General features: G+C 42.6%; 1 protein-coding gene across 2 annotated transcripts; it reads left to right on the top strand.

Annotated features, from left to right (window-relative positions):
• Nucleotides 1-961: 961 nt before the first annotated feature.
• Nucleotides 962-58,773, top strand: LOC139228265 (SH3 and multiple ankyrin repeat domains protein 2-like). Of its 2 annotated transcripts, XM_070859445.1 has the most exons (5): nt 962-1,378; nt 45,178-45,290; nt 47,712-47,805; nt 54,508-56,803; nt 57,519-58,773. In XM_070859445.1, the coding sequence occupies exons 1-5, from the start codon at nt 1,252-1,254 to the stop codon at nt 57,619-57,621; spliced, it is 2,733 nt and encodes a 910-aa protein (XP_070715546.1). In that variant the 5' UTR covers nt 962-1,251; the 3' UTR covers nt 57,622-58,773. The 2 variants fall into 2 exon arrangements, with proteins under 2 accessions (XP_070715546.1, XP_070715548.1); XM_070859447.1 differs by lacking the exon at nt 45,178-45,290 and having other exon boundaries at nt 1,259-1,378.
• Nucleotides 58,774-67,902: the final 9,129 nt, after the last annotated feature.

A 67,902-nucleotide genomic window follows, 5' to 3' on the forward strand; every position in this document is an offset into this window, starting at 1 on the left:
AGATGTCCCAAAGCTTTACATGCAATGAAGTACTTTTGGAGTGTAATCACTGTTGTAATGTAGGAGACACAGCAGCCAGTTTGCGCACAGCAAGCTCCCACAAACAGCATTGTGATAATGATCAGACAATCTGATTTTTAGTGATGTTAATTGGGGGATAAATATTGGCCAGGACACGGGGGATAACTCCCCTGCTCTTCTTCGAAATAGTGCCATGGGATCATTTACATCCACCGAAAAGAGCAGACGGGGCCTCGGTGTAACACCTCATCCGAAAGGCGGCACCTCCGACAGTGTAGCGCTCCCTCAGCACTGTACTAGGAGTGTCAGCCTAGATTTTTTTGTGCTCAAGGGGCTGAAATTGCCCCCCCAGAAAGTAAGCGCACGTACCGATGTTGAAGTTTTTTATTGGGGCGGATCGTGTGCCGATATTCAGTTCTTTGTTGTGCATTTCCAGTCGGGGTGGTGTTGAGGGGCAGATGTGCCCTTTGGTCGGGTCGACCACCCCAACGAGTCGTCAGCATCGCAGGGAGAAGCTGCCAGTGGCACCAACCGGCACCGCAATTTCCCACGGGGTCGGTAAGGGGTTCACCGCCGGTCGGTGATTGCGGGGGGGAGGTGGGTGGGTGGGATCCGCGCAAGCCCGACGGGGCGACAGGAAGGGCGGCGGGGAAACCTGTTCCCACTGTTTCTGGCTTGGGGAGCAATTTCGGATGGGTCCGCCCACCCGGTCGATGAGGCCTAAGGAGGGGGGGCAATTTCAGACCCCCAAATCTGTGGAGTGGAGGAATTTGAATACACGACCTTCTGACTGAGCCACATGTTGCAAATATCTGATTTTTAACAAAAAAGCATGTTGCATTTGTGGACTAAAATATTTGTCATTCCAAACCCGTGAGGTGAGAGCCGGTTCCCACGCAACCAATTCCTTTCGCCCCGGAGAACGCAGCGAAGAGCAGCTTAAATTCCGGTTGCACCTGTCCAACCTGCCCGCGCGTGCGGTGGAATGCGGTGTGCGCCGTTGCCAGGGTTACCGCTGGAGGTGCGGATCCGGGGGCCGGCCAGCGAGTGAGCGAGCGCAGGGAGGAGGCACATACACAGAGAGAGAGAGAGAGGGAGCAGCCCCGGGACTGCAGGCTGCGCCCAGCCTAGCCCAGCCTCGATACTCGGCACTTTTGACGCCATGAGGAGCTCGGCTCGTCATCATCATCATCACCACCACCATCTCCTCCTCGTCTCAGCTGTTTTGAAATGAGGAAGTCGGGCCCCGGAGAGACGATCAGCAAACTTTTGAGAAGGAGAAGTTCCCACTCGCTCTATGCAGTCAGCCCTCAGGCAGGCCGGCCGAACGCGGGCGCCGACGAATTGGAGGAACTGGGTGAGTTGTTTGCGGTCGGGTGCGCCCAAGGCTGGGAGAGCTGGTGCTGCAGAGACCAACACACACACACACACACACACCTTGGGACAGAAGCAGCAACGATGCGGTTATGGAAAGTCTGGCAGAAAAGCAGGATTTTAACTCTCATTTTGGTCATGGGTAATTGGATAAAGATGGAATTAAAGAAAGGGTAAACTTGACTTGAGGATTATCAGATCATGTTTTTTTTCCCAAAAAGGTGGGGTGTGCTATTTAGGAAATATATGTAAGAAATAGGAACAGGAGTAAGCCATTTGGCCCCTCGAGGCTACTCTGCCATTCAATAAGATCATGGCTGATCTGATCCTGGCCTCAACTCCACTTCTCCGCCTGCTCCCCATAACCCTTGACTCCCTTATCTTTCAAAATTCTCCACCTTTAAATTTATTCAATGACCCAGTCTCCACAGCTCTCTGGGGTAGAGAATTCCAAAGATTCACAACCCTCAGAGAGAAGAAATTCCTCCTCATCTCCGTTTTAAATGGGTGACCCCTTATTTTGAAACTATGCCCCCTAGTTCTAGATTCTCCACGAGAGGAAACATCCTCTGCATTTGTTCGATAATAACCCATTGTATTGCTGCACTGAAAGTTTACAAAAAAAAACCCAGGGCTAACTGAGTGTGTATGATGCTGTCTAAAAGTTGAAATGGTGGAGAGTGGATTGGGTTACAACACTGTACTTTTGTCACTGGGGTTCTTGTTCAAACCCAGTTTGCCCATTGGATGAAAATCTGCTTCCCAGTCTTTATACAGGTTCCTATGTTAAATGTGCTTGGCCAGTCGCTAGTTCCTCGTGGATGAGATCCCACGGCACAAAATTTGCCCATCTTTTGAAACTGATTAGCAGTGTGGAACATACCACTTTCAGTGCACAAAATGGATGACATTTCAATTTGACATAGATCTAGTGTATTTTTCACTGCATGAAATGCCTTTACTGTGATATAATGGTGCAACATTAAAAGGGTAGGGAGAACCAGAGCTCCTGCAACATGCTGATTTACATGAGTCGGTCTTAAAACAAAAAATGTTTTGCTTTATACAATGTAAAATTTTTCACCAATACTGAAATAGTAGAGGAAATACTAGGTCAGTTACTTTGACCAGCATGGACCTGTTGGGCTGAATGGCCTGTTATATATGTGGGATTGTGAGTTTAGGTGTGGACAGAAGCAGTCAGTGACTATTGTAAATGTGTGAAATTTAGCAATGCCCTGACCATTTGCTCTATGTGCTGTTGAATTGATGTGGATGTTCAGATCAAGAATGTTTGATCTAGTTCAGAGTTTTGAGAGTACAGTGTGAAAATAGAGTTTGAATTAAATGAACTTGCTTGTGAATGCAGAATCCTAAACAAAGTCAGAAAGCCACAAAGATGGTTAATGTTCATTCATATTGACACTGTAGAGGTGTATTCTGTATCTGATCTATGCAATGTTTGACCTGGATTAAGCATCAACAGCAACTTAAAAAAAAAACTCCATCATAACTGGTTTCAGCTCACTTTCCTCTGGATTTGACACGCCGAAGGGATATTCTGAATGATGTCATCAGCCACAATTTGTTGACTCCATGCAGACTTCCTGAAATTCCACAAGGGAGTTCTGTAATCAAAATCAAGAGACAGTTTAATATTAAAAAAAATCACTTGGGGCAGGGAAATTACTCAATCAGCTCCAAATTTAATATTGTGTACAGACAAGGATTTGGGTTCATGTAACCTACATTTATGAAAGTTTAATTAGAAAATGTCACATGACTGTTACATTAAATGCTCTGCTCTACATTCTTTATAATTGCCAAAAGTAATGAATGCTGAGCTGCCCCCAGACAAGTTATGGAACATAAATAAATAAAGGAAATGCTGGAACTTCACATGTCAGTCAGCAGCAGTAAAAAGAAAAGACAAGTTAATGTTTGCGGTGTAACCCCTCTTCAGAATGTTCCATATCAGAGCTCAAAAGTTGACGGACGAGACCTCGTTCTCATTTCAACAAAAGCTTGTGAAATTTATATGTACCTCCACAATCCAAACTGTGAATTTCTAACAACTATTCGGGTGTCATTTATCTCTCTAGGTCATATTGTGCATTAAAATATTTGGGACACCGGAAAGTACTACTTTTTGCTAGATCCCACAAGAAAGCAACCAATTGCTCTTCAAGTTCATTTAGAACATCTGCTGACACAACCTTTTCTCTCAGCTTATTCCATAAATGTATCAACCTTACAAAGATCATCTTCTGCCCGTCATCCATTCATACTACTAATTTAGTTATTTTCGATTGATGTCCTCTGCATGTTGTTTTACACTTGTCACAAGTCACCTGGTTCAGCTTCATCAATTCCCTTCATAATATTTTCCGAAGAAAACAAACCCAATTTCCCTAACTCATTTCCTCAAATTCCCGATACCCAGAATAATCTTCATTTGCTCACCCCAGAAGAAACCTCTTTACCCAAAGTGTGGGAGAAATGTGAAACGTGCTATCACAAGGAATGGTTGAGGCAAATAGTGTAGATGCATTTAAGAGGAAGCGAGATAAGCACACGAGGGAAAAAGAAATAGAAGGGTATGCGGATAGGATTAGATGAAGATGGGACAGAGGAGGCTCATGTGGAACATAAACACCGGGATAGACTAGTTGGGCCAAATATCCTGTTTCTGGGTTGTAAACTTGACGTAACTCTGTTGGTCACCTCTTAAACTCTCCCCAGGAGAATAATATATTTTCTATAAATTGCTGACCAGAATTACATCCAGTGGTCCAGATGCAGTATGACCAATGTATATGCAACAACATCATAACCTCTATTTTTTACTTTATCCCTCTGCATTTGAACCAAATAATTTATTTCCCTCTCTTTGCTACAGTCAAGTGGGTATATTACATCTCTCTTTGTCATTCAGGTTGCCTAGGAAACTTGCATTGTAATGAACAAGCTGTGCTCCAGGCCCCCATGAGGTTTAAAATATTAAATATCAACTCGAATGTTCTAATTATTTACATTCTGCTTCCTCACCATCCATGTAAGTCATGAAATAGTACATCCAGTGCACGACTATGTCTGACATACGTTCAAAAAAAAAGTGTAAAGCAAGCAAGTCAGTTATTTGGAATGTGCAGGGAAAACTCCCACAGCGACTGAAAATACATTTAGTGATGCAAGAATCAAAATGGCTGCAACGTCTGTGGGTGGAGAGAAAAAGCCAGGCATTTATCGTGGATTGTCACCTGCACAGCCTGAAGAGCAATTTAATTCTGATTGACCCAATCCAGTATTTATTTAACAACAATAAGACTCTGTGGCTTAAGGGGTGACTGCTGCACTTTAGCAGCAGAATAATACATTGCGCATTACATCTCATGGTGTGCCCCGTTAGTTAGACTTACAATTGCATGTTTAAGTTTTAAAAAAAATTTTTGTCCGCAAAGTGCGAGTTGATAATAGTGTGGCAAGGGCAATGGGGCATCTGGGACCTTGGTGAACAATGGGACAGACGTGTATCTCAACCAATGAGATTACAGGATTGAGAAATAATCAACAGAGGGACTGAGAAAGAGGGTGAATTAGAGTGGGTGAATTCAATGCCAAATCAGGTAGAGAAAGAGAAAAAAAGATTGGATGAAAAAAGAGACAAAGAAAAAGTAAGATAAAAGATTTTTTTAAATTTGGAATTTGACATTTTTTAAAAGCTTCTAAAACACTTCTCAACCTAGAGGAATGGGAGACTCCACACTTATATTGTGTACTTTCTAGGCAAGTGAGGTCGATTGGCAGTCATTAACAATGATCACAATGTTAATAGGATACTTGCGTTGATAATTGCTAGACTTCACTTTCTGTGGCGAGTTTAATGGTCAATCATTGTGCAAATGCAGAAACGTGGACCATATCCAGTAGACACCTCAAGTCGCTGGAGAAATACCACCAACAATGTCCCTGCAAATCCCCTGGGAGGACAGACGCACCAATGTTGGCGTCCTCGACCAGGCCAACATCCCCAGCATTGAAGCACTGACCACACTTGATCAGCTCCACTGGGCAGGCCACATTGTTCGCATGCCAGACAGGAGAATCCCAAAGCAAGCGCTCTACTCGGAACTCCTTCACTGCAAACAAGCCAAAGGTGGGCAGAGGAAACGTTACAAGGACACCCTCAAAGCCTCCCTGATAAAGTGCGACATCCCCACTGACACTGGGAGTCCCTGGGCCAAAGACCGCCCTGAGTGGAGGAAGTGCATCCAGGAGGGCGTTGAGCATCTCAAGTCTCGTCGCGAGAGCATGCAGAAATCAAGCACAGGCAGCGGAAAGAGCGTGCGGCAAATCAGTCCCACCCACCCCTTCCCTTAATGACTATCTGTCCCACCTGTGACCGGGACTGTAGTTCTCGTATTGGACTGCTCAGCCACCTAAGGACTCATTTTTAGAGTAGAAGCAAATCTTCCTTGATTCCGAAGGACTGCCGATGATGATGATGATGCAGCAGCAACTTATGTTAATCATGCGGCAGTTAAGTGCAAGATGCTGTTTTCATGACGTTAATGGCAGAGCAGCGCAAATTGGCCAGCAACTTGTGGCGAATCACAATTCACAGGGTATCTCTTGCTCGTTACCAGTTACTGGCCGATTTACGCATCAATAATGGCATGCGTCGTTCAGATGCCTTCATTTGTTCAACAAAATCTGACCCTTCATACTCCTGTCCTTAGAAAACTGCCTTCTGACTTGGTGAGAAACACCAATCATCATCATAGGTGTCCCTCGAAATCGAGGAAGACTTGTTTCCACTCTGAGTTTTCAGGTGGCTGTCCAGTCCAATATGGGAATTACAGTATCTGTCACAGGTGGGACAGACAGGCGTTGGAGGAAAGGGTGGGTGGGGAGTCTGGTTTGCCACACGCTTCTTCCGCTGCCTGCGCTTGTTTTCTGCATGCTCTCGGTGATGAGACTCGAGGTTCTCGGCGCCCTCCCGGTTGCTTTTCCTCCACTTAGGGCGGTCTTTGGCCAGGGACACCCTGGTGTCCGTGGGAATGTTGCAATTTATCAAGGAGGCTTTGAGGGTATCCTTGAAAGGTTTCCTCTGCCCACTGAGGGATCACCTGCCATCTAAGAGTTCCGAGTAGAGCACTTGCTTTGGGAGTCTTGTGTTGTCCGCACGCCCAATGTGGCCCCCCCCAACAGAGCTGGTTGAGTGTGGTCAGTGCTTCGATGCTGGGGATGTTGGCCTGATCGAGAACACTGATGTTGGTGCATCTATCCTCCCAGGGGATTTAACATTGATACATAGAAAATAGGTGCAGGACTAGGCCATTCGGCCCTTCGAGCCTGCACCGCCATTCAATGAGTTCATGGCTGAACATGCAACTTTAGTACCCCATTCCTGCTTTCTCGCCATACCCCTTGATCCCCCTAGTAGTAAGGACTACATCTAACTCCTTTTTGAATATATTTAGTGAATTGGCCTCAACAACTTCCTGTGGTAGAGAATTCCACAGGTTCACCACTCTCTGGGTGAAGAAGTTTCTCCTCATCTCGGTCCTAAATGACTTACCCCTTATCCTTAGAATGTGACCCCTGGTTCTGGACTTCCCCAACATTGGGAACATTCTTCTTGCATCTAACCTGTCTAAACCCATCAGAATTTTAAACGTTTCTATGAGATCCCCTCTCATTCTTTTGAACTCTGGTGAATACAAGCCCAGTTGATCCAGTCTTTCTTGATATGTCAGTCCCACCATCCCGGGAATCAGTCTGGTGAACCTTCGCTGCACTCCCTCAATAGCAAGAATGTCCTTCCTCAAGTTAGGAGACCAAAACTGTACACAATACTCCAGGTGTGGCCTCACCAAGGCCCTGTACAACTGTAGTAACACCTCCCTGCCCCTGTACTCAAATCCCCTCGCTATGAAGGCCAACATGCCATTTGCTTGCTTAACCAGCTGCTGTACCTGCATGCTAACCTTCAATGACTGATGTACCATGAAACCCAGGTCTCGTTGCACCTCCCCTTTTCCTAATCTGTCACCATTCAGATAATAGTCTGTCTCTCTGTTTTTACCACCAAAGTGGATAACCTCACATTTATCCACATTATACTTCATCTCCCATGCATTTGCCCACTCATCTAACCTATCCAAGTCACCCTGCAGCCTCATGGCATCCTCCTCGCAGCTCACACTGCCACCCAACTTAGTGTCATCCGCAAATTTGGAGATACTACATTTAATCCCTTCGTCTAAATCATTAATGTACAATGTAAACAGCTGGGGCCCCAGCACAGAACCTTGTGGTACCCCACTAGTCACTGCCTGCCATTCTGAAAAGTACCCATTTACTCCTACTTTTTGCTTCCCGTCTGCCAACCAGTTCTCAATCCACGTCAGCACACTACCCCCAATTTTGCGGAGACATCGTCGGTGGTATTTCTCAAGCGATTTGAGTGATTCCGAGGCTGAACTCCAAGCTATCATCAACATCTTCACCGAGGCGTACGAAAGCATAGGCCTTACACAACATCCGTAAGACACAGGTCCTCCACCAACCTGACCCTGCCACACATCGCTGCCCCCCCCCTGCACCCGGTCATCAAAATCCGTGGCACGGCCTTGGACAATGTAGACCACTTTCCATACCTCGGGAGCCTACTATGAGCAAGAGCAGACATCGACGACGAGGTCCAACACCGCCTCCAGTGCACCAGCCCAGCTTTCGGTCGCCTGAGTAAGAGAGTGTTCGAGGATCAGGCCCTCAAATCTGGCACCAAGCTTATGGTCTACAGGGCTGTAGTGACACCCACCTTTCTGTGTGGCTCAGAGACGTGGACCATATACAGTAGACACCTCAAACACCAATGGTGATCTTCTGGTAATATATTAGGAAGTTACATAGAGTGCTCACACTCCCTGCACTCCAGATGCCAAACCTTGTGACAGGTGCAAAACAATATTGTTGGTACTTCTGATCTGCAGTATGAAACCCAGAAGCATATTCCAATCTGCAGTGTTCTTTGAGCAAACAGTATTTTATCAATTGATCTCCGCCTCTGCTAATTAGTAGTTCCTCTGCTAGTTAGTAGTTATATTTCATGGTCTTATCTGGCCACCGATGCACCTCAGCATGATGCAAGACTTCTGCCCTTATAAAACAAGGCAGAAGCGAAGCTGCAGGACATTTACTCTCATCAATTTTTTTTAAAATTATTTAATATTTGGTTCACTTTTGTACTGTGCCATTACTGTTAATTTCTTCTGTTTTAAAATCTGTTTAGTTGCATAAAATTACATTTATCTTTGTATTCATCTATGCATACATTATAAATTATATACTTGTTCCACAGCAGCATCAATTATGCCCCAAACCTTTTTATTTTAGCAATCAAGATACCAATTATTATATTTTGAATATGAAGGAGTGAGCAGCAAAGTCTGCGGTGCACTTTGGGTTTGGCTGGGAGGAACAGAAAGAAGGAAGGATGGGAGTGAGTGGTGAAGTCCAGGGCTGGCATACGGCCTGAGGCTGGAGTAGGAAGTGGTGCAGAGGTTGCAACAGCGAGAGCATTAGAATTCAAGATCGGAGAGCAGCATCGCAGGGGGCTTATTTCAGAGGCTGCGGTAAAGTGTTGGGTTTGGGCCTGCTCTGGGATGTCCAGAGTTTCAGGCTGCACAGTGTCCTCTGGGCGTTGCAGTTTAATTGCACGGCCATGTTGTATACCTCCCTCGTTGCAGTGAGCCATATAGCGTGATTGTTTTTGGTTTAGATCATTGGGGAGAGGATGTACATGAGGTTGGGGATGCTTGTGAGGCTGAGTGAGATGGGTGGGTGTAATTGTCGGAGCATTTGGAAGATGGGATGGTAAGTTTATGAGTACGCTTGTGCTTTTTAAAAAAAAAAGTACTGTTGCCTATCTCCTTGTCATGTCGAAGCTTGATCTTTCTAATGTTTTCCTGGTATACGACCATGCTCCACACTTCAAAAGCTCCAAATAAAGAAAAAGACTTACATTTATATAGCGCGTTTCACAACCTCATGACATCCCAAAGCGCTTTATAGCCAATGAAGTACTTTGAAGATTAGATACTGTTTTAATGTAGGAGTCACAGCAGCCAATTTTCACACAGCAAGCTGCCACAAGCTACAATGTGATAATAACCAGATAACCTGTTTTTGTGATGTTGATTGAGGGATAAATATTGTCCAGGACACAAGGGATAACTCCCCAGCTCTTCAAAATAGTGCCACGAGACTGCCATTGGCCTTCTATCCTGCTCTAAGTCCCTATCACCCCTACCTCCTCTGGCTTGCCATTCTCCAGCATATTTATTTCAAAATTCTCCTTGTTGTCTAGAAATCCCTGAATAGCAATGCCCCACCATACCGCTTCAACTTTCTCCCGTCCTATGCCCCCAACCTGCACTCTGTGTTCCTCCAGCTATGGCCTTCCATGCATGTTCTCACCGACAGGCATCCCACTGCACTGTCAAAGCCAAAGCCTCAGCATTCTGGAATTCCCTTCCCAAAGCTCCTCATTCTGTCACTTCTTCTTTCCTCGCTGTCAAAGGCTCATCAAAATCTACGCGGTCAACTGTGCCTTTGGGCACCACATCTGACCCCAAGTGTTCAGTTCCTCTTAGTGCCGTAGAATAGTTTGTCACATTGAGGATGAAAGTTGCACGATAACTGTTAATTTTAGGAGTATGTTGTGGAGAACTGGCATGGCAGCTGTTACCTAGAGATTTTATTTTACTGCTGGAATGTGATTGGGCAGAATTTTTTAATCGAATGGAATTGGGAAGTAAGATATTGTGTAGCCTGGTGAATGAAAATAGGAGAAAATAAGCAAATGGAACGGAGCAAGACACTTAGCCAATCGATTACTTATTTTGTATATTTAATTCAGAATGTTATTTGCAATATAACAGGAACAAATCCTGTTGAAAGCATGCTGCTCCTTTAAGCATATGTACAGAGTACAACACTATAGTCTTTAAGCAAAATATCTCCTCTGATATTGCAGCAGCACTTGTCTCTATTATGTCACTTCTTTATTAGGTGTTGAGGCTGCAAGTTGTGAATTTGCAGAGCAAAGCTGAACATTATAAATTAAAATAGTCAGGGTGGTTTTAACACTTTTTTTTGATATATATATATTAATATAAAATTTAATGCCTGAGTTGCATTTTGGTACTGATGTGTCATGAAAGGCCAAGGATTGAGTGCTTCTGCCTTGTTGCCATGGCTTTGGAGTGGAGCAGTATACATCCCTCCAAGTATTCTGTTTCTGCAACCTAATCTGACAAACCTGGGAAAAACAGTTACCCAGATTTTTATTACGGGGGTGAATGAACACATTCTCTACTGAGGATCAACATCCGGCCACGCACCCGTGCAGCTGTCTGGAGGTCCCGCGCAACCTGCGACCAGCTTTTCAAACAGGAGATTTCGCGCACGGCTTTTGAATGGGCCGCGCAGCTTGTTAAAGGGACCACGCACCCAAAACAAATTAGGGGGACGTTTCTGTGGTTCCTTTTTTAAAATAGTGTTTTAAAGTTAAAGCTCTTTAATATAGTAATCCACATTTTCAATATTTTGATCTTTTCCCATTAAACTCTGTAAATATCTGTTCTTTTGTCGTTGTTCTATTATGACAAAAACAAATTTGTTAAAAGGCGATGGGGTCAAAAACCAGAAACTTGTTTATAAAAAGTAAACCATAAAAAAGGGGAAGATGTGTAAATGGGATAGAAATAGAAAATGGCACGGTGACAAATTCAGTGCTCAGTAAATCGGGAACTAGAATCCCTCGTCAATTCAATTAAAAAAGTAAATTAAAAGCCAAAGACAATTCATGAGAAACATACTTTTTTCACTCTGGCTTCATTGTTCATTAATCCAGCTCATTAATGAATGATCGCGTACTATCCACCTTATACCTCTATAATGTTATATATCTATTCAACATTTACTAAATATTGATGCTTAATGGTGTTGTTCCATGCTATAATACGTGTGAGGGATGGCAGATGTGTTATCATAAAATGGATTATTTATTTTCAGAAGAAATGTCTTCTAAATCCCTTACAATTCTATTTTATAACATTTGTCTGTGAAGTAAAAGTTGTGTTTTCTAGACTGGGCTGCAGTCATTTCTCCAGCATGTCGGAGCAGACGACCCACTCAATTAAGGTGCCAGAATCCACATTAAGTGTTGCAACTGGCCATTCTGTCAGCGTGTGTACTAACAATTGGATACCTGGTTGCATGAACGCTCCAATTTCCAGTATGGATTGATATAAATGAAACCATTTTACGAGATCATAGTTTTTCTTGAAGTTTGCTAAGTTACAGATATCATTGCAAGTTTAATCACCACCTGCCATTACAGTGACCGTACCAAGATCAATGTAGAAGTAATGTAACACGATATATTCGTAAATTGATGGTAATGCTTTGAAATAGAATGGACAATTGAACCTGAGCTCAACTCTCCCAACCCACATCCAGATTCATTTTTAACTTGGAAACAAATGATGAACAGAATTACATGGGACATAGGCTTACATCTCTACTTGTGGCCTGATAAGACAGTTGTCATTTAGTTGCTATTTGGGGTGCAGATACATCATGGATCTAGGTATCTTTGTCTCCATTCACTATGCTTGCTATCTCTTAAATGCTTAATTTTTAAAAAATGCATATTTTCTTGCTGAGATCGGCAGACCTGCCCGAGTTCAGGCAAGATAAATAATTCCAGTCAAACCAGACTCTTATCTCCATCTGATGTGTTTTAATGATGGACCTAGTATCTATAGCATAGCGACTTTTTACAGTATCCTGTTTATAAAACTTTGACGGCTCCTACTTCAGCATAATGTGCCACATTTCTACAATGACTTTGGTATAACCTGACTTCAGTGCGGTACTGAGGAGAGCTGCCATTTTAGAAATGCAATCTTTCAGATGAGATGTTAAACCGCAGCTGTTTTTGCTAATTCGGATAAATGTAAAAGATCCCACAACTATTTTTGTTGTATCTGTAAACAAGTGCCCTCTGGTTAAGGGGTGGGGTGGGGGGGGGGGGGGTCACATTCCAAAAGCTTTCAACCAAATAGCCCCTTGTTTTTTTTTGTAAGGGCACCAAAAACACAAATTATACAAGTACCTCCTGGCTAAAAGGGGGGGGGGGGGGCGGGGGGGCACTAAAACCGACAAACTTAAACAAATTAAACTTTTAGATGTTGTGGTTCAAATTAAAATTTGGCCCCACAGCTCTGTCCAAAGAAGGGTAGGTTGTTCTGATATCCTTACCAACATTCATCTCTTAACAAACCCCAGAGCAGATTAACTGGTACATTATTTAATTTGCTGATTGCGGGACCTTGCTGTGTGCTGATTGGGTGCTGGTTTGCTTACAAAACTATAGGTGAAGTTGCCGTGGGTTGGAGAATAATAACCTTACTGGTTAAGTTGTATATCATCAGAATTTTATTTTTGTTGAGAATTATGTTAAGGCAACTTCCTGTTTCTTTGGCTGCCTAGTTAAGAGGTACATAGAAACAGAAAATAGGTGCAGGAGTTGGCCATTCGACCCTTCGAGCCTGCACCACCATTCAATAAGATCATGGCTGATCATTCCCTCAGTATCCCTTTCCTGCTTTCTCTCCATACCCCTTGATCCCCCTTAGCTTTAAATGCCATATCTAACTCCCTCTTGAATATATCCAATGAACTGGCATCAACAACTCTCTGCGGCAGGGAATTCCACAGGTTAACAACTCTCTGAGTGAAGAAGTTTCTCCTCATCTCAGTCCTAAGTGACCTACCCCTTATCCTAAGACTATGTCCCATGGTTCTGGACTTCCCCAATATCGGGAACATTCTATCCGCATCTAACCTATTCCGTCCTGTCAGAATCTTATGTTTCTATGAGATCCCCTCTCATCCTTCTAAACTCCAGTGTATAAAGGCCCAGTTGATCCAGTCTCTCCTCATATGTCAGTCCTTGCCATCCGGGAATCAGTCTGGTGAACCTTCGTTGCACCCTCTCTTCAACTTAATGCAAAGTCTTCACCTGGTGTGAATGAAATAAATTGTAGCGCTGGATAACACAGTAATGCCAACTCTTGCGATTTAATTGCAAGTCATGCGATTTAAAAAAAAAAGAAAGTAAATTCTCCCAACTCACGATCTCATAATTCACTTCCAATAAATCATCATTTTTTCCCCCCGGCTGTATGAATCTTTGCTACCGCCTCCTGTGATTGGCTGCTGGGGACATATGGGTTGGGTCAGAGGTTCTCAATGGAGTTTGGGGGGGTGGGGGTGTGGAGTGGCGCCGGATCACTGTGCGATTAAAGGCTGGTGTAGTCCTTGAGCATTTAAATGGGTACAGTACCAACCACAGAGTTGGATTGCAGACCCCCACAGTGTCAGCTGTGGCTCAGTGGGTAGCACACTCGCCTCCTGAGTCAGAAGGTTGTGGGTTCAAGTCCCACTCCAGGACTTGAACACAAAAAAATCTAGGCTGACACTCCAGTGCAGTGCTGAAGGACCGCTGCACTGTTGGAGGTGCCATCTTTCAGATGAGATGTTAAACCGATGCCCCATCTGCTCTCAAGTGAATGTAAAAGATCCCAAGGCACTATTTCAAAGAAGAGTGGGGAAGTTATCCCTGGTGTCTTGGCTAAAATTTATCCTTCAATCAATAATGATCTGGTCATTATCACATTGCTGTTTGTGGGAGCTTGCTGTGCGCAGATTGGCTGCTGCATTTCCTCCATTACAACAGTGACTACACTCCAAATTTACTTAACTGGCTGCAAAGCGGTTTGAGATGTCCAGTGGACGTGAAAGGCACTATATAAATCCAAGTCTTTTTTCCTTTTTTAATGTTGCTGTGTACCTCAAAAGTTGACTTTTTTTGATGCGATCGCTTTTCTGGTGCCAAGCTGCAGTCTGACAAAGCAATGAACCATGCCAGACTTCCTGCGTGTCTGATGTTTTATCTGATTCTAATCGCTGGTCTCTGGAGTGTTTGTGATTATCAGACTGTGCGTGAAGCACTTCTCAGTCTATCCCTTTCATCTCAGTCTCCAGATCCCATTACATCATCTAAACTTTGGACTGCAAAGGGTTTGATTCGGAATGAGACATCTTGGGGAAAGTTAGTAATCGTATAGAACAAAACTTTATTCCTTCTTCAGACTGGGTTTGCACGCATGCCTGTTTAAATTGGGCGCGTAGTCCTGATGAGCACTAAAAGAACAACTTAGATTTATATAGCGTCTTTACGACCACCGGATGTCTAAGGGCTTTACAGCCAATGAAGTACTTATTTTTGGAGTGTATTCACTGCTGTAATGCAAAGATACATACATCCACAGCTAGATGCAATATCTCATTTATTCGCAATGCATGCATCTTTGAACATCTTGTTGAATCAATGTGAATGTGTGGACGCACTTATTTATAACTATAATAACCACTGCAAATTCTTCTTCTTAAAACTGAATTGCATGGAATGTTACCCTCTGTATACAACTTTGTATGTATTCTGACTCATTACAATCACCCAAAGCTGAACACAAAGAACAATCGGGCAAACATTGAGACAATTTTCATGCATCTTGACATTGGCGGGATTTTTTACATGGGAATTTGGCGTTGCTATTTCTCTGCCAGCTTTTGTCCCCCTTCCCCTGTTCAGTGGGTGTACTGAATCCCCAGTGCAGACAATGGAACTGAATATCGGGCGCTGCAGAAAATGGCCCAGTCCGATACCGCCTGTTTTGCGCCATCGTCCGAGATGAATTTCGAGGCCAACCTGTTTTCTGTGATTTTGAAGGGTCTAGATTAGTGTTCCGGAAAGAGTAATGGTCAAAAGCAGAGCGAGATCGGCCTGCGAGTGATGTGACAGTAGGGACACCGATCCACCTACGCAAGGTCCTACTTCTCATGTTCTTGTGTCAGTAATTGGTTAGTGCCGGCTGAATGTGCTTCCTGTCTGGGAGCAAAGGTCGCAGAAGGTGCTTCCTGTTCAGGAACAAAGATCAGCGAGGGGTTGGGTCGGGGGAAAAAAGTAGCAATTCATGATTTCTGTACCAAATCTCATGATTTTTAAGAGTTTGTCTCCTGATTTTATGAGGTGGTGGGGGTTGGTAATACTGACAACAGTTGTCTGAAAGGTGCTCAAATGCTCTTGGGTTGAATAAACATCGGTTGTAAAACCTCAATCTGTATTGTGAATTGTGTGGTTTTTCATAAATCATTCTGATGAATGTAAAATGCCGTTTATTTGAAAAGGAACTGAGGCTTACTGGTTTTAAAATAAAATTAATACTTGGGTAATGAAGCTCTAAAACCCCTATCAAAGATGTTTAATTGGCCATATAACTGCCACAGGTGGTTTGTGAGCATTGTATACTGCATTTGGGCAGCTAACCGAGCACTGCCTTGGGATCATACATTAGGCAGTGCACTTACTGTTATGTCTTGAATAAAGAGTCAGACTAGGTTCTGCAAGCTCAAAATAAGTGTGACCGTAGTCCTTTATTGCAGATCTGAGTACCTCTCCAGCCTGTGAGGCCTCTTTTTATATACAGGTGTTCCCAAGGGATTGTGGGATCCCTTGGAACTCTGGGGATAAGCCCTCTGGTGGTTAGATATGGTAATTACAGGTTTACATACATAACACTTACCAACTGAACTTGAGGTACTATTGCTTAGAAGTAACACTACTGACCTTTGGCATTCATGGAAAACTAATTGAATCATGGATCATTATTTTCCCAAAATTCCAGTAAAAATCTAGATTCCTGAATTGACTTCGATAATCCCCATAAACCAGTGGCCTTGGTACAAAATGGTCGTCTTCATGCCATGTTGCTCGAATGGCAATTTTGCTAATCATGTGACTAGTAGTTGCCTGCGACGGTTCTTGAGTTAAATACCAAATGACACACTAGACAATGGCGGTACAATTAATGTTCGTTTAATACAGAAGTACAAGACTCACCACTTATACTTTATAGTTACCCAATAGGTCCCGGAAGATCAGTCCGTCCTAACTCTATTCTGTCAAAGGTGTCTTCCCTGATGCCTACTTCTGCCGAGTGTTACACCTAGGTCCTCGCTTTGGCCTAACACTGTTCCGTCAAGGGTCTTTTCCCTGGTGCTTACTTCTTTCGAGTGTTACTCCTAGGTCCTCACTATGGACAGTGTGAACCTGACTATCTTTATACCCTGCTTTTCATGCCTAATTAGTCGAGTTGGTGCCAGTAAGTCTGAGGTAATTAGGTCAGTAAGTCTGAGGTAATTGCTTCTTTCCTACTGAAATTGACAATGCATACTCGGTCTTTGTGTTGGGGGAAATTGGCTCTGCTTTGTCTGCCCAGACCAGTGACCTTATGGCCTGTACTTCCACATGCTATACATGTTCAGCAGTACCTTGATTGTATTTTAAAGAAAGGAAAGAGCTTGCATTTATATAGCACCTTTCATGACCTCAGGACATCCTAGAGTGCTTCACAGCCGATGACATTCTTTTGAGGTATAGTTACTGTTATAATGTAGGGAAACGGAGGCAGCCAATTAGCACACAGCAAGGTCCCACAAACAGCAGTGAGAAAATGACCAGATTATGTGTTTTAGCATTGTTCATTGAGGAATAATATAGGCTGGGAGAACTCCCTTTCTCTTCGAATAATGATATAGGATCTTAAATGTCCACCTGAAAAGACACATGGTTTAACTTCTCATCTAAACGACTGCACCTCCAACAATGCAGCATTTGCTCAGTACTGCACTGGTCTGTCAACCTGGATGATTGGCTTGAGCCTCTGGAGTGAGACTTGATCATACACCCTTCAGATTTGGAGCAAGAGTGCTACCAACTCCATCATCATCACCATCATAGGCAGTCCCTCAAAATCGATTTGCTTCTATTCCAAAAGTGAGCTCTCAGGTGACTGAACAGTCATTGTCTCTGTCGCAAGTGGGACAGACAGTCGGAGGAAGGGTGGGTGGGGAGTTTGGTTTGCCGCACGCTCCTTCTGCGCTGCCTGTGCTTGTTTTCTGCATGTTCTCGGCGATGAGACTCGAGGTGCGCAGCGCCTTCCTCCACTTAGTGTGGTCTTGGCCAGGGGTTCCCAGGTGTCGGTGGAGATGCTGCACTTTATCAAGGAGGCTTTTGAAGGTGTCCCTGAAACATTTCCTCTGCCCACCTGCGGCTCGCTTGCCGTGTAGGAGTTCCGAGTAGAGTGCTTGCTTTGGGAGTCTTGTGTCCGGCATCGGACAATGTGGCCTGCCCAACAGAGCTGGTCGAGTGTGGTCAGTGCTTCGATGTTGGCCTGATCGAGAACACTAACGTTGGTGCGCCTGTCCTCCCACGGGATTCCCAACTAAGCCAAAGCTGACACCTAATTGTAGTCATTGATCAATTGATTCTGCACATTGAAACGGCATTAGAGATATTACAACTTTTGGATGAAATAGATTGATGAGGGAGCTGTGGAGAAAAAATGTTGATGCCCCAATATGAAATATTTATGATGAAACATAATCTTCCAACATTTAATACTTCCTCTTACCAGTCATATCTTTTCTCTAAAGTATGCAAATAAGGACTTTTTGACATTGTGCCGTGATAAATGAGATTCATCAATGGATCCATATACAAAGGACAGAGACGTTTTATGTGCTTCCTGTGCATGTCTGTTTTGAGTTCAGAAGAGCGAGTTTGGCCGAGTGTATAAAAATGTATATGTTCAGTTGTCTAAGACTATACGCATTCTTTGGAGTAACTGAAGATTTTTAGGCTTCTTGAATGCAAAAACTGGTTCGTTTTGTAATAAAAGGGGTGAAGTTGCTGTGGGTTGGAGAAGAATAATCTCGCTGGTAAGGTGCGTATCATCAGAACTTCTTTCTGTTGAGAATTATGTTAGAGCAGCTTCCTGATTCTTTAGTTGCCAAGTTAAGAGTTACCTAACGTTACCATCTTAATGCAGAGTCTGTGCCTGCTGTAAATGACATAAATCTTAGCCCTGGCTAACAACATGTCGGATTGTAACTTAGGAAAAGGAAAAGAGAGTCCGAGAGGAATTGCAGCCCCAGGTTGGGGATGGCATCAAACAGGAAATTAGGGATGCGTGCAATAAAGGTACAGCAGTTATCATGGGTGACTTTTTAAATCTACATATAGATTGGACTAAGCAATATGGTAGAGGAGGATTTCCTGGAGTGTATAAGGGATGGTTTTCTAGACCAATATGTCGAGGAACCAACTTGAAAGCTGGCCATCCTAGACTGGGTGTTGTGTAATGAGGATTAATTAGCAATCTTATTGGGCGAGGCCCCTTAAGGAAGAGTGACCATAATATGGTAGAATTCTTCATTTAAGATGGAGAGTGACACAGTTAATAGAGACTAGAGTCCTGAACTTAATGAAAGGTAACTTCGATGGTATGAGACGTGAATTGGCTAGGATAGACTGGCGATTGACGGTGGATAGGCAATGGCAGACATTTAAAAATCACATGGATGAACTTCAACAATTGTACATCCCTGTCTGGTGTAAAGATAAAACTGGGAAGGTGGCTCAACTGTGGCTTACAAGGGAAATTTGGGATAGTGTTAACTCCAAGGAAGAGGCATATAAATTGGCCAAAAAAGCAGCAAATTTGAGGACTGGGAGAAATTTAGAATTCAGCAGAGGAGGACAAAGGGTTTAATTAGGAGGGGGGAAATAGAATATGAGATTAAGCGTGCATGGAACATAAAAACTGACTGTAAAACCTTCTACAAATACGTGAAGATAAAAAGATTAGTGAAGACAAAAGTAGGTCCCTTGCAGTCAGAATCAGGTGACTTCATAATGGGGAACAAAGAAATGGCAGACCAATTGAACAAATACTTTGGTTCTGTCTTCACAAAGGAAGACACAAATAACCTTCGGGAAATACTAGGGGAACAAGGGTCTAGCAAGAAGGAGGAACTGAAGGAAATCCTTTATTAGTCAGGAAATTGTGTTAGGGAAATTGATGGGATTGAAGGCCGATAAATCCTCAGAGTCTGATGGTCTGCATCCCAGAGTACTTAAGGAAGTGGCCCTAGAAATAGTGGATGCATTGGTGGTTAATTTCCAACATTCTATAGACTCTGGATCAGATCCTATGTACTGGAGGGTAGCTAATGTAACCTTTTTTTTTAAAAAAAGGAAGGAGAGAGAAAACAGGGAATTGCAGACCGGTCAGCCTGACATCAGTGGTGGGGAAAATGTTGGAATCAATTATTAAAGATTTAATAGCGCATTTGGAAAGCAGTGACAGGATTGGTCCAAGTCAACATGGATTTATGAAAGGGAAATCTTGCTTGACAAATCTTCTAGAATTTTTTGAGGATGTAACTAGTAGAGTGGACAAGGGGGAGCCAGTGAATATGGTGTATTTAGACTTTCAAAAGGCTTTTGACAAGGTCCCACATAAGAGATTAGTGTGCAAAATTAAAGCACATGGTATTGGGGATAATGTACTGACGTGGATAGAGAACTGGTTGGCAGACAGGAAGCAGAGAGTCTGAATAAACTGGTCCTTTTCAGAATGGCAGGCAGTGACTAGTGGAGTGCCACAGGGCTCAGAGCTGGGACCCCAGCTATTTACAATATACATTAATGATTTAATCGAAGGAATTGAATATAATCTCTCCAAGTTTGCAGATGATACTAAGCTGGGTGGCAGTGTGAGCTGTGAGGAGGATGCAGGGTGACTTGGACAGGTTAGGTGAGTGGGCAAATACATGGCAGAAGCGGTATAACATGGATAAATGTGAGGTTATCCACTTTGGTGGTAAAAACAGGAGGGCTGATTTATTATCTGAATGAATGGTGACAGATTGGTAAAGGGAGAGGTGCAACGAGACCGGAGTGTCATGGTACATTAGTCATTGAAGTTTGGCATGCAGGTACAGCAAGTGCTGAAGAAGGCAAATGGCATGTTGGCCTTCATAGTGAGAGGATTCGAGTATAGGAACAGGGAGGTCTTATTACAGTTGTACAGGGCCTTGGTAAGGCCACATCTTGACTATTGTGTACAGTTTTGGTCTCCTAATCTGAGGAAGGACATTCTTGCTATTGAGGGAGTGCAGCGAAGGTTCACCGGACTGATTCCTGGGATGACGAAAGATTGGATTGACTAGGCTTGTATTCAGTGGAATTTAGAAGAATGAGAGGAAATCTCATAGAAACATATAAAATTCTGACGGGATTGGACAGGTTAGATGCAGGAAAAATGTTCCCGATATTGGGGAAGTCCAGAACCAGGGGTCACAGCCTAAGGATAAGGGGTAAGCCACTTGGTACCGAGATGAGGAGAAACTTCTTCACTCGGAGTTGTGGACATGTGGAATTCTCTTCCACAGAAAGTTGTTGAGGCCAGTTCGTTGGATATATTCAAAAGGGAGTTAGATGTGGCCCTCACGGCTAAAGGAATCAAGGGGTATGGAGAGAAAGCAGGAATGGGGTACTGAAATGAATGATCAGATCAGCCATGATCATATTGAATGGTGGTGCAGGCTCGAAGGCCAAATGGCCTACTCCTGCACATATTTTCTATATTTATATGTTTCTGTAATGAGTTGGCAGTATAGAGATCCAGTGCTGGATAACCACACCCAACTGGTGAGGGGTTGAGGGAAAATGAAGGAACGGAGCTGGCAAGCAATTGATGTGAGAATCAAACCATGTGGAGTAATTTAGTACATTCTGGTTACACTATTCTCTTGATTATATTTCTTCAAAACTATACAAAATATATTTTGTATTTTATTATAGTTTAAGCTCTTTATTTCTACTCTAGATCTGAATACTAAAAGATCTTGGCCATCATCATCTTTTAAGCAGAACAGTCAAGGGAGCGGCTGCTTATTGACCAAGTATAAATGCTTATCAGGGCTTTGATATCATGCTTGGCTTATGGAGCAATCTGACTTCCCTGAGGATAGTTTATAGCCTTGCTTCATTAGAGGACAACACCCATTTTTTTTAAACTGAGAAGTTGAAAGGTTATTCACGGGTTATTCTTGCGCTAAGGTGAGCAGAGGTCTTGTTGGAAACGGGAGAAAATTCAGAAGTTTGATTCCATTTCAATTATCTTCAAGCCCCATCTACAAGTTTCAAAATCAAAATTTACAACAATGAGAAAGGGAACGGGAATTCCCCTAATCACAAGGTGTTAATAACTTTGATGATAAAGTCATTGACTTGAAACGTTGGCCCAGAAATTGCAGTCGGAGGCTTCCCGCGGATGGATACTTTTTAGACCTGAAAAATTTTGCGAATTTATCTGATGGCCTGAGATGTAAGGAGACTTCTGGTCCTAGGCCTCTATGCGTAGACCTGTGTAGAGGCCCACGTATTCCAGAGATGTATGCATTTCGCACACATCCCTAGGATCACGTGGGGTATTTCCATTCATACTTTGTGATGAGTTCCGTACAAATGGAATCACCATAAGTATGAGTGGGAATACCCCCCAAAACACACACACACTTAAAATAAATGTAAAAAAAAAAATCACATTTAAAATTAATCAAAATTATTTAAATCAAATTTAATGTTTTGAAAAATAAATTTACATATTTAAAGGGTGTAAGAATAAACTTACCTTACAGGATTTTAAATGTTTAAATTATTGGAAAAAAAATATTTTTCTGTCCTTTTTAAAAGTCTTGCACTGATAAAAGCAGGCCTTGTGCCCACTTTTATCAGTCGTAAGAATTTCAAGGGCATTCGCTGGGCAGAAGTTGGGCAAATAGCCCAACTCTCCTCCCGCAGAGGCCCTTTATTTCTGGATGTGCGCGATCTGTTGAGAGGATTCTTGACCGATCGCAAGTTCCCGGTTTAGCTGCATGCGTTTCACACACCTAAACCCGAATCTTGTGGGATCCCTACAGGCGCGTACATGTCCGTAGGGGCTGTGAATTCAGGGCCATCAACTCTGTTTCTCTCTCTCTCCACTGATGCTACATGAACTGCCGAGTGTTTGCAGCATTTTCTGTTTTTATTTCAGATTTCCAGCATCCACAATATTTTGCTTTTGTGTTAATAATAACTTTCCTCCTTTTTGGGGTGTGAGGGAAGGGTCCAAGCTGTTGCTTTGTGTCCTGCTAACAAAACTGGGAGCAGTAATGGTAGCTATAGGGTTTTTTGTGGTAATTTTGTTTATTGTTAAGACTTTACATTAATCTTTTTGAGTACCCCCAGTTCACAGATACTTCTTGGTGGTGATGCGACCGATGTTGAATATAAATGGGAAATTTTTAAGAACAAGATTAAAAAATATGGAAAACAAACATGTACCCAAAATCAAAAGAAGGAAATGTGGTAAGAAAAAGCCAAGGTGGCTGACTGGCTATGTACAAAGAAAAATAAGATGTAAACAGAAATGTTTCTATAAATTAAAGATATTTAATACTCCAATAAATTGGGTTGAATACAAGGAACAACTGAAGAAAACAAAGGCTGCTATTAAATCAGCAAAACGACGAATGGAAAATGTAGACAATTGTATCATTAATGGGAAGAGCTTTTTTAGTTATGTGAAGAGTCCGAGAACTATCAAAGACTGTATTGGGCCACTGACGGGTGTTCAAGAACAGGTTACAAAGGACTCACTAAGTATGGCAGAAATATTAACTGAGTACTTTGCATCAGTCTTCACCCTTGTAGATGATGCTTGAATATTAGAATGTAATAATACTAGTTTTGTTAGTAACATTAACATAGACAAGCATACTATTTTAGAAAGAATTAAGAACTTGAAAATAGATAGATCAGCCGGGCCGGATGATATCCACCCGAGGATCCTCCGGGAGATAGGAGATGTGGTGTGTGAGCCCGTGGCCTGTATTTTTAATAGCCCACTGCACTCTGGAATGGTTCCTACAGATTGGAAGGAGGCTAATGTAGTCCCCATTTTTTAAAAAAGTGACGAGGCAAACCTGGGTAACTATAGGCCCATTAGTTTAACATCAGAAGGAATAATAAGGGATGTAATATATGAATACTTGGATAGAGAGGGACATATTAGGGACACTCAACATGGCTTCATTAAAAAAAGAGGTCTGGGCCGAAATTGCCCTCTGCCCTAAACGAGGCTCACTTACCGTTTTGTAAATGTTCTGTCCGTCCCAATGCATGGGGCGGATAATCCGTTGAAATTCAGGACTTTATTTTTTTTCCAGTCTGAATGGTGTTGCAGTCGTCAGCGGGGCAGAAGTACGGGCGCGTCTGAACAACTGTCCCATCAAGTCATCAGTGTCGCGCTGATGCGTCGCAACATCCCTCTCCTTCAGTTAAAGGGGAGGGCCGCTGCAAACTCTGCAGCCACTTCAGTGGCAAACACTGGGCCACCAGGGCAAGTTTCAGCCGGGCCAAAGGCCTAGCACCCAAGTGGGGGTGCCAGGTTGCCTATTGGCGGCCCGGATGAACCTAGGGCATAATTGTTGACCCGACTTGGCAGTCGGCCGACAATAAAAGATAATATGAAGTCACTGGCAGCACAACCTCCCCTTTAAGGGCGGATGCGCCGCCCAGCCGCAGACAGCTCCCCGCTGGGGAAAGCTGTCAGTGACACCGACTGATGGGGGTGCTGCTCCCGCCGGGCAGTTCCGCACGGGGGTCACCGCTGGTCTGTATGAGCTCGACAGGTACCTGATGCGGTGGAAAACAGGCGGTGCAGTAACCCGTTCCCGCTGTTTCTTGCCCGGGGGCAATTTCGGTCGGGTTGGCCCATCCATCTGCCCTCTGTCGGTAAGGCCTCTCCGCTCCATTCCCACCTCTTGGGGGCGGTAATGGAACTTGTGGAGGAGGGCAATTTTGGCCCCATCATGTCTCAAATCTAATTGTATTTTTTGAAAAAGTTACAAAGTTGGTGGATGAGGGAAGCCCAGTAGACATTGTCTACTTAGATTTCCAAAAAGCTTTTGACAAGGTACCACATAATAGACTTCTATATAAGATCGGAGCCTCTGATATTAGTGGAAATATATTGAGTTGGATTCAGAACTGGCTGGCAGGATGCAGGCAAAGAGTAGTTATAGATGGATTTGGATCTGTTTGGAGACCGGTCACCAGTGGTGTCCTGCAGGGATCAATGTTGGGACCATTGCTTTTTATTATATTTATTAATGACCTGGATTTTGGGGTTGGCGGCACAATTTGCAGGTGATATCAAGATCTGTGCGAGTTGTTAGAACTGTAGAAGAGGCTCGTCTGCTTCAGGCAGATCTTAATGTGTTGGGAGATTGGGCTCAAGACTGGAAAATTACGTATAACTTAGATAAGTGCAGTGTTATGCACGTAGGCAGGGCAAATACTCAACACTCCTTCACCCTCCAGGGAAGGGCATGAAAGATAATGGATATAGCAAGAGATTTGGACATTCAAGTGCATGCATCCTTAAAGGTACATGAGCAATGCCGTGTAGCAATAGTTAGAGCAAATAGGGTGTTTGGGTGTATCCACAGGACAATTGACTATAAGACGAGGCATACTGTTTTGTCCTTGTACTAGACCTTAGTCAGGCCGCAGTTGGAATACTGTGTTCAGTTTTGGTCTCCTCGCATGGTGGATAATATTGATCTGGAAAGGGTGCAAAAGAGGGTCACTAGACTAATTCCAGGTCTAAAGCCTTAGTTATCAAGATAGGCTAAAAGAGTTGGACTCTATATCTTAGAGCAGTGTAGTCTTAGGGGGGATATGATTGAGGTTTATAAGATAGACGGTGTTCCAGCTGACAGTTATTTCAATTAAACAGGACCAGGGGTCACAAATTTAAGTTGTACAGGGTTAGACGCCAAGAGGTGGTTCTTTTCGCAGAGAACAGTAGACCTCTGGAACAAGCTGCCGTTTCATGTGGTGGATGCAGACTCACTAAATTCCTCCAAGCGAAAGCTGGATTTGTTTCTGGCTGTGGTGATGATCACCTCTTACAGAAGATAGGTACTGCAGGGAATTTAATGGCCAGTGTGATCCCTTGGACTAGTTTCGATCGCCTAGATGGGTCAGAGAGGAATTTCCCTTTTTTTTTCTCTTTCCCCCCCCCCCCCCCCCCCCCCCTCAAATTGACCTGGGTTGTTTATCTGGTTTTTTGCCTCTCCCAGGAGATCACATGGTTTTGGATAGGGTGGAGTGTATATGTTGTGCTACACAAGTTATCGCAATTGTGTGGGACAGGCTCGATAGACCAGATGGTCTTTGTTATATATGTGGACTTGTATTTACTCTGTACAGCCACCAGAGGGCTCATCCCCTGGAGTCCCAAGGATCCCATAATCCCTAGGGAGCACAGGTATTTAAGAAGGCTTCACAGGTTGGAGAGGCACTCTGGAGACCTGCAATAAAAAACTAAAGTCACACTTTGAGCTCACAGTGTTCAGTCTGACTCTTTCTCCATACACAACAGTCTTTACCTGTCAGTCATTGTTCAAATGTCATATGTATTTGCTTTTATTATATTTTTGAACAAGTTCAGCATGTGCAATTTTCTGGCCTTTATGCATGTACAATTGCAGGTACTGTGGGATATAGTAAGCACCATTTTAACTCCCTCTGCCTAGCAGACACTGTGCTGAGTGTGGTTCCAGCCACAACGCTGCCACTGCTCCTTGCTCTGGATGACCCGATTGGCTACCAGCTCCATCTTGATGAGGGTCTGGCTGTTTTGGTTCTCTACCTTGCATTGTGAGCCAGTTGATACTGTGGAACGAGAGGGAGAGGGTTAGTAAATGGCTTTTGAAAAGAGCCGTGGAGACGTACAGGGCTTCTTCGTATCATGTGCATGCTGAGAGGGGGAAGCAGCAGACTGCAAGCAGGATGGGTGGATGGTCATTTGACATGAGAAAGCAGACAGCAGAGGAGTGCAATGATTAACAGCCGCTACCAACGTGTAAAAACTGAATATTCTTTGAATGTGTAACTTAAATGAGGAGAGTTGGTCCAATGTCCCCTTGTGATTGGCGAAGCATGTGTTGCGTGAGAGGGAAGTATTTACATTTCTGGTGGGGCGGGGGAAGTGCTGTGAAATGGAAATAGAAAGACCTCTGGTCAGATCATTGAAGGACTCCTGTCACTGAATCCAGGTCCCAAGGTGTTGGCTCTGAGCTGTGCGATTTGATTTTTTTTTTTTGCAGCTGCTTCCCGCTTATTTCATGTTGGGAAGAGGACCGGCAGCATGTTAATAAAGCCCGGGGGTTAAAGTAGCCCAGACCATTCTGCAGCAGAAGAGTTTCCAACTCATCTTGCCACACACCCGTCCAATACCTGTCACGAGATAAAATCGGTGTCAGTGTGTTTGAATCCCAACATCCGCTTAGTGAAGCCTGTGGTTAGTGAAAGTAATGTCGCTGATTTTGTCTCCTTGTGGGAGTCACCTATTGTGTGTGGACACTGATATGTACAGGATTGTGATTGTTGCCAGCTAGGCTACTTGTGTTTCATATCAGTCCATGTTAAAAATCAGAATCAATTTGATTCTGATCCATCAGACAGAAGCTTTCCTTGCATCTAGAGCTGTCAGTGGTCGGCACCTTTGCTTCTGCGTCAGAGACTTGAGCATATAATCCAGGTGGACACTTCAGCACAGTACTGAAGTTCGCTGCACTGTCGGAGGTGCCAACTTTCAGATGAGATGTCCCCATCTGCGCTGAAGCAGACAAAAGATCCCATCGCACTTTTCGAAAAAGAACTGCTGTTTCCTGGCCAATATCTATCCCCCAACCAAAATCACTAAAACCGATAATCTAGTCAGTTATTTTATTGCTGTTTGTGTGACCTTGCTTTGTGCACATTGACTGCTGTGTTTCCCCATATTACAACTGTAACTACTCTTCAAAAAACTTCATTGGCTGTAAAGTGCTTTGGGATGTCCTGAGGTCTTAAAAGGTGCTATATATTCAAGTTCATTTTTTTTCTCTACATGTTGTTTATTTTCCGATTGTTCACATACAGAACATAACATTCTCTGTGCCTCAGCCCCTCTCATGTGACACATAAAGCTTATCTTGACACATTATATCTGGTACAGCAACCCCTTTACATAGTCACTGCCATTATTTCCATTATTCAAAGCACAGGAGCCTAGCTACAAGTACAGCAGCACAAGGGTTTCCCCAGCAGTGAAACTTTGCCAACAAGCTCCATTCATATCCAGCTTTTATAGTTTATATATTAATCTATTCATTTTCAACTTTCCTTACCTTGAATCCATGGTGAAGTCTGCCTCTCAGCAGTGTTATCTGAAAATTGTCGTCTTTATTTTGCTACAAAAAGCAACAAATACAAATTATTAAATGCAGAATTGTTTCCAGAGAGCAAATGCAACAGATTAATTAGACCGAAGTCAATCTCCAGCAATGTACTGCCCGATACTTATTACCGTAAAGACCCATTTTGTAGTTGACATCGTCCCACAATGTTGACCCTGATGGTTTGAGGCATTTTTTAATCTTTAATAACTGCAGACAGAGGGTTCTGTTGCATTTAAAATATGCTGTGACTGGGATAGCACATTTTGGATTGCTGTCATCCACATATCTATCATTTATCTGCAACAATCCTTATCTTATTTTCCATATTGAACATTACAAAATAGTAAGGAATAAATCTACACTGTTATATATGTGGACTTGTATTTACTCTGTACAGCCACCAGAGGGCTCATTCCCCGGAGTCCCAAGGGATCCCATAATCCCTTGGGAGGACAGGTATTTAAGAAGGCTTCACAGGTTGGAGAGGCACTCTCGAGACCTGCAATAAAAGTCTACGGTTACATGTTACTTTGAGCTCACAGTATTCAGTCTGACTCTTTCTCCATACACAACATACATGTGTAATGAGACAGGAATAATAAACAATCTCCTAGTAAAAGATCCTTTCGGAATGAGTGATCACAGTATGGTTGAATTTGTAATACAGATTGTGGGTGAGGAAGTAGTGTCTCAAATGAATGTACTATGCTTAAACAAAGGGGATTACAGTGGGATGAGGGCAGAATTGGCTAAAGTAGACTGGGAACACAGATTAAACAGTGGCACAATTGAGGAACAGTGGAGGACTTTTAAGGAGCTCTTTCATAATGCTCAACAAAAATATATTCCAGTGAAAAAGAAGGGCGGTAAGAGAAGGGATAACCAGCCGTGGATAACCAAGGAAATAAAGGAGAGTATCAAATTAAAAACCAATGCGTAGAAGGTGGCCAAGTTTAGTGGGAAACTAGAAGATTGGGAAAATTTAAAACGACAGCAAAGAATGACTAAGAAAGCAATAAAGAAAGGAAAGATAGATTACAAAAGTAAACTTGCGCAAAACATAAAAACAGATAGTAAAAGCTTTTATCGATTTTATATAAAACGGAAAAGAGTGACTAAAGTAAATGTTGGTCCCTTAGAAGATGAGAAGGGGGATTTAATAATGAGAAATGTGGAAATGGATGAGACCTTAAACAATAATTTTGCTTCGGTTTTCACAGTGGAAGACACAAAAACCATGCCAAAAATTGCTGGTCACGGGAATGTGGGAAGGGAGGACCTTGAGACAATCACTGTCACTAGGGGGCTAGTGCTGGACAGGCTAATGGGACTCAAGGTAGACAAGTCCCCTGGTCCTGATTAAATGCATCCCAGGGTATTAAAAGAGATGGCGGAAGTTATAGCAGATGCATTCATTATAATCTACCAAAATTCTCTGGACTCTGGGGAGGTACCATCAGATTGGAAAGCCGCTAATGTAACGCCTCTGTTTAAAAAAAGGGGCAGACAAAAGGTAGATAACTATAGGCCGGTTAATTTAACATCTGTAGTGGGGAAAATGCTTGAAGCTATCATTAAGGAAGAAATAGCGGGACATCTAGATAGGAATAGTGCAATCAAGCAGATGCAACATGGATTCATGAAGGGGAAATCATGTGTAACTAATTTACTGAAATTCTTTGAGGATATAACGAGCATGGTAGATAGAGGTGTACCAATGGATGTGGTGTATTTCGATTTCCAAAAGGCATTCGATAAGGTGCCACACAAAAGGTTACTGCAGAAGATGAAGGTATGCGGAGTCAGAGGAAATGTATTAGCATGGATAGAGAATTGGCTGGCTGGCAGAAAGCAGAGAGTCGGGATAAATGGGTCCTTTTCGGGTTGGAAATCGGTGGTTAGTGGTGTGCCGCAGTGATCGGTGCTGGGACCACAACTGTTTACAATATACATAGATGACCTGGAAGAGGGGACAGAGTGTAGTGTAACAAAATTTGCAGATGAGACAAAGATTAGTGGGAAAGCGGGTTGTGTAGAGGACACAGAGAGGCTGCAGAGAGATTTAGATAGGTTAAGCGAGTGGGCTAAGGTTTGGCAGATGGAGTACAGTGTCGGAAAGTGTGAGGTCATCCACCTTGGGGGGGGGGGGGGGAACGGGAACAGTAAAAGGGAATATTATTTGAATGGGGAGAAATTACAACATGCTGCGGTGCAGAGGGATCTTGGGGGTCCTTGTGCATGAAACTCTTTTTGGAGTTCACCTGCAAAAACATAAAACATTAAACGGTGCCACCCGACCTGGGTGACACTCCAGACATTTACAAGGCCCTTTTTTTTTCCCCCTTTTTTTTTTTCTGTTTTTCTTTTTTTTTTTTTGGGCACTAAAATCACAATTTTCCCCAGTGCCCCCTATAAAAGGGAAGGGGGACACTAAAAGCACCGGCAATTAAAACAAATTAAACTTAAAAACGTAAAATCAAATTAAAATTTGGTTGCCGGGCGTGATGATGCACTCCAGTCCCTCCGGTGCCCACCTCTCGCGGAAGGCCGCGAGCGTACCGGTGGACACCGCGTGCTCCATCTCCAAGGACACCCTGGACCGGATGTAAGAGCGGAAGAGAGGCAGGCAGTCAGGTTGAACGACCGCCCGCTGCCTGGACCGGCTGATGGCACCCTTGGCCGTGCCCAGGAGCAGTCCTACGAGGAGGCCTTCGGACCTACCCGCTCCCCTCCGCACAGGGTGCCCAAAGATCAGGAGAGTGGGACTGAAGTGCAGCCAGAATTTCAGGAGCAGCCCCTTCAAATAATAAAACAGGGGCTGCAACCTTGTGCATTCCATAAAAACATGGAACACGGACTCTTCCAGACCGCAGAAATTGCAGGCGGCCTGGGAGTCCGTGAACCGGCTTAAAAATTTATTGCACGGCACTGCTCCGTGCACCACCCTCCAGGCCAAGTCCCCGATGAATAGTGGGAGGACCCCTGCGTAGAGTGCCCTCCATCGGGGACCCCCGCCTCCTCCGGACGGCAAGATGGTACGCCATGGCGTGTCCGGACGGCCGGCGAGGATGGCAAAGTTGAGGGTGTGGAGGAGCAGCCCGTACAGGAAACCCCTCCGCGCGGAACTGAAAGGCACGGAGGGGATTTCCCCGAGGCGGCTCAAGTTGTGAGGCGCCGGCCCCCGAGGGAGGTTCCGGGGTTTGGCGCCGATGAGGAATTCCGTCCGGACGGGGGTCAGTTCGGACGGGATCTCCCCACGTGCTTGAGCCTCCTCGATGCACCTAACGGAGTCAGGGCCCAGAGCTGTTTTTAGCGACTCGATGGCATCGGCCGCGTGGCGGACGTTGACAGAATTTAGGCGCCGTGCCAGCGTGTCTGGCGCCATCCAGCCCGCTCCTCCGCCATCGAGCAGGTCCCTGACCCTGGTCACCTCACCAGCCACAGTCCTCTCTTCCGATCGCCACATGAAACCTCGGCCGTGGAGGTACGGATTCCCGAGCAGCGATTCCTGCAGGACGGCCGCCACTCCAGCCGGCGGAGAGCTGCGCTTGGTGGAGACTTTGTTCCAGACCCTGATGAGTTCCCTGTAAAAGACAGGCAGCTCCCGGAGGGCGGTCCTGGCACCCCCCAAGTTCACAAACGGGAGCTGCGTGTCATAATTGAGGTCTCGCTGCTGGCGGAAGAAATACCTCGCCAGAGCACACCATCTAGGAGGGGGCTCGACGTAAAGGTATCTCTGCAGGGTCTGAAGACGGAAAGTCGCGAGCTGGGCGCTGACGCACACCAACGACTGACCGCCCTCCTCAAGCGGGAGACTCAAGACCGCAGCAGAGACCCAGTGCTTCCTGTTGTTCCAGAAGAAGTCCACCAGCTTCTTCTGTATCTTGGCGACAAACGCAGGGGGAGGGGTCAAAGTGACCAGCCGGTACCACAGCATTGCGGCCACCAGCTGGCCCTTGTGCATGAATCCCAAAAACTTAGTTTGCAGGTGCAGCAGGTAATCAGGAAGGCGAATGGAATGTTGGCCTTCATTGCGAGAGGGATGGAGTACAAAAGCAGGGAGGTTCTGCTGCAACTGTACAGGGTATTGGTGAGGCTGTACCTGGAGTACTGCGTGCAGTTTTGGTCACCTTACTTAAGGAAAGGATATACAGAGGGGGTACAGAGACGATTCACTGGGCTGATTCCGGAGATGAGGGGGTTACCTTATGATGATAGATTGAGTAGACTGGGTCTTTACTCGTTGGAGTTCAAAAGGATGAGGGGTGATCTTATAGAAACATTTAAAATAATGAAAGGGATAGACAAGATAGAGGCAGAGAGGTTGTTTCCATTGGTCGGGGAGACTAGAACTAGGGGGCACAGACTCAAAATACGGGGGAGCCAATTTAAAACCGAGTTGAGAAGGAATTTCTTCTCCCAGAGGGTTGTGAATCTGTGGAATTCTCTGCCCAAAGAGCAGTTGAGGCTAGCTCATTGAATGTATTCAAATCACAGATAGATAGATAGATTTTTAACCAATAAGGGAATTAAGGGTTATGGGGAGCCGGCGGGTAAGTGGAGCTGAATCCACGGCCAGATCAGCCATGATCTTGTTGAATGGCGGAGCAGGCTCGAGGGGCTAGATGGCCTACTCCTGTTCCTAATTCTTATGTTCTTAGGTTCTTAAAGCTTTTCAATAGCAATACTATCTCAATAAAAATGCAACTGACATCAAAGCACAATTAATTGGTATTCAACTGTTTCAATGTATTTTGAATCTTCACCTTCAAATCTAATTTAATTATTTTATGTCCTACAATACTATTTGGGATGAATTTACAAGAAGGCAAACTAAAGAGCTCCGAATATTCTTTGTCACAGACATGTCAGTGAGAGAACTGATTCCTAGACTTTAATTGTTATGGACTTGACCTGTCATTTACAAAGAATTAATTGTTCTCCATAGCTGCACAAAATACATGTTTTTTTTTTATACTTACAAAGTAGGTCTTTATTTTCCTGTATGAGGTTCTGAGTTCTTTGAGATGAGCAAGGAACACAGCATAGCTGAAGCAGAGGCCGTCCAACTGCTCTTGCCTGCAGTAGCAATACTGAATACTAATCAGTGTATACAGTGTAACAGTGACACACTTCATCGTTTCTGTCTGGTTGGCAGTGCAATACAGTTGATGTGCACTAGGGCGTATAGCATTCTTACCTTGATTCTTTCTTTATATATTTCTTTTGTGACCACTATTGGGTTCTTACTTCCTATTGAAATTTCCTGTTGGTTATGTATTAGTTGAGGTTATTGTCAAATTTCTAAATGTCACAAAACCTTCCCGGCAGTTGAAGTTTCCATCGACCCCTTATGTATATTAATCATTGTGAAATTTAATGGCAGAATGTTATATTTTGGACTGTTAGTTTAACAGGGAAAAAAAACGTTCTTCAGATTTTGTAGTTCACTAATTCTTCCAGTGCAATTAACATTTTGGGGTAGAAATTCCAACATCCCGGCCTGTACGAAGTTTCTACGGACCCGGGAAGGCATCGGAAAAGCCGGTTTTCAGCACGCAATGTGCATGCGCTGAAAACCAGCTTTTCCGAACTGTCAAGCTGGAACTCGACAGATCGGAGCCAGATTGGGAGTGAGGACAGTTGTATGAGCAAGATTGCGGGATTTACGCATATCTTGCCCGGCAAATGTCCTCAAAAAATCTTGCGCCTGAAAAAGCAGGTGCATAGCCTACTTTTACAGGCGCAAGTATTTTAAAACACACAAACCTATTAAAATAAAGTTATGAAAACATATTTTATTAAAAACCCTCCCCACTACAGTAAGTTTATTTTTAACCATAATTTAAAAAAAACTTTTTTTAAATTGGGAAAATTAATTTTTTATAAGACATTAACAACTTTAATTTAAATGAATCGTAAATATGTAGTATATATTTTCTACTTTTTAGTGTTTGGGAGGATTTCTCATTCATAATAGTAGGAGTTTCAGACTTACAAAACTCCCATTACTATGAATGAGAATATACTATACCAGATTGGCTGTCAGAGCCATGTGACTCCAGCTCCAGGCTTGCGCACATCTTGACATGCACGCGCTGCGACGCGCAGGGAGAAGAGGCCTGTTCATCGAGCGGGGGCAGCAGCTTCAGGTAGGTGCGCATTTTTTCTCAAGTCTAATCGAACATCCGCGGGAAGGAGAAAGCGAAATTTCTATGCCAATGTTTCCTAAATATTTTTCTTGCAAACCTCAATTCCCATTTCTTGTCTGCAAACATTTTTCTTCAGTTTGGTAGCATTTTAGCAAGCTTGCTTTCCGTGCCGATGTAGACTAGAACCTGTCCTACATTATAACAGGGGCTACACTTCAAAAAGTATTTTTTTGGCTGTAAAGCGCTTTGGGATGTCCAGTGGTTGTGAAAGGCTCTATATAAATGCAAATTTTTGCTATGACATAAAATTGAGTATTCCTATAGTACCAATCATCATCATGGGCAGTCCCTTGGAATCGAGGAAGACTTGCTTCCACTCTTAGCACGAGTTCTCAGGTGGTTGTACAATCCAATACGAGAGACACAGTCTCTGTCACAGGTGGGACAGATAGTCGTTGAGGGAAAGGGTGGGCAGGGAGCCTGGTTTGCCGCACGCTCCTTCCGCTGCCTGCGCTTGATTTCTGCATGCTCTCGGCAATGATGCTCTGAGCTCAGCACCCTCCCGAATGCACTTCCTCCACTTGGACGGTCTATGGCCAAGGACTCCCAGGTGTCAATGGGGATGTCGCACTTTATCAGGGAGGCTTTGAGGGTGTCCTTGTAACGTTTTCTCTGCCCGCCTTTGGCTCGTTTGCCGTGGACGAGTTCCAAGTAGAGCGCTTGCTTTGGGAGTCTCATGTCTGGCATGCGGACAATGTGGCCTGCCCAGCGGAGCTGATCAAGTGTGATCAGTGCTGGGGATGTTGGCCTGGACGAGGACGCTAATGTTTGTGCATCTGTCCTCCCAGGTGATTTGCAGGATCTTGCGGAGACGTCGCTGGTGGTATTTCTCCAGCGACTTAAGGTGTCTACTGTACATGGTCTACGTCTCTGAGCCATAAAGAAGGGCGGGGTATTACTACGGCCCTGTAGACCATGAGCTTGGTGACAGTTTTGAGGGACTGATCTTCAAACACACTTTCCCTCAGGCGGCCAAAGGCTGTACTGGCACACTGGAGGCGGTGTTGGATCTCATCATCAATGCCTGCTCTTGTTGATAGGAGGCTCCCGAGATAGGGGAAGTGGTCCACGTTGTCCAGGGCCACACCGTGGATCTTGATGTTTGGGGGGCAGTGCTATGCGGTGAGGACTGGCTGGTGGAGGACCTTTGTCTTACTAATGTTTAGCGTAAGGCCCATGCTTTCATACGCCTCGGTAAATACATCGACTATATCCTGGAGTTCAGCCTCTGTGTGTGCACAGACACAGGCATTGTCCGCGTACTGTAGCTCGATGACAGAGAGGTTGAAGTGGTCTTGGACCTGGAGACGGCGAAGGTTGAACAGCTTCCCACTGGTTCTGTAGTTTAGTTCCACTCCAGCAGGGAGCTTATCAACTGAGGCGGAGCATGGCAGTGAGGAAGATTGAGAAGAGGGTTGAGGTGATGACGCAGCCCTGCTTGACCCCGGTCCGGACATGTTGCCTCAATGAATGCACATGGAGGCCATTTCAGAATATCTTACAGCAATGATAGAATTCCACCCCTTCTGCCTGTTCCTTTTATTGAGTTGTTTTACACAGTAAATTAGATCTCAGGATGCAGTGTTTGGTTTACAATAATCCTGCTTCACACAAACATTTAAGTTTCTGGCAAATATATGGTTTGATGTGAAAATTGTTGAATGTATTTTATCCTAAGTTCACATGACATGGTTTGAATTGTGGAGCAGCATATCACTCGGCGTCATTAGCAGCCAGAATTGAGAAAGTTGACTTAACAATTGGGGGAAATCGCACAAAATAAGGGAACAGTAGATTCTGACTCTCTCCTTCACCCTTGTTTATAACGTGATTTCCTGGTCTCCTCTGAAATCTAATGAAAAGAGAAAGAAAGAAGAAAGCAAGACTTTCATTTATATAGCACCTTTCACGATCTTGGGATGTTCCAAAGTGCATACCAGCCAATGAAGTATTTTTAAAGTGTAATCACTGTTGTAATGTAGGAAACATGACAGCCAATTTGCGCACAAGCAAGCTCCCACAAACAGCAATGTGAGAATGACCAGATAATCTGTTTTAGTGATGTTGATTGAGGGATCAATATTGGCCAGGACACCGGGGATAACTCCTCTGCTCTTCTTCAAAATAATGCCATGGGATCTTTTTTGTTCACCAGACAGGGCCTCGGTATTACATCTCCTAAAGATGGTATCTCCTACAGTGCAGCGCTCCCTCAGCACTGCACTAGAGTGTCAGCCTCGATTTATGTGCTCAAGTCTCTGGAGTGGAGAAACGCCCTAATCTTACAAACAGACACTGAACTATGCTCCACATTCTAAGAGTCAATCATGAGATATGTCTATCACTGGCTCATCTGGACACACTTGATTGAGAGATGTTCTATACACTTTAAAAAAAAAACGATTAAAACTACTGTACCACAAACCCACCATGCTAATATTAGCCATTCTGCAGTCTTCTTACAAGTACTTCTGAACCATGCAGTATGTAAATGCAAACATTTCTTTGTGACTTAAGTTAGAATTGCAGTTTGAAAAATGTGAAGCCAATTTGTTCAAACCTCTTGTTTACCTCAATCTAAAAAAACAAATTCAGTTTTTGACTGACACACATTTCATGGTCCTAATTTTAATTCTATACATGGCCATAACAGAACATGCTTGTTGCATAATCTTGTAAAATTCTGGCTTCCCTTTAGCCAAATGCTAGACAAAATCATGTGCTAAACATCAAAAGCTTTCCTAGCAATCACACTGCCACCAAGTGAACAAAATCAGGAAATTAAATATCTGAAATAGATTTGAGGCTGCCCTGTAAGGACAGATGCACCAACATTAGCGTTATCGACCAGGCCAACATCCCCAGCATTGAAGCACTGACCACACTTGATCAGCTCCGCTGAGCAGGCCACATTGTCCGCATGCCAGACACGAGACTCCCAAAGCAAGCGCTCTACTCTGAACTCCTTCACGGCAAACAAGCCAAAGGTGGGCAGAGAAAACGTTACAAGGACACCCTCAAAGCCTCCCTGATAAAGTGCAACATCCCCACTGACACCTGGGAGTCCCTGGCCAAAGACCGCCCTAAGTGGAGGAAGTACATCCGGGAGGGCGCTGAGCATGCAGAAATCAAGCGCAGGCAGCGGAAAGAGCGTGCGGCAAACCTGTCCCACCCTTCCTTACCCTTAACGACTATCTGTCCCACCTGTGACAGGGACTGTGGTTCTCATATTGGACTGTTCAGCCACCTAAGGATTCATTTTAAGAGTGGAAGCAAGTCTTCCTCGAATCCAAGGGACTGCCTATGATGATGATGATGATCTGATGGTGGGAACATTTAGAGTCCCTTACACTTAATTACTTTTTATGCTAACTGAATTTTGCTTTGTGATGAGTGACTTACCTTCTGCTCCCTCAATGCCTCTCAACCATCTATTGAGGTTTAAATCAAGAGAGTGATGGAATACTCGCCTGGCTGGCTACAGTCTCAACAACACTAAGGAGCTGAACATTATTGAGAACAGAGCAGTCCACTTGATTAATGCCTGGACACTGGACTTAACTATCCCTTCCACCACCACTGTAGCTGCAATATATATCGTCTACAGATGCACTACGGTAATTCACCAGCCTTCTTTTGACAGCACCTCCTGTGTCCTTTTACTATCAAGAATGACGAGAGCAGCAATATTATGGCAATATTTTCCTCCAGGTCATCACACCATCTTGACTTGGACATATGTTGCTGTCCTTTCTTCATTGCTGGGTCAAAATCATAGAGGTCCCTCCCTAACAGCATTGTGGGAGCACCGTCATCACAAGGAATGCAGCAGTTCATAGAATAATTGAAATTTACAGCACGGAAGGAGGCCATTTCGGCCCATCGTGTCCGCGCCGGCCGACAGAGCTATCCAGCCTAATCCCACTTTCCAGCTCTTAGTCCATAGCCTTGTAGGTTACGGCACTTCAAGTGCACATAAAAGTAGTTTTTAAAAGTGGTGAGGGTTTCTGCCTCTACCACCCTTTTAGGCAGAGTTCTAGACCCCCCACTACCCTCTGGGTGAAGAAATTTCCCCTCCAATCCACTCTAAACCTCCTACCAATGACTTTAAATCTATGCCCCCTGGTTGTTGACCCCTCTGCTAAGGGAAATAGTTCCTTCCTATCCACTCATTCTAGGCCCCTCATAATTTTATAGATCTCAATAAGGTCCCCCCTTGGCCTCCTCTGTTCCAAAGAAAACAAACTCAGCCTGTCCAATCTTTCCTCATAGCTAAAAGTCTCCAGTCAAAGCAACAGCCTCCTAAATCTCCTCTGTACCCTCCCAATTGCAATCACATCTTTTCTGTAATGTGGTGACCATACTCTACCTGTGGCCTAACTAGTGTTTTATACAGTTCAAGCATTACCTCCTTTATATTCTATGCCTCAGCTAATAAAGGCAAGTATTCTGTATGCCTTCTTAACCACCTTATCTACCTGGCCTGCTACCTTTAGGGATCTGTGGACATGCACTCCAAGGTCCCTTTGTTTCTCCACACTTCCCAGTGTCCTACCATTTAATGTGTATTCTCTTGCATTGTTAGCCCTCCCCAAATGCATTACCTCACACTTCTCCGGATTGAATTCCATTTGCCACTATTCTGCCCACCTGATCAGTTCATGTTTGACAAATCGGGTTGTGCAGAGGACACAGAGAGGCTGCAAAGAGATTTAGATAGGTTAAGCGAATGGGCTAAGGTTTGGCAGATGTAATACAATGTCGGAAAATGTGAGGTCATCCACCTTGTGTGGGGGGGAGGGGGAGGGGGGGGGGAAACAGTAAAAGGGAATATTATTTGAATGGGGAGAAATTACAACATGCTGCGGTGCAGAGGGACCTGGGGGTCCTTGTGCATGAAACTCTTTTAGGAGTTAACAGAAAAACATTAAACCGTGCCCCCCGATCTGTGGGAAACACCAACATTTACAATGACTTTTTTTGGCACAGAATCGAATTTTTTTTCCAAGTACCCCCTATAAAAGGGGAGGGGGACACTAAAAGCACTGGCAATTAAAACAAATGAAACTTTAAAACATAAAATCAAATTAAGTTAGTTTGCAGGTGCAGCAGGTAATCAGGAAGGCAAATGGAATGTTGGCCTTCATTGCGAGAGGGATGGAGTACAAAAGCAGGGAGGTCCTGCTGCAACTGTATAGGGTATTGGTGAGGCCGCACCTGGAGTACTGCGTACAGTTTTGGTCACCTTACTTAAGGAAGGATATACTAGTTTTGGAGGGGGTACAGAGATGATTCACTAGGCTGATTCCGGAGATGAGGGGGGTTACCTGATGATGATAAATTGAGTAGACTGGGTCTTTACTCGTTGGAGTTCAGAAGGATGAGGGATGATCTTATAGAAACATTTAAAATAATGAAAAGGATAGACAAGATAGAGGCAGAGAGGTTGTTTCCACTGGTCGGGGAGACTAGAACTAGGGGGCACAGCCTCAAAATACGGGGGAGCCAATTTAAAACCGAGTTGAGAAGGAATTTCTTCTCCCAGAGGGTTGTGAATCTGTGGAATTCTCTGCCCAAGGAAGCAGTTGAGGCTAGCTCATTGAATGTATCCAAATCACAGATAGATAGATTTTTAACCAATAAGGGAATTAAGGGTTATGGGGAGCGGGCGGGTAAGTGGAGCTGAGTCCACGGCCAGTTCAGCCATGATCTTGTTGAATGGCGGAGCAGGCTCGAGGGGCTAGATGGCCTACTCCTATTCCTAATTCTTATGTTCTTATAAATCTGTTTTTGAACTTGTAACTAGCAGAATAGATAAGGGGGAACCTGTGGATGTGGTGTATTTGGATTTTCAGAAGGCATTCAATGAGATGCCACACACGAGGTTGTTAAACAAACTTAGGGCTCATGGGATTGGGGGTAATATATTAGCATGGATTGAGGATTGGTTAACGGACAGAAAAGAGTGTCATTTTCTGGTTGGCAGGCTGTAACTGGTGGGGTACTGCAAGGATCAGTGCTTGAGCCCCAGCTATTCACAATCTATATCAATGATTTGGATGAAGGGACCAAATGTAATATATCCAAATTTGTTGATGATATATTCTCACCCAGCTTTGTAATTTGTGAGGAGGATGCAAAGAGGCTTCAAGGGGATATAGACAGGCTAAGTGAGTGGGCAAGAACATGGCAAATGGAATATAATGTGGAAAAATGTGAAGTTATCCACTTTGGTAGGAAAAATAGAAAAGCAGAGTATTTTTTAAATGGTGAGAGATTGGGAAATGTTGGTGTTCAGAAGGACCTGGGTGTCCTTGTACACGAATCACTGAAAGTTAACATGCAGGTACAGCAAGCAATTAAAAAAAGCAAATGGTATGATGGCCTTTATTACAAGAGGATTTGAGTACAAGAGTAAAGACGTCTTGCTGCAATTATATAGGGCCCCTAGTGAGACTGCACCTGGAGTATTGTGTACAGTTTGGTCTCCTTACCTAAGGAAGGATATACTTGCCATTGAGGAGTGCAACAAAGGTTCACCAGACTGATTCCTGGGATGGGGGGATTGTCCTATGAGGAGAGATTGAGTAGAATAGGTCTATATTCTCATTGAAACACACAATTCTTATAAGGCTTGATAGCGTAGATGTAGGGAGGATGTTTCCTCTGGCTAGGGAGTCCAGAACCAAGGGTCATGGTCTTAAGGGGTCAACCATTTAAGACTGAGATGTGGAGAAATTTCTTAATTCAGCTGATGGTGAATCTTTGGAATTCTCTACCCCAGAGGGCTATGGAGACTCAGTCGTTAGTACATTCAAGACGGAGATCGATAGATTTTTGGATATTAAGGAAATGGATAGTGCAGGAAAGTGGAGTTGAGGTAGAAGATCAGCCATGATCTTATTGAATGACAGAGCAGGCTCAAGGAGCCAAATGGCCTACTCCTGCTCCTATTATGTTATGTTATTATTATTTCATTCATAAAGGAATGGCTTAAGCAGTCTTGTGATTTAAATGATATTCCTCACTGGATAAAAATGGCATTCTACAGTTATCCATTGATTATCATAGAAACATAGAAAATAGGTGCAGGTGTAGGCCATTCGGCCCTTCGAGCCTGCACCACCATTCAATGAGTTCATGGCTGAACATGCAACTTCAGTACCCCATTCCTGCTTTCTCGCCATACCCCTTGATCCCCCTAGTGGTAAGGACGACATCTAACTCCTTTTTGAATATATTTAGTGAATTGGCCTCAACAACTTTCTGTGGTAGAGAATTCCACAGATTCAGAGCGGCTGTGTGCTTTTCTACAAATGCAAAACAGATTTAGTTAATGCAAATAATAATGTGTATTTGTAAAGTTTGTTTCCTGTTAATCAACTATCCTTATCACAACAGAAATATGTCAGACATGTCAGAGTTGCAAATGAAGCTGTTTATTAGGTGCTATGCCTCAGTTTGTATTGTGCAGTTTCAATTGAAGATTGGAACCAACGCAAATGCAGATATCATCTACAAATTCTTTTTGAACTGTTTGAAACCTACCTTTTTTAGATTGCAACTAGAGCTTCCTTAATTCTTCAGATACTTGCTTGAACCTCTGAGATCACTCCTAACCTAGTCTCCACTCACTGAATCCGAGCCCCCCCGCCCCGCTTTCTGGGTTGCGCAGCTGTTCAGCTCCATGGTGCAGCTTAACTCAGTCAGCCTCGATCCCCCTCAAGATCATCTCGCTGATTTAATTTTAGGCTTTTTAAAAACTTGTGTAAGATTTTGTCACCATTGAGCCTCTTCAACAACACTGGCTTTCTTGGTGGGTTGTGTCTGTTTTGGTGTTCTCCTCTTGCAAATTTGTTCATTTGAATTTTTCACTAAGCTGAGAAAGTGTGTTTTATATAAGTCCCATCCATTTATAAACTTCCGAGCTTCCCTTGGAGCCACTGCTAGTGATTGTTTACGGTTGAAAGTTTAGAATCTGGGGCAGCTGATTAAGGGCACATGCCTTCCTATGTGACAACTGTGTTGACACTCCTGCACAGTACAGATGGACGGTGCATTGTCAATAATGCTGTCTTTCAGATGAGATGTTGAATCAATGCCCTATCTGCTCAGGTGGACCGAAAATATCCATGATACTTTTTGAAGAAGAGTCCTAGGCACATTCTTTCGTCAAACAAAAATAAGAAACGGTCTGATCCCCATGTAACTCTATTTAACTCACTCACTCCAGTCTAACAAAGCATCTTACCAGTACATGGGCTTCCTATCCTTTACCCAACTTCATATCCAGTCCCATACCTGAATTTGGATTTTCATGGCTTTCAGCTTAATTAGAAGCTTTTCACATGGAACCTTATTAAAAGTCTATTATAGATCTAAATAATCCTTTATTATGGTGAATTCCATGCTGCACTTTATCGGTAATGCCTTCAGAGAAGTTAAGAAGGCTTTTTATTCATGATCTTCCCTTTCTAAAGAATATTTCTTTTGTTGTTCAATTAGTTCCATGCGGATACTTCTGCAGCCTGAGCCTACCGGTCAGAATATTTCCAGTACGTTACCTGTTGTAGACCTTAGCCGGTAGTTGCCTGGATTCGATTTGCCTTCCTTTTCTAAATATATGTATTACATTTATTTTCTTCAGTCCTGGCACCTCACTATCACCCAGTGACTCAATAAGGACATTCGGTGGTGCAAAAATCTCCCCTCTCATCGTGCCCAGCACTCCTAGATATATAGCGTCAGGCCCTGTAGATTTATTTGTCTTTTAACTTGACCTGTAATTCTGTTTTACTGCTGTAAAAAAAAAAAAAATCTGGATGCTTGAAGAACAATAATTGGATATCATATTTGTGTTGTCTTTTGTGAACATGTTTAGAAAATATTCATACAAAAGCAAAATACTGCGGATGCTGGAAATCTGAAATAAAAACCGAAAATGCTGGAAACACTCTGGGTCAGGCAGCATCTATGTAGAGAGAAACCGAGTTAACGTTTTAGATCGATGACCCTTCGTCAGAACTGGAAAATATTAGCGATGTAACAGGTTTTTAAGCAAGTGTAGGGGCAGGGAAAGGGGTGAGGGAAGGAAGGAAAGAACAAAAGGGGAAGGTCTGTGCTAGGATGGAAGGCAAGAGAGGTTAAGAGACAAAAGGGATGATGGTGCAAGGCAAAAGGAGATGGTAATGGGGCAAGTTAAGAAACAAAAGATAAGTCTAGATAGAAAATATTCATGTAGTATTTTGGCTTTTTTCTCCTCATCATCCTTGTTTTTACTTTTTTCTTTTATTTTATCAGCTCTAACTACTATTTGCTGTTATGATGTTGCAATACTGTGTTGTTATTCTTGGCTATTTAGCTACTCCCAGTTCCGAGGCCTATTTTACATTTCTAAAGAAGGAAAATAACTTTGCAACCATTTGTTCATATCCCTCCCCACACGCATACATACACCCACCCACCCTTCACTCACTCACCTGAGTCTCAGGACATGCTGTAGTCCCAAATTACTTGCCACGCTTGGGTGCAATCTTGTTGGCTCTGGATGCTGGATGGAGCTCATTGTAACTGCAGAATGCACCTACTCGAGAAGAGAGAACTGACACACCGAGCTCTCCCAAATGCAAGCGCCCCACTTATTGGATAATCACAGAACAATATCCAACAAGCACTATGACCCTTATAATAGACTTTGTGATATCACCATGTTCTAAACAAAGCATGTGATCAGCTGGTGGAAGTCTCTTCTGTTACTTAGCACAACATGGTCTTCACTTGTGTGAGCAAGGAAAATTATACAGTGTAGATGGGAGTGAATTAGTGTCACCTGTGGCTCAGTGGGTAACACGCTTGCTTCTGAATCAGAAACTCCCACTCCAGGACACTTGAGCACACAAATCTAGGCTGAAACTTCAGTGCAGTACAGGCGGCAGCAAAGTGCTGCTGCAGTGTCTGAGGTGCCGTCTTATGGATGAGACGTTAAACCAAGGCTCCATCTGCCCTCTCGGGTGGACATAAAAGATTTCATGACACTATTTCAAAGAAGATCAGGGGAGTCATCCTCCATGCCCTGGCCAATATTTATCCCTCAATTAACATCACTAAAACAGATTATCTGGTCATTATCACATTATTGTTTGTGGGAGCTTGCTGTGCGCAAATTGGCTGCCGCGCTTCCTACATTACAACAGTGACTACACTTCAAAAATGACTGTCGGCTGTAACACACTTTGGGACATCCTGAGGTTGAGAAAGGCATTAAACATGTCTTAATACAAGTCTTTCTTTGAATTATCCATGATGAATATTTGCTTTTACGATATTTGCGTGGAGGCCACAAAAGTGTAATATACCATCCTTGGGGTGGGTAAACATTCCAATAATCAGCTACTTGTGGGAGTTTCAGACAGTGTTTGAATTTTTCAGAATGATCATATTTATATGCGGAGATGTAGAGGGTAGAAGCAAACTCCAGAAGGAGATTGGTGATGTGGGTCATGCTGGACGCAAGAGGTTGCACTGGAAGCTGTTACTGTAAGGCCTGATTCAACTCTACCTTTTTTTTTACAGAAGAGGTAAAAATATATAAAAACTATTTGTGTTCCAAGCAAATCATTTAAATATTTGAATGAGTTATCAATCACAACTGCTGCTGGAACATTCATCTGTAGCTACTTCACCTCCGAACTTGGCCATTCCAATGTTTTCCTAGCCAGCACCTACTTCTCATATTTAACATGTTCACCCTTGTGTGTAAATTCCTTCATAGCCTTCCCCCCCCCCCCACGCCCCCCAATCTCTATAACCATCTCCAGCTATATAATCTGCCCAAGCTCTCTATCTGTCTTACTCTGGCTCCTTCCCCACCATTAGAAGCCATGCCTTCAGCCGCATTGGCCCCACACTCTGGAATTTCTTCCATAAATCCCTCCTCCTCTAGGACCCTCCTTCTTTTTTTAAAAAAAAACCTACCTCCTTTTTGTCCAAGGTTTTGGTTAGCCCTCCTAATATCTCCTTCATTAGCTTGGTTTCCTTTTTTGGAATTACACCTCGGGACATTTTATTACGTTAATGGTGCTATGGAAGTGCAAGTTGTCATCATCATTATCCTCAGTCTATTTTGTGTGTGAATCACTGAGGGTGCGAAAGAGCTGATGTTTTATCTGAACAAGAAGAATTTGAGGGTTTTTTTGTTCTTTTGAAATTGCATTAATTGAGGTTTGACATCTGTGCTTGCTTACAGACAAACTAGATGAGATTCTGGCAGCTGTTGCATCCAGTGACAGAGCAATGAATACAATTGTGGATTCTGGAACCGCAAAAGTGAAGCAGCGGCCAACTGTCAAGCTTGGCTTTGTAATGTTTGATTTTAGTTCCTCTTTTTTTTTTACAATGTCTCAATGTCAAAACAAAATATACCTTTTTATTGTCAAAAATGACTGCCTGTGTCCGCTCAAGGGAACTGAACCAATTAAGGTTTGGCTTAAATAAAATTGGGTGATTCATATCAAATTTGTCTTTTAGATTTTACACAAATGAAAATGTGGGTACAGTTTTTCTGACAAAAGTTTGCACGAAAGATGTATTGCAGGACTGTAGCAGTTAATGGTTCCAAAAAGTTTGAAAGAAAAAGTAGTAAGATGAGTTACACTAAACTATCATCTCAATTTGAGATTGACATATTCTTGATTGGGACCCAGAGACACTTGTCTCTGCTATTCATAGGAGCCAAAACGAACAGCATAATGGGGGGAAAAAAAAATTGGGAGACTTTTTTACTTTTGCTGATTTCCAGTAGTTAAACTGGAACAGTTTTCAAGACATCAGTCAATGCACAGGCCAAATTTAAACATTTTTCTTTTAATACAGGTACCACTGCTTTAAAACACATTGGGCCGGATTTTGTGGTGGAAATAATGGTGAGGCTAACAGTACTCGCCGTTATTTACATGGAAATCGGACAGCAACTTCCAGCAACCTCACATTTGCAGTTAAATGCAGAAATCAAAAAGTTGCTGTCTGGGATGCCCTGCTCCTTCATAAGCTGCGCGATAAATGGTATCTCGCCTTCTGACTTAACTTTCAAATACATTGAATAGCATACCTGATAGATACGAACTAAACTCGCCAAACAACCTCACTGGCACTGAAAATTTACTTTTACAAGTGTGGAGTCTCATTGCCTCAGATTTTAATTATTGTTAGAGATTTTTTTTTTAATTAAATGCTAATTTTTGAACTTTTTATTCCATGTCTTTAACTCTCTCTCTCTCAATCCAATTTTTTCTCCTCTTTATTTCACTTTCTGTACCTGATTTGACATTGAATTCAATATTCTAACTGACACTTCCTGGTTTGGACTCTGCACTGCTCATTAATGATTCTTTAATCTGATTGGTTAAGGAAATACACAGTTGCTTGCCCTGTTCACACAAGTCCCAGATGCTCTGTAAAGGGCGCTGAGCTGTTTGGCTCTCTAATTTACAGTAAGTTCCATGGGAAAAACCCCATAGAAAGTCTATGGGCAAGTGTAATGAACATCCGGCACATTTAGTTGTATCTTGTGATGGTAAATGAGGTTTCACAGAAAATAAGTAGGCATTTGGTTATACGGAAAACAAATTGCAATACGAAGATTTTATTTTATATTGTAAATTGTTTATTTATGTGGCCCAACTGTAATAGGAAAGTGAGAAGTGAAAAGTTTTGATAAGCAAATACGGTAAAATTATTTCTATTAATTGGTGAGTTGGTAATGAAGGAATAAATTTAAGACAATCACCAAAATAATGAAAGGAGTGGTTAGGAGAATTTTCTTTTTGCGCAGTTCGATCCGATCAGAAATGGTCATAATAGCTTTTAAAAGGCCAGTGAATTAATATTTGAAAAATTAAAATGTAAGGCAGAATGGGGAAAGGGTAGGGACTAAGTTTATGGCTCTTTCAGAAAACTGTCTAGCAGAGTAAGCCAAATGGCCGCCTGTGCTAAGACAACTCATTAAATTGGGAAAAGGACAAAGGAAGGGATCTGATTTAATATGTATACAATTGCTACAAGTATAAATTAGACGGAGTATTATCAATAATAAAATGGATACAAAAATGTTTCCAAACATGCAGTTTGCTTGATTTATCACCATAATCTCAGTCATGTGATTGTCCACAGAAAACAGGAAAGAACAAAGTCTCGTTATTAAATGTGCCATTGTAAACATAAACTGAGTATTCGGTGTTTAGGCATGAAACATAAACCTCACATAAGTGGTGGAGCGAGCTTAAACAATTCATTCATGCCTCCTGCAGGTTATTTGTGGGCTAAATTTTGTGTTCAATGCTAAACATGGTGCAGTCCGTGTGGCGAAGGTACATTGAAATGTTTTCCCAATCACCTGCCGTAACTTCAGTGGAAACCCCAGAGAAGTGTTTATGCCGTTTCTCTGGGATTTCCACCGATTCTCCCAGCAGGAGATCGGGAGAACAGCTCAGAAATTCCACGCCAATTTTTACTTCACCTCAATCTTTCATTTTCAAAATGTACCCCTCTTTATAGGGGTCATTTTAACCTAACCCGCCCAATTTTATTTTCTAAACTAAAACGGTGAAATGCATGAAAAAAAATTAATTCCTCCTATATTTCCATTCCCCTTTAAACTATTCTGTGATTGTTGAAGGGTAACTGTCCAGTTTTTAAATGTCTATGTTTAAAGTGAGACATGTCTGGAAGAGCATCCACTCCATGTATAAATAGAAAATTAATGACTTTAATTTTTCTTTACAGCCCTTTCATGAACGTCCAAGGCTTGCTGTGCCAACTCCAACTGTGCCAGACCGAGGATTCTTTCCTACGATTCCACGAACAACAATAATTGGAGGTATATGTTTGGTTGAAATGTTTGGCATTGCTGAAAGTGACTTGATTAAATCCATCATTAGGGAATAAGAGTGATGAAAAGGCATTGGTTTAGGGGGAAAATTGCGTTCGAAGGCTTCCTTCAGATGAAGGCCTCTGACCCGAAAAAAATCTACGAAAATAACTGGTGGTCCCGCAGGAACATCGGATTCCGGTTGGAGGTTTTCATTTGCTCAAGTAAACATATCTTGGGATCACGTGGGCCTGGACAACCAATCACTATCTGATTTTACAAGCTCCCATTACTATCAATGAGAATACCCTCCTAAAACAATAAACACAACACAATAAATAAGAAAAATACCTCACATATTTTAGAAAAATAAATATTTTTAAAAAGTGTTTTAATAGGGTTAACAATAAACTTCCCTTAATGGACAGGACTTTTAATATAAAAATGAATGATTAAATTTTATTTTTCTGTGTTTTAAAATTCTTATGCCTGCTAAAAGCAGGTAAATGTAAGAGTTTGAAGGACATCCACTGGGCAAGAGTTGGCCAAATAGCCCAATCTCTGCCCCGTGGATGTCCTTGCTGTGGGGATGCATAGGAACTGCCAAAAGAAATTTTGACTGATTGCCAAAGCCGGTTCTCGGCGCATGCCCATCGCATGTAATCAGAGCCGGCTTTTGCAATGCCTCGCCAGCTGCGTGCGCACTTTGTACAGACCCAGTGAGGCCGCAAGTTTTGGCCCAAAAGTCTCATTTATAAATACTGTTATTTCCACCTCTTACATTTTCAGCAGTTACATAGAATTATTATTTTGGTATTATTTTAGGTGGTTTAGTACTTAATGGTGTTCCCTCACACATTCATACAATTTATGTAATTCCTGCTACATTCATACAATTTATGTAATTCCTGCTACTAACCAGGTATCAAATTAAAAAGCACAACCTGTTGACTTGGAATACTTTAGTAACTCTGGATAGATGACTTGAAGTTGGGAATTGTGGACTGTGTGAATTATTAATAGGGGTATGCCATCTATTCTCCAAACACTCCTAATATTGTAGACTAAGAGAAAACAGAGCTGTAGTGTATGAATTTGGGAAGACTGAAATTGAAAGCAAGCACAGATTTATCAGTAGCAATACCCCAGGACCACATTACAGGAGTCTGAAGAAATCATTGCTGTGATCTTGGACAATAGTAATCGTCTGGATAAGATAAGGATTCATGTGACTTTTTTTTTCATTTTCCCTGTTCTTTTATTCTAACAGGGGCTTACTCTTTTCTCTTGGGCTTTTTTCTATTTTGTTTTCAATCTTGTTCTAATTTGACCTTTTTAAAACCTCATATTTCATCTGATTTTACAAGCTCCCATTACTATCAATGAGAATACCCTCCTAAAACAATAAACACAACACAATAAATAAGAAAACATTTCATGGGCTCAACAGCCAGTTTAGTGAGGGAACGGTAGGCTAGGGGCCTCTTTCCTGATGCTATCCAAGTGAAGCGTACCTCTCAATATTGAGTGGTGAGGAAATGATTTGCCTCAGTTTGTCCCTGCAGTCAATGATTTTTCTCAACAGAAGATTCCCCTCCACCGTGGTTAACATGGCCCTCAACCATGTCTGTTCTATATCCCACACTTCTGCTCTCACCCCTTCCCCTCCCTCTCAGAACCATGACAGGGTTCCCCTTGTCCTCAACTTTCACCCCACCAGCCTCCAAGTTGAACAGATTATCCTCCGCCATTTCCACCACCTCCAGCATGATCCCATCACCAATCACATCTTCCTCTTCCCCTCCCCTCCCCTCTTCAGCATTCTGAAGGGACCCTCCCTCCCGTTTCACCCTGGTCCATTCCGCAGTCACCCCCTCCCCTTCCCACGACACCTTTCCGTGCAAGCGCAGGAGATGCAACACCTGCCCTTTTATCTTCATCCATTCCCACTATCCTGTGCCCCAAATACTCCCAGGTGAAACAGCGATTTACTTGTACTACTTTCAATTTAGTATACTGTATTCGCTAATCACGATGTGGTCTCCTGTACATTGGGGAGACCAAGCATCGATTGGGTGACCGCTTTGCGGAGAGCCTCTGTTCAGTCCGCAAGTATGACCCTGAGCTTCCAGTCACCTGTCACTTTAATTCTCCACTCCATTCCCATTCTGACCTCTCCGTTCTCTGTCTCCTACACCGTTCCAACGAAGCTCCACACAAGCTTGAGGAACAGCACCTCATCTTTTGTTTCAGCACTTTATAGCCTTCTGGACTCAACATTGAGTTCAAAAATTTTAGAGCGTAACCGCTGCCAATCTTTGGCTCCTTTCTCCCTCTTTCCCCCTTCCCCCTCCCCCCCCCAAATCAGAGCCTTTTTCTTTTCCTTTTCCTCCTTGTCTCTAATGGCAGTTGGTCATTATCTCTCAATTCACACCCTAATGTTTTTCTAACTCTTGGCAACACCATTTCAATTTGGGCCATCATACATTTTGTCTCTCCAATCTCTCCTGTCTTCCACCCTATCACAGACCTTCCTATTTATTCTTTCTTCCCCTCCCCTTTTCAGTGCTTCTTAAGAATCTGTTCTTTTCGAACATTCTCCAGTTCTGATGAGTCATCGACCTGAAACGTTAACTCTGCTTTATCACCACTGATTCTGCCTGACCTGCTGAGATTTCCAGCATTTTCTGTGTTTTTTTCCAGCATCCACAGTATTTTGCTTTTGTATTAAGTCAAATAGACTGCTGCTGCTCACTACCATGGCTTGTAACTTAATAATATAGTTGCTTGGATGAGGTATCAGAGGGTAGCCTGCAAAGGAGAAGTGAAGGTGAGATAATTGGTGGCAAAATAGCTAGTTTTTTTTGTATGTGCACAGTGCTTTTCTCTTTTGGGCAGAGTTCTGCACAATCCTTGTGAACCCAGAGTTCTTGTACTTGAAAACTCCAACAATGTCCCTTTTTTTGTTCGAGGTGGTGGGGGGTGGGGGTTGGGGGGGTGTGGAGGGAGAGAGAGGAGCCTGTTGTGACTTCTGTTTTGATCTAATGAGTTAAGCATCACCAAGTTCACACAATGGTAGCTAGGCGAGATATTTTATCGAAGCATTTATTTTCACGTGCTGTTTTATTTATGTGGAACATTATGCAACTAAATTGAATTTTGTGATGCAAATAAATATAATTTGAAGTAACCATGCTAACAAATAACCTCTTGCTCCATGAATACAGGTTTTCCCCAATTAAATAATCTTTGCCCGTTATGTGCAAAGTAAAACAATTGCATAATGTTTGTGTTTTTACTTAAAAGCATTGTAAAAAAAAAAATCTAATCTAATTCTGGAGTCATGAAAGTGATTATGGAAGCACACAATACTGTTTGGTGACCATAGCTTAGGAATACGAACAATGATGGACATTTGGTCTATTGAGCCTATCTCACACAATTATGATACCTTGTGTATCACAAGATATACACACTACCCCACCCGAAACCATGTGATCTCCTGGAAGAGGCAAACATCCGGATTTCAAAAACCCTGACCAATTTGGGGGGGAAAAAAATCTGGTAAATTCCTCTCCGACCCATCTAGGCGATCGAAACTCGTCCAGGAGATCACTCTGGCCTTGAATTCCCTGCAGTACCTACCTTTTTTGTAAGAGGTGATCTCCACTGCAGCCAGAAACAGATCCAGCTTTTGCTTCAAGGACTTCAGCGAGTCTGCATCCACTACATGAAACAGAAGCTTGTTCCGGAGATCTACTATTCTCTGGGAAAAGAACCACTTCTTGATTATTCCGGGTGATTCCCGGTCTTGGGAACCCAAGTTATTTGGAAGTAGGTTTTCAAAATGATGAGAGGTTAATAATAAATGAATAATTGGGATTGTGTCAAACTGTTTGGACTAATTAAGGTTTTAGTATTGAGGAGACGTAATTAAAAACATTCAGAAATTGAAAGCAAATGGGATGGTTTTCTGACGCTTGACCCCCACCCCAGGGGAACGCCAATGACCCTGACACAAAAGTGAAGAAAAATGGGTAGAAAACCAGTGATTTGGATCTTTATCCTTTTTACATTTTGCTGAGATTTCTGCGGCTTTCCTGGGGGAGGAGGGGGATCAGTAAGAGCTTGGCCTGCGTGTACAGTAAGTGCTGGCCCGATGGAGCCATTTAAATGAGGCGGGATGTATATTCCCTGCCTCCCATCTCATTTTCTGGATCAATTGGCAGTTAGGCACCTCTGACAAGGGACACCCAGAAAAGAAGCATAGAAAATAGGTGCAGAAGTAGGCCATTCGGCCCTTCGAGCCTGCGCCACCATTCAATGAGTTCATGGCTGAACATGCAACTTCAGTACCCCATTCCTGCTTTCTCACCATACCCCTTGATCCCCCTAGTAGTAAGGACTTCATCGAACTCCTTTTTGAATATATTTAGTGAATTGGCCTCAACAACTTTCTGTGGTAGAGAATTCCACAGGTTCACCACTCTCTGGGTGAAGAAGTTTCTCCTCATCTCGGTCCTAAATGGCTTACCCCTTATCTTTAGACTGTGATCCCTGGTTCTGGACTTCCCCAACATTGGGAACATTCTTCCTGCATCTAATCTGTCAAAACCCATCAGAATTTTAAACGTTTCTATGAGATCCCCTCTCATTCTTCTGAACTCCAGTGAATACAAGCCCAGTTGATCCAGTCTTTCTTGATATGTCAGTCCCGCCATCCTGGGAATCAATCTGGTGAACCTTTGCTGCACTCCCTCAATAGCAAGAATGTCCTTCTTCAAGTTAGGAGACCAAAACTGTACACAATACTCCAGATGTGGCCTCACCAAGGCCCTGTACAACTGTAGTAACACCTCCCTGCCCCTGTACTCCAATCCCCTCGCTATGAAGGCCAACATGCCATTTGCTTCCTTAACCGCCTGCTGTACCTGCATGCCAACCTTCAGTGACTGATGTACCATGACACCCAGGTCTCGTTGCACCTCCCCTTTTCCTAATCTGTCACCATTCAGATAATAGTCTGTCTCTCTGTTTTTACAACCAAAGTGGATAACCTCACATTTATCCACATTATACTTCATCTGCCATGCATTTGCCAACTCACCTAACCTATCCAAGTCACTCTGCAGCCTCATAGCATCCTCCTCGCAGCTCACACTGCCACCCAACTTAGTGTCATCCGCAAATTTGGAGATACTACATTTTAATCCCCTCGTCTAAATCATTAATGTACAATGTAAACAGCTGGGGCCCCAGCACAGAACCTTGCGGTACCCCACTAGTCACTGCCTGCCATTCTGAAAAGTCCCCATTTACTCCTACTCTTTGCTTCCTGTCTGCCAACCAGCATAGTGGACCTGCCCCTAAAACCCCCGTCCAGGGAGAAGATTGAAGATTGAGAGGTTGATTTTTGGCAACATTAACCACCTTCTCTCTGGGACCTTCCAGTAGAATAGGGACTTTTTTTGGCTGCCAATCCCCATCGACAGCCAGAAGCTGCCTATTTCTTAGGCACGATATGGCTGCAACGGGCCTGCACCTATTCCTGACTTTCTTGTTCCTTCTGCCAAGTACAAGGCACCAGGGATGGGCCTGGCCTGGGATTGTCCCTGGCCATGTAAATGGCCCTGGACAGGAGCAGAAATTTTAGATGCAGTAAGTTTTTTGGATGCACTGCTCCTGTCCAGTGCCTGGGAGGGAAGGGAAGGAACAGAAAAATCTGCCAACATTTGGAGTAAGCTACCAGAGAAAGGAATTCAAACACGTATTATAAATGAATACAAGAGACAATCAGAACTGTGACAGAGAAAGAGGAACTAGACAAGTGTAGTGAAGACCGGAAGCTGGGCTTTAGATCAATCAAGGAAATGGCGAGCTTGCCATGCAGAATGGCATTCAAAAATATTTATGTCCCTATGTAATTAAATTAGCACTGGATGCTGTAGTAGTTGCAGGTTTGCCAATAACCAGAATCATGATATTGTAACAAACAAAATACTGCGAATGCTGGAAACGTTCAGCAGGTCAGACAGCATCTGTGGAGAGAGAAACTGAGTTAACATGTTGGGCCGATGACATGTCATCGGAACTGGAAGCTGTTAAAGATTAACAGCTTTTAAGTAAGTACAGAGCCAGTGGAAATGAGACAGGAGATTAACAAAAGGAAGAGGTCTGTGATCGGGTGGAAGACAGGGGTGATTAAATGACAAAAGTGATAATGGTGCAAGGCAAAAGGGGGTGGTAAAGGGACAGGAAAAGAAACAAACGTTAGGTCCAGGGGAGATGTAAATGTTTACAGTTGAATAGCTGATAGGGTTAGATGAAAGAAGGTGGGAGGAGGCTAGTATTCAGCATAGATCAGTTGGGCTGAATGTTTCTGTACTGTAAATTGTATGTAATTATATATAAAGCAGAGGAGGAGGGAAGCATGGAAAACATGACAAAAAGATGATTGCTGTGCCCCAGGAATGTGGCAGAAGAAAACCAAGTGGTTAGAAGAAAACTTTCAGTTCAGGGCAAAAGCAGGGATCAGCACTGACACAGTCATCATATACCAGGAAAAAAAGGTCAGAGAGGGGACCTCCGCAGGACTGGAAGAAAAGAACGTTTGACATATCCCATGTTCCTTAAGTACTTTGGAAAAAAAATATTTTTTTTCTGTCGTCACCAAAAATAAATTTGAACTAATTATTTGTTTCCATTACATAGGCAGCAACGTAAAAGACAGCAACAACAAAGCTAATGTTGGAAACTATGGACAGAACTTCACCATGCCAGAGGATGACTGGATTCCACCACCTCCACCAATGGCTCCTCCACCACCTCCAACACACAGTACTCATCAGAATCCACATATGACCCATTTGCCTTATGAAGTGGCTGTTCCACCACCTCCAAATGTGGCCCCACCACCACCACCACCACCAAACATGACATCACTACAAAAACCTACTCCAAACCTGCAAACAGCCTACCTGCCTCCTGAAACAACCTTTTCATCACCTCCAAACATGGTTCCTCCACCTCCTCCAATAATGGCACCTCAAAGATCTCTTCAAAAGAGTGGTCAATTCCCCAAAACATCTCCCCTATCTGCTCCAAAAATAGCACCTCCTCCACCTCCCCCATTTCTTCCACCTAATGATTACTCTCCTCTGCAAGATGATGCTTCAAAACCTGATCAAGTTAAACGTCCTAAAAAATTGCCACCACCTCCTCCACAAAGGGATATAATGCAACATAATATAAACATTCGTCTAAAACCTGAAAGAGATGCACCACCTTCATCCAGATTCCTTCCTACGGCTTCACAAATATCAGTTTCAAATAATCGTTCTGTGTACACAGCAGATTCTCCTGAAGCGATGTCAAAATCTCTGGTTGCATCAACTTTCAATCCGAAAGCAACAGCCAAGCTATATGGATTTTCAGGATCAATTAACGAATCAGACACCTCATTAGAATCTGACCGACAAAATAAAAACAAATCCACGATCGTCATGAAAGATGCTGACCAGTATTCCATGGACCACACCAGTGGAATTGGCCAAAATGCTTCCATGCACAAAAACGTAGTGACGGATGATCGCACTGACTATCCAGGTGTGAATAAAGTGCAGATAGATTCCGTTCCACCTAAACCACAAAAGCCAGCTCGCAAGAACAACGCACTGATGCAACAATCTAAATCAGTACAAAACCAAGAAATACACCCCATACGTTCTGGCTTCTCCACAGATCATCCTATCGCAGATGAAAAAGAAAAGAACTGGATCAATAACATGGATAATCGGCAGACCAGTTCAAACCAAACTCCTGATTCAAACAACAGTCGGAATTTCACCACTTCACCTGTTTCCATCATTGATTCAGGAATGGATTATGGGAACTACGGAGCTGAGGTTAAAACAAGATCCTCTTTGACAAGGGATTTTGAAAACCAGAGTTCCTCAGAAAATGTTATGTCAGATTTTCAGTACTCCAAACCAGTTGAGAGACTGGTCAAAACAGCCCCAGTAACTGCAGAGACTCCAGATTCTTTTCCGGAACAAACTCTCCCTACCACGGAGCAGAATTTAGATCCACGTTCACCACTGGCTCTTCTTCTGGCTGCAAAACAGCGAGATGCCACCAAAAAAAAATTTCCCACAGCTGGCTCTGAGCCAGCAAGCTTATCCTTGGGAGGCACTCGGTACATTAAGTCAACAAATTCAAATACATTCCAAATCACACCAAATGTTAATTACAGGGATAATTCGTTGACCTCATGGGCGGAACAAGAAATGACAACACGAAACAAGCATGTAAATGATTTAGTCAGTCCTCTGAACAGTGCTGAAAAGAGGCTTGAATGGTCTGATCCTTCACTCTACTCAACATCTCATAGAATTGCAGAAACAGAAGACTCTCAAAAAGATGTTGACATGTCTTTACTTCTGATCCCACCTCCACCGCTTTTCAGTGATGAAGAGAATGAAGAACTCTCATTCGGATTTTTGCCACCGCCATTCGAATTTTCTAACCCTGATAGTAACCGAGATTATTCTTCCCAACCAGAAAGCAAAGTGAGTGATGAATCTGGGATTGACTATCTACACGCTGCCAATTCAGACTATGAGAGTGCTGACCGTTTATCATCTAATCACCATAACAGCGTCATCAATAAAAATTCCTATGTCATTAACAGATTGCCATTAAACAATTTGTCGTCTCCTGTCACAACAAGCTCCGACTGGCAGAAGCCACCAATTGCCGAAAAGCAAGCATTTACCAACCGTGTTGTTGTGAATGGCGGTTCTGCAAAATTTCAGAATTCAAAGCAAGTTTCAGGTTCATACAGTTCTCCTTCCCATTTATACGGAAAAAGTGTACCAAAGCTGGAAAAGCAGCAGGCAGAACCTGCACCGTCGACAAACAAACTGGTAGTGAAGAATAAAGTTATTAATGAATTGCAGTCTAAAGTGCAAAATTTAAACACCGGTCATTCTGACGGGGGGTCTAAAAGGTGAGTTCTGGAGTTAATAAAAGAATAACCCCTTTTAAGAACAAATTTCAAGGAAGTCCATACAGTTTATCCAACCTATTTGATTCTATTACTGTCTCTTTTACTAAGTAGTTCATCTTCTGTTGTGTTGCGTATAAACGAAAAGGAAAAATCACAACTATATAAATTAAAATAGAATTGATAAATTAAAAGTTCTACCTTACACCTGCAATGATGGTTGTTGTGGAAATGTTGGCTAAAATGATCACGTTTAATTAATTAATACAAAATGTAAATTAAATTAAATTTTTACTTCAAAGTTCTTTGTCTCTGCATTGAGCAATTACTGACATCAGTATTCAATAATAGCTGTTGAACTTCTGGCAGACTATTGAAAGTATCTCCAGTAGCCAATGAGATTGCTAGAAAGTGACATGACCAGAACAGTCATAACTACAACCAATAATTGAGGTTGCTCAGCAATTGTCTCTATTATAATGGTAGATTATTGTGTGGTATTTTTAATCCAAGGATGTTGGAAATCTTTAATGACATCCTGGTACATGTATTAAAAGTATTCTTTGTTCTTGTGCAGTGGGAAGAATGAAGTTACTGAGTGCAGAATATGCAATAATGCAGCTGACCTTGTAATATTTACTGAATTTGCAGTCTTATGGTTTTAAATTGGTACCATAGCAAAGGAAGACATTTTATGAATCTTCCCATTCCTTTCCAGCTCACAGAATACACAGCTTTCACAATCTTACGGTAGGACCTTTACTATCCGGCCTGGTACAAAACAACCAATAACTGTGGTTTACCCTCCAACAACTAAATGAAGATCTGCTCTTTTTACCGAAAAAGATTTTCTACTGACTATGAACTAAGTATGGATCTCACCTAGTTAACTCCAGAGGATCTTAACATGCCTGAGGACAACTTTCCTAGCTTCCAAATTCCGCTAAACTTATTTGAGCAAAGCAGCTCTTGGTGCGCACGTACACTTTATATTTGTGACACACATTCTGAAGAAACCTTTTGCCAGTAATAGATCGCATGTAACAGCTTGTTTATACAGTATGTATGGTTATATAAAACATGCTTTTAACAGGTATGCCTTTTTGAAGTACTTTTTCAAACAAAATGTTGTTTTGCTGTGTGTTGTATAATGCACAAGCCCTTTAATTTATGTAATACTGTAGCATGGTTCCGGCACATTATCTTTTAACATGTAGATTCAGCCTTGATCTCATGCTGTAGCTATTGCAATTATGGGAGTATTAGGAAAATTCACTTTTTATCATTTTAATTGAGTCTTTTCTCACTTTTTACATTACCGCATACACATATTTTATAAACTTAAACAATTTAAAAACTTAATCAAATAAAAATACAACGTCCTGTAAAAATATTAAATAAGTATTTAATTATCTTTATTTTGATTTACTTTCCCAATAGATGATTATTAACTCACATGGTGTATATGGCATGTCGGAACCTCACAGTAAAAGTTGAAGTATTTTATACTTAATGAAATACTTACTTTTATGGCATAAAATAATGGTGTATGTTATAAGTTAGACTTGTTATGATCCTTAAGTGACTATATCTGCCAGAATCATCTACTTGTGATCTTTATATTGTATAACTTTAAAAATCACAATGGAAATTTATTTACCAAATGGGAGAGGGGGAAGGAGGAGATTGCTTTGTATCTAATCTGTACTTTGATTTGTATAGTGAGTTTGACATCAAATGAAACATTTTTATTTAAGTGTTCTATTTTGGATAAAGATCAAAATGTAATTTAGTGTAAATTTGGATAAGATTGGTGTATTGTGGAAGTATCCATGCATGATATCCTTTATCTCAATGCTGCCTTTTTCCCTTTCTGTATTATTTTCACCAAAATCTGTGATAAAGTTGATTTAAGTTTGGACAAATGGTGATTCCTCATCAGGAAAGCTGAAGCTATACTTCAAGAGGTCAATAAAAACTAATCTTGTACAATCAATGCCGCAAGTCATTTTGATTAAGTACAAAATCAACTGTAAATTTGCTATTAATATTTACAAATGCAATCTTCCCACATTTTCAGTTGATGAGAACACATCTTAACAATTAAAATATTTAGTTAAAAGAAAAACCATTAGCCAGTTTTTTTTCTGTCCTGGGGCGGGGTCGGGGGCTGGGAGCACTTGGTCTGGACTGAGTGACAGTTGCTCCGACCAATGGGCGGATCAGGGCCCACCTGGCCTTGTAACCAATCAGGGCGCGGACCGATGGGTCTGTTCCGATGAGGTGGCAACGGATGCAATGGGGACGGGGCTGAAGGAGTTGCGAGGAGCGCGTGGGGGAAGAGGGAGGGAGGAAATTAGCATTGATTTTATAGATGATAAAGATAACAGTCCAAGCAAGTACTATTGCAATAACGATACTAATTTGACCGCAAATGTTTTGTGGGTCTCTGCTAGTACTTCTTTAATACTAAAAATCACAAATGCTAATACATGGACTGTTCTCCTTTCTCAGTAATTGAGGTTGGAGATGGCCTGGTATGTATAACATGAGGGCAAAGCTCTCAACTGGAACACAACAGGCATTTTTAAATTATGTTTTTTCCTAGGAAGATAGATTGGCAGTCTTAGCCCAGGTAACCTAGGAGGTAGGAAGTTAAGTGTTTACATAGTGCTGCTTTAGTGATGTTGGCTACTAATGTGATCCTATAAAAATAAAGCTTTAATATTTAATTTTTTTTCAAAAGTTTCATCAAAAAGACACTATTTTCTTACACCAGACTTTCATCAGTTTATGGCCATATATTTCATCATGGATATAATTTTGAAGATTTATATTCCACTAATGTGGAGGAAAACAAACTCCTAGCATATGATATAAAAACAGAATCTGCTGGAAATACTCAGCAAGTCAGGCAGCATCTGTGGATAGAGAAAAACAGTTAACGTTTCAGGTCAGTGATCCTTCGTCAGAATATGATGACTGGCAACCGATTCTTGTCAGGTAATGTCGTTACCTGCTTTATTACCAGACTTTCTGCATCATGCTACCTCTACCATGCCCATTACATAAATATATGAAAACAATGTAGCTGGTGGTGACTCAGGATAAGTTAATAGTGTTTGAGCTTTACTGGATTAGTTCAAATGAATTGGATTGTTTTGGTAGCAATTTTTCTGGGCTGTTTCTGTGACAAATAAGGTGCTTTTGTTCATATGGTTTTTAATTGTGTCATGCACAGCTAAAATCATGCCCACAGACTCCTCGAAAGCTGGAATTACATTCCCTGTTGATGATTACATTAAACTTCCACTGGCACTCCTGTAGAACCATAAAAGGATCAAAAAGATGACTAGCCCCAAGTTACTCATTTTCTATGTTCCTGCAGGTGGCTGTGTAATCCAATCCGTGAAGCACAAGGCTCCCTGTAAATTGTCTAAATAAATGCTGTGTTTCTGTCACTTGGCGTTTGCTGTTCGATACTGTTTTCACAGCAGCTGCTTTTTTTTGCTGCATGTGTCGTTAGCTGCATCTCTGTCGTCGTATCTGTCTGTCTGCCATAAACCTATCCCAGCTGTGTTTTAATGAAGCACCGCTTAATGCTGTGGTGCAATATGACTGGAAAATGCTGCCTTTACCCACCCCATGAACACTTGGCATGTTTGAGCACACTATCTAGGAAAACAACCAAACAGCTGGTCACACCCAGTCCAGCTGTAATTAATATGTCACTGCTGCTTGATTTCCATAATTCAGCAACTTACAATTGTTAACCTGTTCCTGCCATGTGATATGCAAGAAGGATCTCTGGTAGTGCAGATGAAACTAGTTGAGCTCTCAACCAAATTAATAACGTGCACCCAAAATCTTTAGCTTGCATTTTTAACCACAGTGTAAAGCTAAATCCATGGACTGTCTCCTGACCCAGCTGCTAATATCTCATTTCTTCTCCACTCAATCCTCAAGCACATCAATAACTGCTCCCTCCTATCATGCATTGGTCCCCCTTGCCTGCAAAACAGCTCTCTTCTTCCCCTCTTTAAAAAGACCAAGAACCTCTTCATAATCTCCCATTACTGACCCATTTCTAACCTCTCTAAGGTCCTTGAATGTGTGATCACCACCTCTCTCTCCAAATACTTTGAATCTGATTTCCATCTTGCCCACAATACTGAGATGGCCTTGGTCAAGGTCAACGATATCCTGCGTCGCTTCAATCATAACATATCATCTCTCCAGCTCTGTGACTTTTGATACAGTCAACCACTCCATCTCCTTCACTCCGATTCCTCCATGGCCCAACTCTGTAAGCCCACCTTTTCAGGGGTTCATTCCCACCTATTCCAATGGAGCCTGCACATCACCTGCAATGGATTTTTCTCCAATGCTCATTTCTGGTGTGTCCAAGGTTCCAACCTAGCTCACTTCCTGTTCCCTGTATACATGCTGCCTTTGAGAAACATTATCCATATGCGTATATAATGACACCGTTTTACTTTGCCCACATCACAACTGCTCCCGTGCTGTCAGACTGGTTATTTGACATCAATTTTGTGGAAGCTCATTTGTGGATGCGTCATAGCTTTCAATTAAACATTGACAAGACCAAAGCCATCCTATTTGGTTCTGACTAGAAACTCCCCCACCCTTGCTACTCAGGCTAAATCAGATGAAGACAACAACAAAAACAACTGTGACCAAAGCTTGGCCAAAGGGGTCAGTTTTAAGGAGAGTCTTAAAAGGAGTAGGGAGAGGTGGAGGAGGTTGTTTAGAGAGAAAATTAAAGAGCCTGGGCCAGAAGAAGGGGGAAATGACCAGGTGGCAGCAGTCAGGATGGACAGATTGGGAGAGGACAAGTTGTAGCACTGGAGGAAGTTACAGAGCTAGGGTGGGGCGAGGCCACAGGTGGATTAAAACACAAAGGTAAGAAGTTTAAATTGGAGGATCGTGAACTAATAGCAGATTGTGACATTTTACGTGCGTACTCTTCAGAACAGTTCTATTGAAGTGTATACATCCAAAGTATCATAACCTGCCTTTTCCCTATAGATGCTGAGGGATCTAAAGATCTATTTATAAATAAAGTACAGGAATTTTCCCATTAAGGAAAAATGCATTGACCTTGCAGTATTCTTGATTTAGAATTTAATTAAATTTTTTCACGTGGGTACTTTGAGGTATTTTAATGCCATCTTCTTTAGACACACATGGAATTTATGTAAAGAACTGTTATGTTACTTTTGCTACAGGTAGTCCATGCAAAAGCCAGTTTTGTACAGAGCTCAACTGCTATAGTTCGACAGTCTGTAAAACTCCTTTCAATGGATAATGAGTTTACCACCCCCTGCTGTTCATTTACCATAGTCTTGTATTAAATTGGTTTAGAAGAATTTTATAGATTTCAATGAAATCACCTCTCATTCTTCTAAATCATAAAATATGGCCTATTCTATTCAATCTCTCTTCATAGGACAGCCCTCTCATCCCAGGAATCAATCTAGTGAACCTTCATTGCACCCCCTCAAAGGCAAGTATATCCTTCCTTAGGTAAGACCAAAACTGTACACCGTACTCCAGATCTGGTCTCACCAAAGTCACTGCAGCAAGAGTTCCTTACTCTTACACTCGGTAACACCCTTACAGTAAAAGCGAACATACCATTTGCCTTCCTAATTGCTTGCTGTGCCTGTAGGTTAACTTTTTGTGATTCATGTACAAGGACACCCAAATCCCTCTTAATACAAACATTTACTAGTCTCTCACTTTTTAAAAAAAAAAAATTCTGCTTTTCCATTCTTACTACCAAAGTGGATAATTTCACACTTCCCCACATTATACTCCATCTGCCACTTTATTGCCCAATCACTTGCAGCCTCCTCACAGCTTACTCTCCCACCTAGTTTTGTATCATCAGCAAACTTGAATATATTACACTCAATCCTCTCATCTAAGTCATTGATATAGATTGTAAATAGCTAAGGCCTAAGCACCGATCCATGCGGCACTCAACTAGTTACACCCTGCCATCCTGAAAATGATATGTTCATTCCTACTCTGCTTTCTGTCCTTTAACCAATCCTCAATCCATGCTTATTTATTACCCCCAATCCCATGAGCCCTAATCTTGTGTAACAATCTATTATGTGGAACCTTATCGAATGCTTTCTGAAAATCCAAATATACTACATCCACTGGTCCCCCCCCCCCTTATTTACCCTGTTAATTATACCTTCAAAAACTAATAGATTTCTCAAATACAATTTCTCTTTCATAAAACTGTGTTGACTGCCGAAGCATATTATGATTTTCTAAGTGCCCTGTTACCGTGTCCCTAATAATAGATCTTAGCATTTTCCCTACTACTGCTGTCAGGCTAACTGGTCTATAGTTCCCTGTTTTCTATCTCCCTCCTTTCTTGAACAGCAGGATTACATTTGCTATCTTCCAATCTGCGGGGACCGTTCTAGGATATAGGGGATTCTGGAAGATCAAAACCAATGCATTCACCAAGGTAAGTTTAGCACTATTAATTGTAATTAAGTTTAAATTATTGAGCCCATAATATTTATCCCAAAGAATAATCTTGGGAGTTCAGAATATATCACTATACCAATCAGTCTTTACTCTTGTTTATATCATCCTAGCCCCCTGTCTATATTTAGTCATATCATGGACCCCAAACACACGCACGTATATATTTATTGCCTAAATGGTCTTATACAGCAGAATGTGTTCTTCATTTACTTCCAATTGGAGAATGCTTTGTCTAAACACTCTCCTGCTGGAGAACAGTCAATTTTGGTGTAAAGCTTGAAGTCACAAGAAGGTATTCTTAAAGCAGAGGCAGTGAGCAAGGACTATTCTAGTTAAAAGCTGCAGGCACCGCTCACCTTGTTCAATGCCTGCAAGGTCAGCAGTTGCAAGTTAGTGAGAGGAATCAGTGAAGGAGAGTGCACATATTAGGTTGTGGCTTTTACAATGTCAGTTCAGGTTTGTCATGAGCTGATCAAGTTTTCTTTTGTGGAATTGCTGTGTTGCAGAAACACTTTATTTTTGTGCTGCTGTTTCTCTACCATGCTTATGGTCAGGTTGTTGCCACAGTTACAGCTGGCATTCACTGATGGCAAGAGTGAGCACACTGCTGATAGGTTTATTTTTAAACTGCAGGTCACTTGCAGTTGGTCTAATGTTCCAAGTGTGAAATTAATTCCATATTCCACATACACAATGCAAATATGCATTAATATGTTGTGTACAGTGGATTTTTTTCACTAAGTCTGTGCTGATGATACAACAGCATTCTCACGATGTCATAAATAAATCTAACTGCCGTTACTTATTCATGACTTAAACACAGAATCTCTTAAATAATTTTACCATCAAGCTTGTTTAAATGTGGTCTTCTGCAATAGAAAATTGGTATTAAACGGTTTCCCACTTTAGCAATCAACTTTATATAAAGTTAATCCAATTTTCAATTAATAGCACATCCTTTTCACATTGCATAATTAATAATTCAGAAAGATCAATATGCATTTTTAAATTTTAAACAGCTACAAGTTTATTCTCAACTTTCAGTAATATGATTTACATAAATATTTCTAGTCTTCAAACTGGTCTAATATACCAAAAGCCCAAAGTTCTCAAAATTGTCAGTTTTGTCTCGACAATAGCATTTCTGCTTGACTAGAGGTAGCAAATAACTAAAGTAATGGCCAGTAGTTCAGTAATTAAACTTGGTATTAAATCCTTTGATACAACAGAACCATTTACAATGAAATTTTACCTGCGGCAGCAAAGTTTCTTTACGACATGATGAGTCACCTGAATCACTATTTCAGATGGTCATTTGTGAATTTCATTATAACATGTTGCCCAACACTGTTTCACTGCAGCAGATAATCAACACTGCAATCATGATAGTTATATTATCAGCGACATATACATTTATTATTATCTCAATTACTTTTTTTTGTTCTGCTAACTCACATATTGTAGATACAAGTCAGTAAAATATGGAGGTCATGATTAAATAAAGACAGTGTGTATGGGAGTTGTTTATTGTACCAGATTCTGAAAGCAGATTTATCATGCACTGAAAATGTTCCATTAGGAGGCTGGGTGAAGACCCTTGTTCAATACCGCCATCTAAAGGCTCTCTGCAGTCTTACCCAACTGCAATATTTTTTAAAGCACATCAACTAGTTAGTCTCTGTACACATAGCAGGATTCACAAAAATATTGAAGCAGCACAGGAGGCTCTCATAATTTCCAGCAGCTGGATTTAAAGCCAGCTCCAGTGTCAGAGATGTGGGAACAGTAATCTCATCTCTCGAGTCAGAAAGTTGTGAGTTTATACCCTGCTCCAGAAACTTAAGCAAATCATCCAGACTGATACTCGAGTGCTGCAATGTTGGAAGTGCTGCCCTTTCGATGAGATATTCAATCAATGTCCCTTTTGCCTGCTCTAAAAGATCTTATGGGACTATTCAAAGAACAGGGGAGTTCTTCTGCTGTCCAAACCAACACCACTAAAACAGATCAATGGGTCATCTGTCTCATTGCTGTTTGTGGGACCTTGCAGTGCACAAAATTGGCTGTGACTAGACTTCAAAGTATTTCATTGGCCGTGAAGCACTTTGCAATGGCCTGAGGACGTGGAATCTGAGATGTAAATGCAAGTTAATTCTTCCCGGAGAAGAGTGGAAAATCCATTATAAATATAACCGCATAAGGCAAAGTTAGACAATGTATTTGATTTTTAAATCCAATGATCCCATTTAACTGTATTTGGGGCTTTCCTCTAGATCTGATTTTCTGTGTTACAACTGCATTGGGTCCTTAGTGCTCATCCAGGTAATTCATTCGGAGCTCCTCAATGCTCGCAATGGAACACTTTTCCATTTTAGCCAGTATCAGATTCAACTATGTTCAGTAAAGTCAGAAGAATAAAGTCTCCTCTACTCTGGCTTAACTATGTTTTTGCTCCATACTGTATCTATAAACTCTCCATTATCAACACCAGAAATCCCAATTGTGTCTCAGTGGGATTGACACTTTGTGCTAAATTATGGAGAGATTTCTCAGGTGGCAGAGAAGATTTTAATCCATCAACCTCGACTGATCTTAGCGATGGAAGAACAGCATGCTAATTCACTTAAAGCATCCAGCCGCCAAGCCAGGTGTCACTCCATTGAAAGGTGGGACCTCAAAATGTACTTATATTAATTTTTGTGGGTTTGCTGGGAGTGATTCATGACTGGTATAGATTTGATGGTGATGTACAATTTCTAGTTACTTTTATTACTGCTGAATATTAATATACACAGTGGCATATTTCTGAAAGATTTCGGGCAGGATTTTCGGCTCATTTGCTCCTCGGTTAGCGCCCCGGTGGGGCATTAAATGCTGTTTTTGGGTGTATTGCCAGGCATCCAGGATTTACCGCCCAGCTGTTCATTTTGACTCCGATCATGACATCAATCGTCGTGCAACAGTGCCCCGGATGGACCATTCGGCCGTAATGCCTCATTTAACGCCTGCCCCATGAAACGGCTGAAAAAGAACAGGCGGTACCAGGATGCAGCAGGCGGTATTGGCAGCATTTTTAAATGGAGGGATGAAGATCCTACATCATGGGTCACATTGACGACAGCGATTGTGCACATAACTGAGTGAAGTTCCAACATGAAAATGGCACTTTTATCTGCCATTAGTGCCCTTAGAAGGCAAGAACATTTAATGGGAGCATTACTAGTTCACCAGTGCATCATGCTCCATGCTATTGCCAGGCGGCGTCAAGCTAGAAGAAAGGCTCTTGGCCATGTCGGCCCATGAATAAGGAGAGGCCAAAGACGTCCGGGGAGGAGGCGTCACCCCACCCCCACGGATTTACAGGCACCAACACTCATACCTCCAGCTCTCTGAGGAGCAGTGTGTGAGAAGGCTGTGCTTCCGAAAGGAAGTGCTGACAGAAATATGCCATCTCCTACAGGCAGAGCGATGTCTGGAGGCAGCCTTCAATACTTCCCTGAACAGGTATCCAAATTCATTGTGTGCTGCATGCTGCACAACTTGGCCATCATGAGGGGCCAGGCATTACCAGCGGGGATTGCAGGCCCACCTCAGGCGGAGGACGACAAAGAGGAGTCTGGCGAGGCCCCCATTGGATAGCCACACCATCCACGGGGGAGGCAGCGTGGAGATGCTGCCGGACCAAGAGTCACACATCGCCAGCTCGTAATGAACCGGCTCCCCTAAATGGAGGAATGGAGCCAAAATTGGACACGCTATGTGCCCCCATAAAGGCACATCTCCGGTGAACGTTACAAGATACCAATGGCAAATGATGACTCATGTATGTTACTGCAACAAAGTCACAAAAATTCCCCCCACCAAAATAAAACCATACAATTATACGTTATGTTGCAGGGCACTAAACAACAATGAAACTTCTTTACCGCCGCAAGTTTCGGCTCAGGCGCACAAAGTCCATTGTGTAACGCCCGAGTTAACGCCAACGCTCCTCCAACTTACATTTTTGCCAAAACTTGCAGTCAAGGGTGCAAACTATTTTCAGGCACTATCTTTAATGCCCCACCGCAATTAGCACCCCGAAATAGCAAAAGCCCAAAATTCAGCCCAGACTATAAAACAAACTAAATATGCTCAATCAGCTCCAACTTAATCTCTACTTGTCAGCCGTGGCTCAGTGGGAACACTCTCACCTCGAAAGCAGAAGGTTGTGGGTTCAAATACCACTGCAGAGGCATGAGCAGATAACCTAGTAATGCATTCAAGTGTCATCCTATCAGACGTGCTGTTTTACAGGTGAGATGTTAAACCAAGGTCCCCATCTGCACTCACAGGAGAACATAAAGCAGCTCAAAGAGCAGCAGGGGAGTTCTTCCTGGCCAATATTTATCCCTCATTCAACATCACTATAAACATTATCTGATCACTGTAGGACCTTGCTGTGTGCAAATTGGCTGCCATGTTTCCTAAATTACAAGTGACTAAACTGCAAAAGTATTTCCTTGGGATGTTCTGAAGTCATCAAAGGAGCTATATAAATGCAACTTCTTTCTTTTTAATCCCAACGG

Source organism: Pristiophorus japonicus, chromosome 17, assembly GCF_044704955.1.
Source record: "Pristiophorus japonicus isolate sPriJap1 chromosome 17, sPriJap1.hap1, whole genome shotgun sequence".
NCBI classification, from domain to species: domain Eukaryota; kingdom Metazoa; phylum Chordata; class Chondrichthyes; family Pristiophoridae; genus Pristiophorus; species Pristiophorus japonicus.

What these genes read in the sequence shown, in the direction of transcription:
- LOC139228265 (XM_070859445.1), top strand. Translation starts at nt 1,252, where the DNA reads ATGAGGAAGTCGGGCCCCGGAGAGACGATCAGCAAACTTTTGAGAAGG. An exon ending in CAACTGTCAAGCTTGGCTTT is followed by an intron (nt 45,291 to 47,711) that starts GTAATGTTTGAT and finishes TTTTCTTTACAG; the next exon opens with CCCTTTCATGAACGTCCAAG. An exon ending in ACGAACAACAATAATTGGAG is followed by an intron (nt 47,806 to 54,507) that starts GTATATGTTTGG and finishes TCCATTACATAG; the next exon opens with GCAGCAACGTAAAAGACAGC.